A 68,119-nucleotide genomic window follows, 5' to 3' on the forward strand; every position below is an offset into this window, starting at 1 on the left:
AATTGACACATGATAATAGAAAAAACTCACCAGATTTAGCAGAATTAGTAATAGTAAATAATACTTTTGCTGTAATATTTGGTAAAGTATTTTGAATATTGTTAATATATATTTTATTTAATATATATTTATTTTGTTAAATTCACTCATCCATATATATATATATATATATATATATATATATATATATAGTTTTACTAATACAAAATTTTAAATTTTTGACTTCAATAAATAAATAATAAATACATTTAAAAAATTAAATTTTATATTTAGATTTGTGAAATTTGTCTTAATTAATAGCTTAACCTATAGACTCATATCTAAAACATATGTATATAGATAGATCATAGATGTTATAGATGGAGTGATGTGGATTTTAAGCTAGAAGGATACCTTTGCCGGAAAATCTGCATAGATGCTGTGTCTTTTTTAAGTTTTAAGATGATAAATTTTAGATGTTGGAAATTCAGGTGCAGTCGACTTTATGTGAAGTTGATATCTGAGAGCCGTTAGATGATTTAATTGATTTGACTAAATTTTCATCTAACGACTCTGAAGTATCAACTTTATGTGAAGTGGACTTTACCTGAGTTTTCACCATTTTAGATACTATTTACCGCAGTAAAAATGAGTTGAGAGTTGAGTGAATCACAAAGTCAAAAACACACAAGAAAGAATCCCCTCCAGTCTCCATCTCCACTCTGTTTGTTCTTTTGGGCAGTCAAATGCATCATCCACCACTTTGATGCATGAGACTCAAATCCTATATGCCTAATAAGATCTACACAAACACAAGTCAAACATTAAAAGCACAACCACCGCCACCTTTTCAACATTAATCCTTCATCCCTCTGACAAAGAAAACAAGGCAAATACTATTATACCGCAGATTCGATCAGTTTTTGTGACAGGTTTAGCCATCTTCTCTTGCCCTATATATCTATGAATATGATGATGATTATACTGAAAATAAATTATGTGTTCCTTCAGGTATGGTTTCAAGGGCCGCAATACTGTTACTGATGGGACTTCTGGGAATGGTTTATCAGGCCACACAGCTTCCGCCGCCAAACCGCAACAGCAACGATTCAAACTCGATTACAGAAAACGAGGCTTCACCAACACCAAGGATCAGGCTCAGTGATGGAAGGTACTTGGCCTACAGAGAAAAGGGTGTCCCCAGGGACAAAGCACAACATAAGATTATCATTGTTCATGGCTTTGGAAGCTCCAAAGAGATGAACTTTCTCGCACCCCAGGTACAAAAGATCAATCTTTTATTGACTCTGTTACTGTGATTTGAAAATTGTTGGTTGGATTTAGATCTAATTGATTATTGAATAGATTCAAAATGTATGTTGATGATAGATGTGACACTGAATGTGCAGGAACTAATAGATGAATTGGGTATATATTTTGTGCAATATGATAGAGCTGGATATGGAGAAAGTGATCCGAACCCCAAACGCTCATTGAAAAGTGAAACACTTGACATTGAAGAACTTGCCGATCAGTTAGAGATAGGACACAAATTTTATGTCATTGGAGTCTCAATGGGATCACATGCTACCTGGAGTTGTCTCTACTACATCCCCCACAGGCAAATAAAAATATGTATTTTTGAATCATTGTGGAATACTTCACTAGGTGGTGGATATATCACCATTTTGTTTGTGCAGGTTAGCAGGTGTGGCTATGATAGCACCAGTGATCAATTACAATTGGGCTTCACTGCCTGAGAGTGTGGTGAGACAGGACTACAGGAAGAGACTGATCCAATGGGCACTTTGGCTTGCAAAATATTCTCCAAGACTATTGCACTGGTTGGTCACTCAAAAGTGGCTCCCTTCAAATTCTGTCATTGAGAAAAACCCGGCTTTCTTCAACACTAGAGACATTGACATCTTGAAGATTATTCCCGGCTTCCCTATGCTTACCAAGGTGAATTACATGCTTTCTTTCACTTACTTTTAGCTGAATACAAATGGTTAGTCAAGGAGGAATAACTCCTCATTGATCTGTGTGTATAGGAAAAGTTAAGGGAACAGGTTGTTTTTGACACACTCCGGGGTGATTGGATGGTGGCATTTGGCAACTGGGAGTTTGATCCATTGAAGCTGAGCAATCCATTCTCTCACAACACAAGTAAAGTTCACATTTGGCAGGGATATGAAGACAAGGTTGTGCCCTCTCAAATCCAGAGATTTGTTTCAAGGAATATGCCATGGATAAATTACCATGAAGTTTCAGATGGTGGACATTTGATTATCCATTATAGTGGTTTGTGTGAGGCCGTTTTGAGAGCACTTTTACTTGGTGAAGAAAATGTTTCATATAGACCTAGACCAGATAGAGACATACTTGTATCTTAATATATTCTTATGTCTTTTTCTGTTTTACATTCTGAAAGAATGTCATAGATCATATGTAAATTACATTATTTTTCAGTTTGCTGAAAGCTTGAAGGGATCACATTCATAAGTTCAAGGCATCATACATCACATTTTTCAGTTGTACCATTGATCCCAACATATATGTCTAATATCTCAGGCATTCTGGAGACTGAAACAGAAGCTCGGAAAAAAATGAACATGTCGAGATTAATGTGATTAAGTGTGGTTCTCATTCTATTAACAAATGGTAAAGAAAATGAATAAAATTTGAACTTTGTTGAAGTTTTAATGCATTTGAGGATTTGCCTTGATCAGTTAAAAAAATCAGAATGAATGATCAAGAAAGAGGACAAAATTTGCATATTAATGATTATGCAGTAAGGATGTTTTAACTTCTTATTACAAGTATTGAGATCATTTAATTAAAACACATCATATAAAGTCAAAATCAAATCCAACATTACAGATAAGAGTTTATTAAAGCGCATGATGATACGAGTGTGTAAAAATAAAAGCTCATATCAAGTTATTGTATGACTTGAGGTATTGCCCTTGGAGAATGACCCTATTTGTTAACAAATATATCTTTAGTGGATGTAAAAAGAAAAATTGACATTTATACTTTTTAATCTGTTTGTCTACCCAAAAGAAAAAAAAGTTTTAAATATGTTGAGATAAAATAAATATTTATGTGAACCTGTGATGCTCCAATTAATATTCATATTCATAAAGTATAAAAAAATTTAATTAACATGTGTTCTAAACAAGTTTTTATAGAAAAAATATGAAAATTTTAAATTTTTACTAACAAATCTTCATAGCCCTACATGTTATTATGTGTATACGATAATAAAAATGTTATTCGTACACTAAAATCAACCAATAAAATCAGTTACCAATATATTTGTGTATAAATATATGTGTAGTTTAATTTATTTTAATGTATATTTGTATTTTAACATATATTTTATATGGATAATAAACTTTGGTGGCTAATTTTAGTATACACATAGTATAGTCGATACGATGACATGTACTAATAAGTTATTGTATTTACTGTCATATATACATATTCGGATAAGATATTTATTTAACATTCGTTTGACACATGTGTCTTTTCCGTCAAATTGCATCTTAATAAAAATAATTGAATCCGTTTAAATACATTTAAATATCATTATATTCGTAAAATGAATTTAGAAATAATATATATTATTTATTAAAATAAAAAATATTTTAAATATGTTATATAATTAAAAACATAAAAAAATAATTAAAATATTATTACAATTTATAAAAATTACTTTATATTGTGTTTTCATATCTTGCAAAAAATTAAAATTTGTATGTTTACATGTTGGTATTGTGTTGTGTCCTTACTCTTGTATTAGTACTTGACAATTACTAACAATAGCAACACACGTAGAGGAGGCGTAGAATAGAATGGTAAGTATAAATATATACGTATGAAGACGACAACGCAAAGTCGTAGTGATATTCCTCCCGCGTTATTATTCATCGTGCCTCAATCTCTCTCTCTATTTTCTGTATCCCTCAAAGTTTGGGACTTTGATCTGCCATTGACCCTCTTCAATTCGCGGTACCCATCTTTTCTTTAATCTTCACTCTCTTCCAATCAACGTTCATTCCTCTCAATTTAATCGCAATTAACCCCAATCCCAATTCCCCCAACTAGGGTTTTTCTCCGCATGTTCTTCGATTACCTCGAATCGCCCAGCAATCTTGAATTCCAGTTTTTGAGAAACTGTTCCTGTATGGTTCCCTTCATTTACCGAGTTTGATTTTGTCTTTTCTTGGTTTTGGGTATTTAGTGGAAAATTTCAGCTCAATTTCGTTTTTTTGCTTTCCCACCATTTTTCCTCTTCTGGGTTCTGCCTGTGTTATTTTACTGAGCAATATGGTGATCTGCATTTGGTTTTACACGTTTTCGTAGAATTGGGCATTTGAAATTAGCGGAATTAGTAATGTGCGGCAGTGTCATCCTTGGTAGGGGAAAAAAGCGGAGAAGATTAGATTCTACAATTAATCTTATGTTAAGCAGATTATAGAAGACTGAGAAACTGAGAAGCATGGCTTTTGTTACATAACTTAAACTACTGCATTTCTCTCGTCATGCTTCAATTAGTAGCTTTCTTAAGTAATTTGTATGATGATCTTCTTTATACAATATTATCATATGATCCGGTAAGCTTTCTATGTGCAAGACATAAATTTCTTTATTGGTGCTAGCATTTGTTACTTTATATGATGTTGCCTTTATTATGTTCGTTAAAGTGTCTTACTGCTGTTCTGGTTTATTGAATTGTGGACAGGAATTTGTAAACTCAATTTGATATTGGGACAAAATAAAGAGATACTTGTGTTATAAGCTTTATTAAGGTTACAGCTTAATGTTGGGTTCTGGGAGTAACTTGAACGGTAGCACGAGCAGTGGGATTACCTCATCAGATATGCCACCTTTGCCACATTATTTGCCACTGGATCCAATTACGTTAGGTAGTAAAAAATATACTCGTTCAGGAGAGCTGAGGAGGGTTCTAGGTGTTTCTGTGGGGAACACATCAGAAGACCATTCTTTTGGAACTCTACATCACAAGCCTATGGCTCCAGTAGCCCCAGGGGAGCTTAAGAATTTCAAAGAAAGTGTACAAGATGCCTCCAGAAAGGCAAGGTATATAATTGTCACTATATTGGATTCATCTACTGTATAATTAAATCTGGAAATTTCTGTTTGTAAAGTTGAATTACTACACAATTAAGGATGGCTAGATCAATAATGAAATAAATGGTCTCTTACAGTTGCTGTGATATTTTACGCCACATCCCCGATGACATTATCAATCCTGATCTCTTTCTACACTCTCATCCACTTCTTTTTGAATTGAGGGTCATTTGTATTTAGGGACCGATTTTCATGGTTCTAAATAAAGGGTTCATTTGCACATTTTTATAAATTATGGTTAAGGTATCCATGACCTTATCGTTTAAGGGAGTAAATTGCAATTTTCCCTTTTGGTAAGAAGTTCTGGTGAAATGATCTTTTATTTATTTTTTTCTTTTCACCATTGCCCCATTTTTTGGGGACCCGTCTAGTGCAAACCTTCTTATCTGTGATGCTTGGTCATTGTTTTAAGTTTGTAAACCATTGAAGTCATATGATACTTGTGATTTGTTTCTGGCTACTGTAGAAGTTTTAGTTTCTAATGTACATTGTTTAGTTATTATTTCATGACACACCAATCATTTTGTCCTGATTGAACTGAAATATGTCAATCAGGGATCGATCAAAAATGTTAGGGGAATCTTTATCCAAATTGGACAGGTATAGAGAGGCAATAGCATTAAATACAAAGAAGCGACAGAGGACAGATTTATCAAGTGAAAGGGGAGGTGGAGTAAACCTAACAAAGATGGGTAGCCAGACTCACAAAACCCCTAATGATAATCTAACTCCAAGATCAGAAGTCAAGACCTCAAATTCAATGCTGAACAAGCGACTCCGTACAGCAGTGGCAGATGTGCGGGTGCGTATGTTTTAATGCTATTATTACTTCTTTGGTTTATTTTTTATTTGTATACTGAAAGGAGCTAACTATGAGACATATTGCATAGTTTTTTCTTTTACACTGTTAAAAACCCTTAATTCTTTCTTGGCTATGAATTGAGTATTTTGAGTTTCATTTTTGTTAATGGCATAGCATGAGTGCTTATGGATGAGAGAGTAGAAGGAGATCATGATATACATTGCTGGAAAATAAAATGGTTGTACATGATGATCCTCAATGCTTCTTACCACAGTGATTCAGGCATTTAAGTTTTTATGTTCAGTTGAAATATTTTAGGATGAAATGTTTCAAGTGATCTACATTCCAATTTCCAAGTTAAGATTATTAATGATGTCTTCCTCTCCAAACAAAGTTTTAAACTTATTAATTTCTGGTAATAATTTGTACTATGTTTACTTGTCCACTTGCATTCTTCATGAGTTTGTTCACTATGATGCTTTCAGGAGGAAAGCAGATCTGCTGCCATTGGAAGGCAGCAGATGGTCTCAGAGAAGGATGGAAATTCGATTCAGACACTTGGCGGGGGTTCTGTTCGAAATGAAGAGAAAACTCGCAGATTACTTGCTGGAGGTGAAGGGTTGGATCAAAAAATTAAGAAGAAGAGATCTGTTGGAGCTGTAGGAAACAGAGTCATGACTGGTGAAAGAGATGTGAAACGATCTGCTCTTCCAAAGGCAAATGCCGATTCGAAGATGCGTTTTTATGATACACAGGGTTTCAGGTAGTTTGTCTTGTTATAGATTTCAGGACTTAGGTTTCAGTTGTCATGCTAATACTGACCAAATAGTTTTTTCGAGGATTTATTAGATTTTCCATCCATGATGAAATATATGGAGTAATTTCACACACTGGTTTTCATCCAACAGAATTTGTTAATGGTAGAAAATATCATATGAATGATTCTATGCTTTTTTGTGTATATTAAAACTGAATGGATCATGGTCATGGTATTGAATCAACATCACTGTTATAGGGTTGAGTTTGCTTGTGAATTCCATTGTTTCTTTGTTTGAATTATATCTTTAGGGTTATTGTGTATGACATAACTTCTTGTCCTCCCTGCTGGTTGTCTTTTCCATCAATATTTTATTGTTCTCTTTGGATGTTTTGTTGTTTCTCAACTAGAGTAACTCTTCAAATCTTTGGTATTCAATATCGTTGTCAAAATGGTTGTACATGATATACATTGCTGGAAAATAACATACAAATTGCAAAATTAATCTCTCATATCAATAAGCATTTTGTGGTACAGATTGAAGCCACTTCCTGGATCTAGTGGAATCAACAAGTCTGGAGGCTCTTCTGAGCCTTCTACTATTGGGGTGCGTAATATGCTTGCAAGTGAGCCAGAAGGTGGATCTCTTCACAGGGACCATATAGCCGAGCAGAAAGTAGTGGCAAAGGGAAGCAACAGGTTTTTTGCTCATCTTGACATTGCCATGTTCTAATATATGACTACAACCTAGTTGCTGAAGAATTCAATTATCTGCATAATGGCCCTTGTTGACATTTATATCCTTTTAGAATTGATATTTATTGGCAAATTGATTAATCATTGATGTTGATTGCTCTTGTAATTAGATCCAACAATCAGGAGGATTTCCCAGCAAGCATCTCTAACACACTAATTAAAAATAAGGTTTCCCGGGCACCACGAACAGGTTCAGTTAGTGCGCTAGATTTGTCTAATGTTCAATCTTCGTCTGAAAACTTTCCAGGTTAGGGATAGCCTTTAGATGATAATATAAAGGCTCAGTGGTTGCACAAATAATTAACTGTTTTCTACATCTGTAGGCTCTTCTATACATCCAATGACCCAGTGGGTTGGTCAGAGGCCACCCAAAAATTCACGCTCAAGAAGAGTAAAAGTAGTTTCTCCTGCCTCACGCAGTCTTGAAGTCCAGGTCTCATCTGAAGGCTGTCAAACTTCTGATTTGAAAGGTTCTTCAGTCGTAAACAATGGACTCCAACTGGCAAACAGTGTAGAAACTAGTACCCCAAAATATAAAAGGCCACCTGATGATATTTCATCTCCATTTGGCTTTTCTGAAAGTGAAGAATCTGGAGCTGGTGAACATAAAATAAAAGAGAAAGGAATGAATGGCAATGACTTTGATGTGGCAGCTGAAAAGGGTATGATGTCTATGGCACAAATGAAGAAGAACAAAATACCAACTGATGATTCGGGAGATTGTGTGCAGAGACAAGGAAGAACTGGAAGGAATTTATCATTAATTAGGTCTGGTGTTCCCTCAGGGAGGGAGAAGTCAGAGAATCCCCCAACGAAGCCAGTACAGGACATGAGGTCAAATGATAAGAGTAAAACGTAAGTTGATGTCTTTTGTGATCTTGTTATTCTTGTTATTTCAATTTGTTAACACCATCGTCGTCTTCCTTTGTTGATAATGCAGCAAATATGGACGTCCTCCTTCAAAAAAGCAGAAAGATCGCAAGGTTTTGACTCGTGTAGGGAAGCAACTGAATATTGGATCTTCTGATTTTGGAGGTAGTGCTGATTGTTCATAATGAAGCTTGATTTGTTTGGGAATATAGTTTTTTACTATGGCAGAGACAACCAAATTCCTTTCACATTTCTGATATATGGTAGTGGTATTAGTCTGTTAGGTTCCCTCCATATGGCATATTTCCATAAGTTGTTATGTGTATTATATTTCCAATTAAGGTTTCAACAACTATTCTATAGATAATTGATTCCCTATTCTCTGACTGCTTGTGAATGTGTACTCATGCACTACATATTTAAATGACTATACAGGTGAATCTGATGATGATCATGAAGAATTATATAAAGCTGCAAATGCTGCTCGTAATGCTAGCAGTATGCATCTTCAGCCATTTTAGCTTGTTACCAAATTTCTGTTTATCTCCAATTTGTTCTGCTGTTTCTTATTTTGGCCTGCATCTCATCATTTGCTGGCATATTTTATGTAGATATTGTGTGTTCGGGCTCATTCTGGAATAAAATGGAGCCTATTTTTGCTTCAATCAGCTTGGACGATGCGTCATACTTGAAGCAACAGGTAGCAACATCATGTTGATCATAGCATGCTTTTTCTGGAAATTTGTGTGTACAATCTAATTCTGAGTATATTGAATAGTAGATTCTAACTTACTACGTTTTGTGCGCGTGTGTTTTGATTGTTGAATCAGCTCAACATTGCTGAAGAAGTTGGTAAAAGTTTATCTCACTTATTTGGCATTGACAATGATTTGGTAAGTGAATGAGTTCCCTACAGGTCTCCCTCTGTTCATTTTTGGATCTTCACAACTGCAACCAAATTATTTATCCGGAAAAAAAAGTAAACAAATTCTAGTTGTGAAATGGACAAATTTGTACAAGAGCTAAACCTTTTGAGGAATTTATTGACTAATTTACTTTTTTTATATTGGCCCAGAGTGGTGTTGTAAATAACAAAACTACTCAAGGTTCGGAGGGAGGGAAGAGAAGCCGTTATGAAGATGATTCATCTAAGTTAGATGCTTTAGGCGAAAAGAACGACTCCGAAAGACTTGACAAGGTTGCTCCATTATTCCAAAGACTTCTTTGTGCTCTAATTGAAGAAGATGATAATGAAGAATCATATCACCTAAGTGACGCAAAGAATATATCTCGACAATGTGCTAGTGATGATTCTCATTGTGATTCTTGTAATCAAATTGATTTTGAACCCAAAGATCGGGATAGAATGGACTCGGAAGTTGAATCAAAGGTGGATCTTCATATTCAAAAGAGTTGTATGTTGGATAGACTATCTTGTGATAAAAGTACTGCATCCAACACCTTTAGGTATCCAAACACATCCAGTTCATTACAAAGCACTGGAGTTTGGCAGGGAGACGAAGAATTTTCTGTTTCTGATATCACACACACCAGCGAAATATGTTCAAATGATCTTGATCAACTGCATCCTGGTGAATTAAGTATTCCTGGTTTTCCATCTCCGGATGACCCATATCAGTTGATGTCTTTGGATGACAGGTTGCTGCTTGAGTTGCAGAGCATTGGCTTATATCCAGAAATATTGGTAAGCTTTTATTGCTATATGGAATTATAATGCCATAGTTATTTGATGTTTACCAGATTCATGATCATGCTCCTTAATCTTCCTTTGCAAGGTGCAGCCTGATTTAGCTGAGGAAGATGAAGCTATAAATCAAGATATTGAGAAACTTGAGAAAGCATTATATGAACAGGTTTGAATTTAAAAAGAATTTCCTTGATAGAATTATTTAAAGCTAGTTTTAGAGCTTTATTTGTGGTGAATTTCATAAGTTTATCATGCTGTCCTTAAATGCTCATGATTCTTATGTTGTTGTCCCGATTGACTGACTAATAGAATGGTAGCAAGAAGAAAAACTTGGACAGAATTGATAGAGCTATTCAAAAAGGGAGGGACATGGAAAAGCGGTATGTTTCAATGATGTTTTACGTGTTTTGTTTCTGATCCTTCGTTCTATCCTTAAATTTTATGTTGCAGATCTTTTTGCAATTTCCTTGTTTTCTTGCCAGGATTGCCTGTTTTGTCATGACTCATGGCTCTCATTTTTTATATTTGTCCTTCAGATATTATTGATTCTTATCAAAATTACTGTTCTTACCATGCAGGAAGGTTGAACAAGTTGCATTTGACCAACTTATTGAAATTGCTTACAGAAGGAGATTGGTAATAAACTGACGCCTTTTCCAACCTTTTATTTTCTTTCATTGAGGCACTCTTCCTATTTTTCCAGTTGAAAAATATTATGTTCCTAATGGTTGACTGCATATGTTTGGACGGACTCTTGGTCATTGGATTGTGTTTAAGTGCATGTTACTGAATCATCTGATTTTCTTTGCTTTTATGTTGGGAGTTGGGACCATGGGTTTCTGCCGATTCATTTTTGGGTAGTAGCTTTCTTTTCTTTCTGTTTATGTCCTTTTTTCTTTTATTTGGTATGTATGAGTGATGCACGTGATTTGTCCGCAGTAAGAAAACAATTTCGATAGTGGTTTAACCCCGCATTTTCAAGGTTAATCTGTAGATACTTGTCAATTCCACCCCTCCTCCTGTCTCGCGGTTGCCTTGTTTATCAATAATTGATAAATATGCTATGATATTGGAGATTTTGTGTGAGAAATGCTCACAACGAAACTACTATAAAATTCATTGTACTACTGCTGTTGTATTTTGTTTTTCTTTTTGTCTTTTGTTGTTCGTTTTTTCCCCCTGGAAATCAATTTAGTTGAAATGTTGATAGTTGTGCTTACAGTTCTAAGGTTTCATTTAACTAGCATCTTTGCCCGCACGGCGAAAAAGATTTAATCAATATATAAATGCAATTGTGAATAATATACTTACGGATTATTTGTCCTTACCGTCAGTGTTATATCAATTTAAATGTTGGCAGGCCTGCCGTGGAAGCAAAAATTCAAAAGGTGCAGTTCACAAGGTGTCGAAACAAGTTGCGTTGGCTTTTCTGAAGCGTACTCTTGGAAGATGTAAAAGATATGAAGAAGCTGGCATTAGCTGCTTTAGTGAACCTGCACTGCAAAATATCATGTTTTCTCCCCCTTCACGTGAGAAGAATGATGGAAAACCTTTGGATTGCATTGTCTCTGGGACAGCCAGTAATACATGTAACAAAGCTTTGAATCAAGGGGAAGCTAGAAAATCAGGTATTTGAAAATTTACCTTTTGCATTATTTTTGTTGTTTCTCATAGTTTGTTTGTTTCTCTCCCTCGCCTCCCCCCTCCTCCTCTTTTCCCTCCCTCCCTCCCTCTCCTGATGTCAGTGTTTGTCTTAATCTTATAACTTATTAGGTCTTGGAAATCCTTAGCAATTATCATGTCTTCCTTACTTGTTCAAGTGTTATATCATTGACTATATCTTTTCCTTCTCTTTTTTTTTATGGTCTTGTCATTGACTTTATCTTTGCTAATATACGAGAGATTTGTCAGTGTGTGTGGGTTTTCTCGAGATATTTATGTATTAACACACTTACAATTTTTGTTCTGCATCCACTGATACAGGTGCAGTTTCTATTGCTTCTGAGAAATACGATTTCCAAAGAGATTATGCTGATAGAGGACTTCCTGATTCTTTTCAAGGTTCTATTCACTCATCAGAACAAGCATCATCCAAGAATGGTTCTGTGTTCATCAAGGAGAAAAAGAGGGAAATGTTGGTCAATGGGGGTGTCAGTGGTGGAGTAAAGGGAAAGAGAAGTGAGAGAGATAGGAATCAGAGCAAGGATCAAGCCAAACAAAATTCGGCTTCCAGATCTGGACGCTTGTCACTGGACAGCTGCCAAAATGAGAACAAAACAAAGGCTAAGCCGAAGCAAAAGATTACTGCTGGTGAGCAAAACAAAGATGGACCACCATTATCTGGTAACCAGGAAACAAATAAAGTAAATCAACCTAGCGAATTTGAGAATTTTCCTCTGCCTGATTTAAGTACAATAGAAGAATTTGGTGCATCTGTTGAACTTGGCGGTCCTCAAGATCTTAGTTCCTGGTTGAATTTTGATGAGGATGGTTTGCAAGACCACGATTGCATGGGACTTGACATACCAATGGATGACCTAACGGATTTAAATATGCTCATGTGATGTGATGATTTGTCAAGGAATTTTTATGTATGTATTCAGTGATCCTTCAAGATTTTGATGATAATTGGGTTGCATGGGAGGTAGAAATTTTTGGCTGCGGGACAACAATTTTGAACCAACTACTTAGGATAAGACACGAGGAGGCGAAAATAGGAAAGCCTGATCTTTTTGCCGAGGATTGTATAAAGAAAAGTACTTGAGAGAATATCTGCTGCTGCAAGATCTCTTTCCTTCTCCCCGTTATACAAGATGCGTTTGTTTCTTACAACATGATGTTCATTATCCAAAGAAAGTTTAGGTGTGCTGACTACAGTTCCAGAATCAAGATAACCTCTCACAGATTATTCGGTTGAGGAATCTTGGAGGTGACTGATTGTGCTTAGCAATAGATCATGTATAGTTTAGTATAGTGTAATATAGTATAGAGCAGATGTTGAGTTTCTGTAAATCTATTTGGTTCTTGATGACTTGAAAATGCTCTGAATTCTGATAATGAGGGATGAGATCGAAGCCCTCTTATTCATTTAAACAAGGGAGCCGAAGGATGGTTTTCTTTGCTAATATTGTTGTGTCTTTATGTACTACTACTACTCCCATTCCCATGTAAAATATAATGCTTGTTTTTTAGGGGGCTATTAACCTGATATTGTCAATTCTTTTCTCCTGAATTATCGGAGAATGATATTTTGAATTTTTGATTAAGCTCTCTAGCTTTCAACTTCCAGTCCCATCTAGCCTTGATGATGAATAATATATCTTTATCTTTATAAAACTATTGTGGTTATCAGTAACATAACGATGATGATAAATGAGCAGCATGGTGCATGACAGTATTTGTTCTCATGTGGCAGTAGGAGTAGGAGTAGGAGCAGGTAGGGCGCTCTCTTTCTGTGTGTTTCAGTCACAGACATAATACAAATAAAGTATGAACAGAATACAAGTAAGGTAACCACATTCCACAGATAAAGACTGTTGCATGCCATGTCTCCACTTTTTGGGTTTCCCCCATCTGTTTCTTTTCTTTCCATTTGCAGGATGCATTTAATCACTCTCATGTAATCAATCAATGCATTCACTTCAATTATTCATTTTGGGAATTCCAACGCTGCTATCCTTTACTTTACTCAATTAGGGACAACTACTATGATATATGATGACATCAGTTACCACAATGCTAAACAAATAATAAATACATTCAATATTTAATTTTTTAAATTATTTTAAATTTTAAATTATAAAGCTTTAGTTTTTATTTTTAAATCTTAAATTCTCAAAAAATAAAAATAAAAAATAAAAAATAACTAATATTAATTAATTAAATATTAATTTCTTATATTACTAATTATTATTATTATTATTATTATTATTTAAATCAACCCAAAAATGTTGGCAGTTGATTGCCTTAACCGATTACCTACTCAATATTTTGTTAGCATTTATACCTCTTAAGGTCAAACAAATTGATCCCCTGGATGGCTAAATATATATACCTATGCCAGAAGCTTCATTTTAATTATTTGTGGATATAAAGTCGCCAAAGAAAAAAAGAGGATTTTTTTTTGTTTGTTTTCTTTCTAGCTCTCATAGTCATAGTAGCTAGCAACAAGTCAGAAAGTAGAGCTATTTTAGGAATTGAAACTAATCTTTCATTTTTAAAGATAAAAATATATGGCCATTTTTGAATAACTATAAATGACAAATAATGTGCCCAATACCAGCTGACTAATGTAAAATTGTAAATGGAAAAACAAAAAGATTAATGCCTACCTAAATTTACTGTTTTACTCTTTTATTGTGAAGGTATTTTACAAGTCACATTATAAACTATAATCCTGCTACGTTACCAATAGTATTTCTGTCAACTTTTGCCAACTCTTATTTATAATTGTGTTTAATGGAAGTGTCTTTGTGAATGTATAATAAAAATATCTTTTTTATGGCTGTGTTTAATAAAAGTGTTTTTATAGATATATTTTCTAGATGTGTTTCTTTAGATATGTATTTAAAATATAATAATTCATTATTGTTGACAATAAATTAGCAGATAATATATTGGTACCTTATACTTTTTTCATAAACTATGCTTTCGGACCCTTAATACAGTTCCCTTGCTCAAATCTAATGCATTAGAAGTAAAGACAAAAGAACCATTGTCCGCCATAAATTAGTACCTAATCTAAAAGAGACGTATACACTAAACTAAGTAGAAAAAAAAAGTTGTACCCTACAATTTGGAGAGTTAATATATGAAATAGCACGCCGATAATGACCCACGTTACTATCCCTTCTTGATAATTTAATTTTTATTGCTCATACTTGGTTGAAAAGTTGCAGACAAATTAATCATAAGGGTCCAATAATTAATTAATTAGTTAATTAAATCATGATGGGTCATCCGGCATTCCAAATTAAAATATAATTAAACCAACCAATACATTCTAGAGCATGCCAACCTAATTTATCTCCTACATTATGTAATTGGAGCTTTTATGAAAATTCTTAATGATCGAATATATCAGCTCTATCTGCTAAATGCTAATGTAGGAGATATAGCTTATAATGGATACATAATTCTAGCCAAAATTATATTACTACATTCAAAGGGCTATATATATGAGTTAAATTAAAGATCGAATGACAAGTGTAAGTTTAAATTAATGTTACACTGTGATGGACGGATAACACGAACATGAGACACTATATGGACACGCGGTCGTTAGACGAAATTTAAATTTTTATAAAAGGAAAAGTCTAGGGGCCAGCAGTTTTGTTGAATTTTGGCCAGCATGTAACCAGCAGAAAAAGGTGAGCCATTGGATGAAATCTCACACCAATCTCACATCATCAAATCATCATTGATGGCTAGTTGATGGCTAACAATCACAAAAATTGCTGGCCCCTTAACATTGCTTTATAAAATATGAAAACATGATATATATATATATATATATATTTTAGATAATTTGTAATGAAAATATTAAAATATAAATTAATTTTTTAATTATTTTTAATATTTTTTAAAATTATATAAAGTATTTAAAATATAAATGATTTTATTTTACTTTTTATTAAGACACAGTTGGATATAAAAAATACGCGTATCGAACGAATGTCGTATTTGAAATGTATTGGATGCGCGAACACAACAATTCAACAAAATATCTGTGTTTTATGGATGTTACACAATTAAATAATTTTTTATTTTATAAAATTTACTATTAAATTAAAAACTATTATCTTGATAAAATTTTATATCTCTAAAATTGTTTCGTAAAATTTTTTTAAATAACATAACTCTTTTTGAGTGTTTTTATAATACTTCTCCAACTATAATTTGCTTAAAGTGTTTGAATTTAGTTCGCAACCCCATAAACATAATAAATTTGAATCTTGGACTCGTTTATGTTATTTCTTTGATTATGACATTGAATATATAAAAGTTTTTCTATTGATGATTTCTATTGTGATAATAGAAATGTTATTCAAATTGTCCATAATAATACTTTTTATTGTCCATATAAGCGAATTAAAGACATATAGAATGATTGCATTTTGTTTGATAACAATTTTTTATTGGTGCTATTTGTCTAATAGTTATTAGGATTATGGATTAGATGAATAATATCTTTATCAAGATTCATCATCCTATTCATTTTCAAAATCTAGTATCCAAATTTAAAATAATTTTTTTATAAAGTTATGATGAAAATTAGCTCCCACTTGAATTTGAGGAATTAGAGAATCAGGTATGAGGTTAATAGATTTGTCACGAAGTTATTAGTGTTAGTGGATAATTAGTTGAGTAGATAGTAAACTTGTTAAGATTAACATTCTTGTATCAAAATGACTTATTCAACATACTGAAACACACTTTCTGATTCTTCTATTATATTTTTCTATCAAATTAAATATAAACAACATGATTTTACTTAAATTGGAATTACTATCATTTGATTTTATATAGAGTGAACTAGGATTAACTGTATGTACTTATGCATGCAGTCACTTTTCATCAACTTAGGATAAACTAAATTTAATGATACAAATTATTATAAACGTACACTACTACAGTTATTTTATCTGATCAACATCACACTCAGAATTTGATGACCTTAATATCCTAACACATGACTCTTGTAATTGGTGTCAATATTTCTACTAGTATAAGATATAGTTTGGGAAAATTTTGTTGAGCTTAATGCACCTAGCTGTGTATATCTATGAGTGATTTATTTATTTATTATTTAAAATCTTAGTTGAGAAGTAATAGCTGAGGTGAATAATAAGCATATACATTTTCACCTTCTCATAATAATTTGTTGTTGCATGCATGTGCTAGTACAGTAGAAAGTTGAAGAACGTAACATGCATGCAATAAATTTGTGTTGTGTATGGTCCCTTTCGGTAACACACGTACAACAATAGCCTATCTCACGAGGACCGAAAAAAGTCCAAGGGGCATGTGAAACCATGCACCAAGAATAGTGAAAGCAATAACTTCCAAGCCACTAATTTGGTTTTCTTTCAGACGCAAAGAGAAGGCTATGGCCACAATGCAACATGTAGTAGTCTTAGTGTATGTAAAATAATAGATTAGATTCATCAACGCAAGAAAAGTACCCAATGTATGCCTTATATCTATATCTGTCGGCACTAGGACAACACATTTTATGTTGCTCTCCTCAATGTCCCTCTCATTCATTCTCCTACACACTTTTTTCCTAATTAATGTCTATTGCTCTAATTGACGATGTATTAATAATTACTAAATATCCCACACGCTATTAGAGAAAATTTGACCTTCACATTTTTGTCTACTTAGTTATATATATGCTGAGAGAACAATTATATTGTGCAAAGATATCTTACCATGCATGATGAGTTGTGTTATATTGAAGGCATACAAATTTTTTGTCTCTAACTAATTAATAGGACTACAGACTACTATTTATATCTTGTACAGTGAATATTGCATAATTTTCTGTTGCAATATGAATAATGTGCATGGTTATGGATGACTGCGATCATATACGATTGCATCTAAAGAACTGTCTCGCTCAAAACATAGAAAAATGAAAGCTTCCACTTAACTTTTATTTGTAACCTCACTAGCTACTTAATTAAAAACAAAAAAACTATCAAGTAATAAGAGCATTCCATGTCAATGTGTGGTAATACGGCGTTAAGATTGATGTATACATTATTGTAGAGTCATATGTAGGAAATATTGTAGTAGAGCCTTGTAGTCCATTGCGTGTGTGTGTGTTTGAAAAGTGATTTTGTATAAATAAATTTTTAGGATTAGAAAATATAAGATTAAAATTTTTAAGATATATATGTTCCCCTTTTGCTGATGATGCGGCTTTGACCGAAAGCTGACGTACGCATATTAGGTATATCATCCATGGATACTTTTCTGCTTCTAATAAGTAATAACTAACAATAATCGTCATTTATATCTTTCTTCAATGAAACTAATAATAAACTTACCTTTATATGTAGAAGTAAGTCATTGTTGTGTCATTTACGTGCAGGCCTGAGACTCCCAAACATATATGGATAGATGCACTTAATTAATTAATTTAATTGTGTCAATTACAAAAGCAAATAAAACTTATCTGCATATATATAGTGGATACTATGATCTTGTTAGCTAAAGTGAGCTTCCTCTTAATGCACATAAAACTCGAATTTTATTTACAATAACAGATGGAGACACATTTAGCTAAAATGACAAATATTTGTTTGTTCAGAAATTAGAGAAATGATTTTGCGTTTGCAAGTCGATGGATGAGTTATCGTGATGATTGTTGATGAGGGTCCTGGAGGCCCAAAGAGAACTAAGGGCGCGAAGACGAGCATAGTAGTCTCCAATGACAAGGAAACAGCGAGCTGCTTGACGAATGGTGAGAAATCGACAGAATTGGTGAAGAGTTTGCTGCCTCAGATGATCAGCCTGAAGGAGGAAAGCTTCAAGGTTGGAAAGCTTGGCCATGGCAGAAAGCATCTGAGGGAGGGAGATGGTGTGGAGGAGAGAGTGGTGGAGCTGCTCAAGCCCCTGAGAAAGAGCGTCTTCAGCCTGCTGGGATGAGTGTCTCAGTCCGTACATGGCTATGATCTGCTGCTCCGCAAGAGGCTCCAACTGGTGTATCAGCAATCCCACCAGGTCTGATGGCCTGAAACCACCCATCCACAGGAAGCACCTCTCTGCCGGGGATGTCCATGTGCCATTCATGATGTGGAACACGTCCCACTTGGCACCCTCCGCCTTCAGCCTGAAGAGTTCGTCGTAGTGGCTCATGTAACTCTCCACTATCACTCTCATCTCCCCGTCCGATATTCCCCCCTCCAGCCCCCTCCTCACCTCCCCCATCTGCCTCTCTTCATCTTCCAGCCATCTTCCATACTCCATGTCAAACATCATTCCTCCTCCTCCTCCTGTTCCTGATACCTGTGATCTTGCTCTTTCTACCTCCTTTTCCAGCTGAGTAAGCTTTAATCTGCTACACTCTAGTTGCTGCACATAAGCCTGTTCCAATCCATCAATGCAATGTGTCTTACATTTCTTGCTTATAAATATAAATAAGTGATGCCACGTACTACTACCTACCTTTTTCCTCAGACGGCTTTTCCTTGCAGCTTCTCTGTTTTGTGCCAACCGTCTCAGTGTCTGAAATCATCAATCACACACAACAAACAAAATCTTCCTATTCATCTTTCCAATATATATATAACCATGCATTCTTCTATTTTTTATATAGAAACAAACCTTCACCTTTGCATCCACTGCCTTCTCTGATGTGGAACTCGCTCCTTTTTTCTGCAATATAAAGGAAAAATCTTATCAAATACAAAGGTGATGAATAAACAACAATAACAATGTACACTACTGCCAAGCTCACAGAATAATTTCTAGCAAGTTTCTGCATTTGTGAATGCAGAGTAGCGGTGTGATTATGATTAGGCCATTTCTGTTGTTCATGATGAGGAAGAATAGCCATGCATTCATCGATATGATAAGGGTAGCAGAAACCATCATCGTTCTTGTTATTATTATTATCATCTCCCATTCTTGTTCTTGAAAGAGAGAGAGAGAGAGAGAGTAGAGTACACAACCCAAACAACAAGCAAGGCGAGGGAGGAATGAGGGTGAAATGGTGAATGAATGAATGAGTGGAGCGAAGTGAGAGTGGGTCACTATTATAATGAGAAAGTTGTTTTTGATAAGTACTGAAAAGATTCTTTGTTTGTTTTTGCCCCTCTCTCTCTCTCTGGTATTTTTCATGTCAGAAAATCGTTCAGAAATCAGCAACAACTCTGTGTTCCTTTGATTTTCTGAGAGTTGTTGGGATCTGTGCCTGTTCTTTTGTGCTTTGTGAACAAGACAGATAGATAGATATTGAAACAGGGAGATCAACCACAAACGGAAATAGAAGATAAAACAACAGTAATAGCTTGAACTTTGTTCATACAAAATAGTGTTATGCTAAGGTTGTTATATTAGATGGAACCTTTTGTTGGGGTGATGGCCCTTTTCTTGAGGCATCACTAGTTGCCAGCTGCACCTCTTGATCTTCTTGTTGTTGGCTACTAATTGGAGAATCTTGTGATTCAAAATGATTATGATGGGGTTCCGTTTCCAATTTGCTTGAAAGGGTGTTGGTGTTCACACCTGATCCTGATCCTGAGTCTGTGTTTTCATCCCATCCTCCTGACTTGCAACCTCCCTGTATTGTGATTCAATAGTTCAATTCCTTTGCAAAATCCTTTAACATGAAAAAGAAAAAATAGAGATTTTGTTCCTTGTTTCAACTGATGTGTTTGGTGCAAAGTGGTGTATATGGGAATGGATTGGTCAAAGAAGAGGCAAGTGAGAGAGAGAGAGAGATACTCTTGAGGTTTGGTGGAATCTGATTGGCCATGAAGGGAACATTTCCAGTGTTGCTGCAGGCCTCCCTGTGATGAATAAAGCTGCAAAGTATGCATCAACTCAGCAAATTAAAATGGTTTCAATATTTTTAAAGTTCTCTTTTTCATTTACAATATGGAAAGGTGGAGCCAAATCCTACTTTATTCATTCATCACAAGATCAGGAAAGAAATAAAGTATCATGATGCAAAACAAAGTCATCAGGCTTCTAAGATTTTAATCGCACGCCTTCCAACTAGATTTCCCTCGGAATTCATCATTTTTTATGGTTGGTAGCTCTCTCTCTCTCTTTCTCTCTCTCTCAAGTTGGAAAGAGTAGTTGGTTGTGCTCTTATCCAAAGTAGTCAGAAAAAGGGAAACAACAACAATCATACATGATGCTTTGGCTTCTTCATCATTTCTAGTCTTGATTCCTTGCAGAACAATTGCCTCTTCCAACTCTCCAAAATCAAACGCTCCCCCTTCATTCCTATCAAACAAAATTAATATCATTAGAACACAAAGAAACACCATATTAAACATGCAGTCATGCACATATATATAATATAACTCTTCCTTATGAGGAGGAATTCAGTTATACGTGTCTTATAGATACTTTTCATACATTAAGGTTGATGATGGGGTGTTGATTCCATGAAGAACTCCATGAGTAGAGGCATGGTGATGACTTGTGATCAGTGACTCTGATAAACCAGTGTCTCCTCCTATTCTTTGGCTCGCCATTCAATAAGCCTAATTTAAACCATTATCATCTTCTCTGCAGCCTGGAGCTCAAACTCAAAGTTGAACAATATGAAAATTACTGTATATGCTTATGTATGTGTTTAGATATCTACCACACACATGTATAGACATCTATATGTGAGAAAAGAAGGAAGTCATAAACATTTACCTGTTTTTTTTTTTTTTTCCTGGTATATGGACAAGTTCACACAGCAGAGAAAGATCAAAGCTTTCTTGTCAAAGTAATATATATATATATATAAGTTGCCACAATCAAGAGGGTGCAGTCTTTTTCTCATATAAGTTTGTATGTTTCCTATGGGCAATTATTTTTTTGTTTTCTTTTCGGGTATCTAATAATGTTTCATGCAATGGGAATGGGGTGTCTCTATCTCTTTCTTTTCTCCTTCTTCTTCTGTAGGAAGAAACCTGATTGATAAGCTTGTTTGGCATCCTTTATCATTGTCTTTAGTAGCAAATATCACTCTCTTCTCTGCTACCCCCAAAGTCCTGTCCTACCAATTTGCAAAGCTTGTCTGTGCCTATCATAGCTTGTAGGGTATGAGAAGGGTACTCCAATAAAAATTAGAAAATAAATAATAAACAATTATTCAGATTTATACAAATTTAAGGAATGGGACCCGATAGGATAGGTAGGAGTGTAGGACATGGATATTGAATCTATTTAAACTTTTAATTAAAAAATTAAACATTAGAATCATTCTTGAATGATTATTTCACCAACAACAAAGAAAAATTGATATTATATTACTTTGATATATCTGAAAAAATTGTTACATTTAATAATTAGATTCAATTGTTGAACAAAGTTGCTTTCTATTAACAAATTTATTTGGAATTAAATTTTGCCCAGTCTTTTAAATATATTAAGCAAATATGCATTTTAGCTAGGACTGGACTCCAAAATAAAAAGAAAATGAAGGAGTGGGGTCCTGTTTTAACTTTTAACTCCTTCCTGCTCCTCTCTCTCTCTCTCTCTCTCTCTCCCTAACCGCCTGCTAACTCTCATTGGTTCTGTGATGATACTTCTTAAGGGCTTGCATGTTATTATTGATAGGGGGAAAAAATGTCATATTCATTCATATAGAAAACACACTACAAGAATGAACTCATTGCTACATTTAGATGAGACAAGTTTTGTTACTTTTTATTTATATCTTTTTCTTTGCCATTAAAAAAAGATGTAATGGCAAAAGAAATGATGAAGAGAGAAAGCTTTAAAGGTGATTTTTCGTGATCCTTAGCTTTTTTTTCACACCTAATAAGTGTTTGGACTTGATTTTTTTATTTAGTTTTATTATTATTATTACAATTGAGAGCTACTTGAAAGCGAGTTCTTTTGACACATCATATCATAAACATTTTAACCTAAAGATTAGAATAATATTCCACTCTGTATTTATTCACAGCTCTGAGATGGATTTGTTTGGTGTTATCTCCTTTGTTGATAGGTCAACATCCATTCCCTATCATCACCTAACTAAAATCATGCCATCTTAAGATTCTTTTCTACTTATAAACTCATATGATACGCACCTTATCATCAATCACTTGCAACTTATTAATCTCATTTATGTTTGTATATATTTAAAATCCTAAATCCATCTTTTGCTGCAGTTTTTGTTTAATTTTTTTTGGCTTAATTCTTTAAGCGTTGTGTCTTCTGAGTAATTAACTGCTAATCTTTCAAATGACCAGAGAGAGAGAGAGAGAGAGAGAGTTATACTATACAGAAAAATGCATATCCAATGCAAACTAATGAAAGAGTAGTAGTACTAGTATTGCAAAATAGTCAAGTAATAAAACTAATAAAAACAGTTTAACTCAAAAAGGGAGACGATTTCAATTTATTATATATAAAATGAATGAGTATGACCTACATTATTATTATTAAGAAATGAAGTAGTATGCTGATAAAGAACAGACACAGAAACACTAAAAAAAGGGGGAGACTTTTCGGAAATGTACCCAATCTATAACACAAAGAGGTAGAACCAAATATTCCTTCATGATGCCTTTTTATAGGTAACATACCAATTCCTACCAATGATTGGTCTTGGAGCCCAAAATATAAAGTCTCTCATAATTTATAACCTATGTTCTTCACATAAAAAATGTCTTAGTGAAGGGTTTTTACTTTTATATTTTGAGCTAAACAGTACCTCTGTCTTCACAGCGAGCTAGGTAATTGGTTTAGATCAAACTGATTCTAGAATTTTAATTATTTTTTCATTGATCATACTAAGTCATTGCTTGTTATCTAAGCAAAATATATATCTTCTTTTTTTCTTTTGGCCTTACTGCTTGGTTAGACCATTGTTGCAATGGACAATGACATTTAGCAGTTTTTTTTTTGGCATTTTGTTACATTCTTGATTGGTGAATGTCAAATTCAAAGGTCAAAGAAAGCAGAGAGATGACTCAAACAATCTATAATTCTATATAGATGTTGAGTAAGGGAAGGCAATGACAATTCCGACATTTTCAGTCTCTAACGTTATGGACCTCGGCAAATATAGTATTAGGTTGTCTGACCTTATTTAAAGAATAATAACTGTCCATCTACTTGAACTAAAAAAATGTAGCTTAATATAAAACGATGATATGAATAAAAAAAATTATAGAAGACATTTCCACTACGAATATTTAAATTTATCATATTGGTGATACTGCATGTACAATCATTTTTGTAACTAAGTCCAGTTTTTGTTTTTCTACGCTTCTGCAACATAGAAATTTTTTATGGAGAGCACAAAAACTTATCGATATAGTTCTATGCTCCGAAATTTCTGTGTTGTACCAAAAAATTTATGTGTTGTATGTATTTTATTGGTTGGGTGTCAATGTTTTGCGCATGTAGTCCTTCAAAAGATGATGATAATAAAAAAAGGATGAGGATGAGAAAAAAGGAGAAAAAGAAGAAGGGCGTGATGACTTGGTAAAACTTGGTTTAAAAAACGTTTGGGTATCTAGCTTTATTGTTACCATATTATGTTTCTAGAGAAGAATATGACTATTTACTCCTTAACTTTGTCCATGCTCTAAACAGGCCATAGACAAATTCACAATACCAAGGCTGAGATGAGAAAGATATATGCTGTTATTGTTTAAAATTCATGTTGTATGTGAATATTGATCATTTGTAAATAATGTATATGGATCATCATGCACCTCTAAGATTACCTCATTAAAACAGACTATTAAGTGCTTTCCTATTAGGTAGAGTTAGTCGCATGAATTAAAACAGTGTTACTGAATTATATTGGAACGTGTCTTGAAGACAAATTATTATAATATATAGTAGAGTAGCTTATTGTAAACGAAATAATAATAAAAAAGTAAACCTTCAAAAGGCCTATATTACAATTAGAGTGAAGTTTTATTATCCATGGAAGTTAGCCAACTAAGTTACGTGAAAGGATTTCTTAACCAGCCATATAAGCCATACTAAACACAGACTCCTACATGTTGTTTCAGGGAACAAGTGATTGTGGCAACTTCATGGTTTTAAGAGTGCAAATACAACATTATCAAATACAACTTTTAAGTGGAAGGGAAACATATAATCAACAAGATACTCAGAAACAGAGGGCAAAGAGAAGAAAGAAGAAACAGACAGAGAGAAAACTCTTAAGAAAAGATACTGCTAATGGTATTTGAACGTCAATGTCTCTTGGTTGTATAACACACCATAACGGTAATCCCTCAAACATGAATCGTTCCAGATTTCCAAATTTTTTTGTCCCTCTTTTTTCTGGTCTTAATGAAAGGCTAATTAAGATTCTCTGCACAGAGCTGAGAGTAAAAATTCCATACTATAACCTTGTCTTTGCAAAGAAGTGATCAAAGGCCTACCCCTAATGTCTATGATAATTGTTGGTCCGTCACAAAAGTTCTAACGATTCCAAACAATAAATAAGCTAAACCGGAGCATAAACTCATGAATCTTGTAAGCTACCTGCAAATGTGCCTATGCAATTTATATTTAAATGAAAACTAGCTATAACAAAGCATTCAGCAGAATCTCATTCATACTTAAAATGTGGATCTACATGAGTGTATCTCCTCATAAGCTCAATCATGGATGTGGTAAAATTTGCCAAGATGAAGCATTCTTCTTCAGACTTAGCTTCAGAAACAACCCCATGAATGATCAACTTCTTGAGATTCGGGCATCGCTTAAGCAACCCCTCAACCCAGTGGGAGAAAAGACTATTAATCACAGTCCAGCCGAGCTCTAAGACAAGGACATTCTCGAGACAGGAAGAGCCTTGCAAACCATAGTGAAGTGCTCCATCTCTTACATCATAACTCAAAGATAAATGGCTCAGCTGCGGAAAGCATGTGGCAATAGTTTCTACGTCTACAACCTCATCCTCATCGTCAAACATGACATCCCAGAGTCGAAGCCTCTTCAAATTGGATGATTTTGAAATCATCTGGTAGAATTTCGGCCATATGATTGTGAAGTTGCTGATATCTACGATCTCAAGATTTTCAACTGTCTCGCCAATATCAAGATGGATAACACTAACATCATCGATCTTAAAATGCTTCAAGGTCCCCTTACCAATCAATTCAAACACCTCAAGGGCACAATCTTTCAAGTGCAGGCACTCAATACCATCGGCCTCTAATATAAACTTGTCCAAACTGATTGCTTCTACATACACACTCTTGAGAGTTGAACTGCTGAGCTCAACCGTTACCTGAGCATCAGACATTGCAATTTCCGGGTTGACGAGTTCCAAAGCCTCAATCTTGGGGCAGGCGGACACCAAGAGATTAAGATCCAAGGCAGATATACTGACATAACTCAATGAGAGCGATTTCAAACAAGGGAACCTCTGATAATTAGGCTCCACCCCAGAGATGGAATTATGAGCGAGATCTAGTATTTCCAGCTTGTGTCTGCCACAGAGTTCAAGAATGTTAACATTAGGTGTAGTCTTTACATTATAATACAAGTGCCTCAGGGTTTCCCGGGTGTACATGAGCCAAGCAATAACAGTGGAGGCGGAGAATTCGTCGACGTCTTCCATGAGAATAGAGAGTGCCTGCAATCCTGATGTCTGGAAGATGGTCTGTGTGATGAGAATCTCGAGGCGGCTGGTGGTCAAATCGCGGTAGAGAGGCCAATCATTGGAGCTGAAGGAGAGGGTGTGGAGATGCTTGCAGCATGCTTGTCTCCATTTCTTGCAGGTGGCAGAGGCTATCACTACATCCCTTGCAGCCCTTAGGTGCGACAGTATGTTCCCAATCACTTCCACAGGAAGCTGATCCATTTAATTACACTCTCTTCACAACAATTTCAATCAGATACACATGGAATACGACAATTAACATTTAATCAGGGGATTGCGGAATTCAATTGAAGGAATTTGGACGGAAATCAAATAAAAACAAATAGAGGATTAAGCATTGTATGAGAATGGATAGATACCTGAAGGAGGGAAGAGGTGCGTGATTTGAGATTGTTGATTGCAGAAAAGAGAGGAAAGTCAAGATCCGAGAGAGAGAGAGAGAGGGGAACTAAGCACTAAGCAGTGAAGAATGAAAGAAGAGAACATAAATCATAATAGCGACATCATCTCAATTCTCATCTCACACTCCCAATTCCAATTTCCAATCCAATTTTTGTCTTGCTTTTATTTCACCCTCTTCTTAGAGACTAGAGACTCACCTTTTTTTCTAAAAAATATGAATATCATAACTCAACAAAATAAGAATCAATCAATAAAATTCTTAGTTTTCAAAACTACTATATTTTAGCTTTTTAATCCCACAAAATATAAGCAACCAAAATTTGTAGTTAAATAATATTAATCAATATTTCTTTTTTAATTTTAAAAAATTATTTTTTTGAGAATTATAATTTAAAATTAAGAATTTATAATTAAAATAGATAAAATAATTTTAAAAGTTTAATTGATATTGACTAAAAAAATTTGCTATCTAATATTACCTTTTTAATACTATAATATTTATATGCGTTCCATAAACTAAAAAAAACTAAGAATCAATCAATAAAATTCTTATTGTAAAAATAAACTTAGTTTAATCTAAATATTTCAAAAATGTTTTATTTTACTTTCTGTAAAAACTTTATTTTGGTATAAGTTTAAATATTTTGAAAAATATTTTATTTTAATCTGTAAAAACCATTAAAAATTAATTTCAGGAAGCTGAGGATAAAAGAAAAAATTGAACATAAATCAAATATTTTTAAGAAAGGTTTATATCTAAACTAAAAGAAAAAATGAATAAGGAAGAAAACCAATTTTGAGGAACAAAAAAATATTTAACATTTTAATTATAAAAAAAAAACCTTATATTGATTCTGTTTAATAATGTTCATCTCTGTTGTACTCGTAGACACTGCAATTGACTCTGTGACTTGCGAAACCAAATCACTGCATCTGCATCTGCATCTGCATCTGAATCTGCATCATCATCAATGGTTAACACCCATTTCCTCATTCTCTTTCTTCTACTCTTTCGCATTCTTCAGTCTCCATCTCCTTCCGTTGCAGCTTCGCCCTCTGATCACCGCTACCATATTGGGGAGCATCTCCCTTTTTTTGTCAACACAGTTGGACCCTTCAACAATCCCAGGTTCCTTCCTTCAATCCAAAATTCCAACTTTTCCCCATTTTTCTTAATCTTCATGCAATTCATTCATTATTAGCTCTCTTGCAGTGAGACATACGAATACTATGATTTGCCATTCTGTCAACCAGGTAATATAAGACACTCTTAGACTTAGGTTTTATTCTAATGATATTGAAAATGAAGTCAAATTGTCATTGGGACCACTTTGATTGTGACAAGTTTGTGTTTTTCGCAGAACCAATTGTGAGAAAGAAGGAGTCCCTTGGTGAAGTTCTCAAGGGGGACCGTTTGTGCAATGCTTTGTATGAATTCAAGTTCAGGGAGAACAAAACTGATGAGACATTGTGCCAAAAATGGATTAATGTTGATGAGGTTGCAAGCTTCAAGGAAGCTATTAACCGTGACTACTACTTCCAGTTTTACTTGGATGACCTTCCATTTTGGGGGTTTATTGGGAAGCTTGAGGAGGATAGCTGGAGTCCTGCTGGGGGAGGGACAAAGTATTACCTTTTTACGCATGTTCAATTTGATGTTCTTTTCAATGGAGACCAAGTCATAGAAGTGAATGCATTTGGTGATCCGAATCGCGCCATTGATATAAGTAATGATGTTGATGTTGATGTTAAGTTCACTTATTCAGTTACCTGGAATGCAACTGCACTGCATTTTGAGAACAGGATGGACAGATACTCAAGAACTTCTTTGCTGCCGGTGTATCGTCAAGTTCATTGGTTCTCATTCATTAACTCAACCATCATCATTTTGCTCTTGGTTGGTTTACTCGCCTTTCTATATACACGGCAGCTGAAGAGTGATCTGAAAAAGTATTTTTCTTCCTTAATCATGATCCTATAAGAAAAATAACATTTTTCTGGGAGTTACATTTGTTTCTTATCCTAATGTTTTTCACTTGCAATTAGGTTTTCTAATGCGAATGAAGAAGACAAGGAGGTTGGATGGAAATCCATCCATGCCGATGCATTCAGACATCCTCCAAACTCATCCTTACTTTTTGCTCTTGTGGGAATTGGAACCCAGTTGCTAATCTTGTAAGCTACTAATGTCTTTGAGGTGCATCTCAGGCCTCTCCCCAAAAGTCAATTATTCATTTTCTAGTCTTTACTCGGCATTGTCAATTCGTCATGGCCGTAATATTTGAAGTTTGTGATACATAGATTCATCAAAACTAAATCCGCTAACTCTTAACTTTGCTCCTTTTTTTGTAATACAAACTAATGTCAATTTCTTCTGCAGGCTTTTTGTCTTGCTATTTCTAGGATTTATTGGAACCCTCTATCCATACAGTCGTGGAGGACTGTTGAATTACCTTGTCCTGCTATATGCTCTTTCGACTGTTTTTGCTGGGTACTCATCAGCATCCTTCTACAGCCAGTTTGTTGGAAATGGATGGGTAATCCTACACGCAATTAACATGGAAAATAAATGATGTCTCATTATATTTTTCTATCAACATCCTATGCCTGTTGTGTGACTTGATTATGATTCCAGGAAAGGAGTGTTAGTTTAGCAGCGATTCTTTACACTGGACCAGTTTTTGTCATAGCCTCTATCCTCAACATTATTGCAATATCTTATGGTGCCACAACTGCTCTCCCATTCGGCTCCATTATTGTGATTCTTGTTATATTCATAGTCCTTGCTATCCCCTTGCTCATGTTTGGTGGAGTTGTTGGATACCGCTTTAGAATTGAGTTTCAAGGCCCTTCTTCGGCAAAGAGATATCCTAGGGAGATTCAACAGCTTGCTTGGTATAGGAGAACACCATTTCAAATGTTTATCGGTGGTCTTGTGCCCTTTAGTGCAATTGTCCTGCAGTTACATCAGGTGTATGCTAGTATGTGGGGCTACAAAATATACACACTTTCTAGCATTTTGTTCGTCACATTTATCACTGCCATTGTGATAATTGCATTTGTCAATATTGGCTTGACATACATTCAATTATCTGTGGAAGACCATGAATGGTGGTGGAGGTGAGTTATTTTGCTGACAAAAATACTTTCTGCTTGCTTTTGTCCAATCCCCCCCCCCCCCCCCCCCTTTTCTCTTGGTTTTGTGCGTTGGGCAATCTTTGATCTTTGATAACCATGAAAGCATGCTAACTGAAATCAATGTGGTGATGGTTGAGTTTAGATGTAAGATATATGCATGTACTTTATTCTCATTGTCTAAGTTTCATTCTAATCTCATTACTCTCTCAGGAATTGGGCTGCCTTGTTTCTTTCCAGTTTCCTTGTTCACTTGTGATTTGATTAGCCTTTTGTTTCTTGCTTTTTTCAGTTCTTCTCTTTAATTATGCTTCTTTTTCTCGTTAGAAAATATATAAATAAATAAATGGTTTATTTCATTAGGCACCCTTGGATGAGGCTTTGTCATTAAAATACTTTATTTGGTGGTTGCAGATCTGTGTTGTGTGGCGGCTCAACAGCCATTTTCATGTTTGGATATTGCATCTACTTCTATGTGAGATCAAATATGAGTGGATTCTTGCAGCTATCCTTCTTTTTTGGCTACAATACATGTTTTTGCTATGCTTTCTTCCTAATATTTGCCTCCATTAGCTTCCGAGTTTCGTTGCTATTTGTTCGCCATATATACCATGCTGTTAAGAGAGAGTGAGACATGTTCCTGTCGTCTAGTCACCTACCTCAGAACCACAAAGGGACTGCCCCCCAGAAAGTGAAATATACTTAGCTTGTTTTAAGGGTGTTCCTTCATTGATTTCTTTAACAAGGACATTTGTCCTGAAAGTGTATCTTCAAACTTATTTTTGTAATCAAATTGAAAACAAATACAGGCAAATCAAGCTAGATTAAATCAAATTTCAGACCACACCAAACTAAGGCTTGCCATACTTCAGTCCGTTGAAACAAGAGAGAGTAATGATTACTGAGAAGCCCTTTTGCAAGTTGAAAACTTCCTTGGTCTCTTCTTTTGTCTCCATTTGTTTAAGGAGAAACATCTCCGCAGCCCCGCGAAATTTCATTGACCAAGTTAAATACCTTAGTTCAGTCTTGAAAATTATTTTCACTGTTTTCTTATTTTGTTATATATCTTTCTGAAAACAAAAACTACCTGAATAGTCTAAATAAATTCAATCATGCTTTTCGAAATTATTTATCATGTGAGAAAAGAATCTCTCTAATCTCAAGAACCAGTTTTCAGGGAGATAAAACTACACAATATTGTTGCTTTAAAACTGAAAGAGCGGTATTTACACTAGAAGAAAAAATAATAAAAAAAAAACTCCCACAACAAATACAAAACTTAGTACATGCACTAGATGCATGTGTGTGTATACACATCAGAGAGCAGAGGAAGTTCTTGATTTCTGAATCTTATCTTCCTCCGAAGGCGGCGACGGTGACATTGCCGCATGGTATGATGAGGAAGTTAGCTGTGCCAAAGCAGGAATAGCCCCACCTGCAGTTATTCCAGCAACATTCTTGTCAACTCAGCAACACAATAATCAATATTATAAGAACAAGACCACTCATCAGTACCCAAAGTTTGCATTATCAACACATCACGATAAGTACACTTGGACCATAAAAATATTCATTTTTCCACGTAACTAGCAAGAAGCTAATATTCAAGGGTACTGGTATCTTTATTTGTGGTTAAAATTTCATGAGATGTCCCACAAACTCAAATACTTATTCTAAAGTTTGTAAAAATTTTGATTAAATCCAGCCATGGGTTATAAAAGGGGTATCAATACTCTTATACAAACAGTTACCAATGGAAATTTCTAAATACATAAGAGATTCACCTGCCAGTCCTGCACAAGCTGAAGAGAACACTATCACAGGTGGTGCCTGAAATCAGAGAGGTTTCATTCAGTGTGATTATTAGCAATAAGTTTATGCTGACAAAAGAATGCAGGAAGCATTGACCTAGGAGTATTTTCTGCAGCGTAGTAAGTAAAAGCCCTATACCGTTTGAATGCTTATGAACTCAATTTCAGATACCCCAACTTACAAATGATGTCTAAGCACCAATATGGAAGAAAGGTCTATATTAAAGGAACTGCATTTTAGAACAAATAAGACTTTTTTCTTCAAAAGAGTCCTTTTACCAAAAAATAATCATGTTTGGGTAAAAACACTGAAAGAGATGCTAATCAAAAATAATAATTTTAGAGGGAGAGGGATCTAATGCCACTTAAGCTATGATTCATTGGCATATTTGGTATTTACTTTAAAGAGTACCTAAAATCTCCTCAATGAGAACAAATCAAAGCAACTATACCTTATATAATATATATTCATCAAGCAAGTATTTATGTATTAATTATAGAGGGAATAAATTGATACTCAGAAGAAGTTCTTCTATTTTAAGCATTATAATAGCATCATGATTATCAGAAAAATCATGGATAGAACATGAGAGAATCATCTGACTTGTTTGCAAAGCTTAAAGTGGCAAATGGAATTTATTCATTAATGGAGGAAGCAATGGTGTCTAGGTAACAAGGGCAGTTCCCTTGACACACTAGTTTGGTAAAATGCTTGTTTAAGGATCTAAGGCAAAAAGGGTTTCCATACCTGATAATAACTATTTTGAGGAACAAATGGTTCTCTTTTTTAAATCCAAAGATTTATAACCATCAATTTGCCGTTGATTTGGAGGAAAATAGAACAAAGGTTGAAATTACATACAAACTATCTAGACCGTTTTTTCCTGAAGGAAGAAAGTAAATCTCCTAGATCATAAACAAATAATGCTACACTCTTAGTTATTTAGTATGCTTAATCTAAGACATTAAAACTAGTAGAAGATGCATCCAAACATTGAAGATAAGGCAGAAGTATAAATGAACATAAGACCAAAAAAGAACTAAAGAAGGGGACAGAAAGCACAGAGAACTTACACCAACAAGAAAATGCACCCACATTGGTCCTTTGATGTGTCTCTGAACAACTGGCATAACTGCATTATAAATGGGAAAAAATAAACTTCAATAATGCTCTTGGCCATTAATATTAACATTAAAGCTTCATCTTTAGTTTGAAACATGGACATTGTCTGCAACTATGATTTACAAATCAATCAAAAACTATACATTCTCAATTTCTCATTCTTCTTGTTACTTAATGCCATAAGTCCCACAATTCAAGATTGAAGGCAGTGTATGTATCTCAGTTGTTTCAAAGAAGGTATTTAAAGCCTTTATATAAACAAAAGAAATCAGCTAAATTTATCAATGTTTCTAAGATTGATATCTTACCTACAATCAGGAGGGAGGGAATAGGTAAAATTTGAATTGTAACAAAATTCATAAAATTCTTAAAAAAAAAAAACCTATTGAGAGAAACTGAGATGCAGCAATAATGCAAGTCAAAGGAGAACAACAGAGATGAAATGAAATATTGTTCAGAGTAGGGCAATTTTTAAATTTTTTATTGCTTTTTAAAATGAGGTTGATCTGCCACCAGAAGAGGTGGTTGAGTCAGCATAGTGGGATCATCCCATATTTCAAGAGCAGATTACACTAACACCCTCTGCAGTTTGCTGAAATTCATTGTGACTCCCTTCTATTTGGCCAGATTACACTGGTGTTGTGTTAATTACAGGTTGTTTAGTGCCATGTTCTACAGAATACAAGCATGTATAACATACCCTAAAGCTCTGGAGTGATAGAGTACATTCTTGAGAGAAAGAGATGGGCCGGGTTGAATTTTGCCAAACTCTGGGAAGGGGAGTGTGATTTGCTCATATTTGAATCCCATTCATTAATCTACACACAATTCCACCAAACTGACTTGGTGGCTGTGATCAGGATCTTCAACCCCAGCAGAAATTTGACAAGCATAACTAAATTATGCCCCGCCAAGTTTTCAAATATGAATTACCCCTTAGAACAGCATACAAGGTACCATATCAAGCTGATACACGATATCATATATCCAAAATTCAACATGATGCATTTAAAGGGTACTAAAAATTACATACCATGGTTAAATCCATAAAATGCACTTGTAATGCCACCAACGGCAGAACCGATCTGCATTAAAGAAATAAAAATTAAGTATAAAAACCATCTAGAATAACTATCAAACCTCAAAATCCACAGGGGCAAAAATAATCGCAGTCTTAGATCCAATTCTCAGCCAAAAAATGGATCTAAAAGCTTGAATTTTGAGAAGAAAAAAGAAGTGAGGTGTGAAGAAACTAACCATAGAAAAGCTATCCCTGATGAGGGGCGGAATGGTCCAGCTACTGGTTTCCTACAACAAATTGAGACCAAAGCGAAAAATAGCAAAATTGAGAGAAAATTCGACGTGGGAAAATAGAGAAACTTAAATAAAAAGAAAAAAAAATACCATGTGCTTAGAAAGTGGGCCTGCGCAGTGATAGCAGCGAAGGTTTGTAGTGTTGTCGCCGCCATTGGAAGCTCTGGTCTTGTTGCTGTAGCTGTTGGGGCGTGCCGCCATGTTCGTGGATACCAGAATCACAAACTCTAGTTTTGGTTTAGAATTTGGATCAAAGCCACGTTGAAGAGTAGACACTAGAAACTTGAAACTTTAACAATAATATTATAATCAAATTAAATTAGGTTTAGGAATTAGGATCAAAATCTATTTAAAACCTTTCTTTCCCTTCCAAGTTCTATTGATCCGTATCTTTAAATGTGTTCGACGATCAACATAGAAAAGATAAGTTTTGTTATTTCAATCAAACCAAATTAAATTTTCTCTATTAATTATATTTTTTGGATGAAAAGTGTTAGGACCAGCAATTAACCATCAAATAATCATTAATAATGATTTTAATGGTATAAAATTGGTGTGAAATTTTATCTAATATTTTACTTTTCTTTTGTTAGTTATATACAAGACAAAATTTAATAAAGTGGTTAGCCTTTTAGACTTTTTTTTTTTAGAATTAAGCTCCATTATTTATCATGGAAAAATTAATAATAAATTGTAATGTATCTAAAAACAATACGTTTTTAAAACCATGTAAAGTGAGTCTGTGAAAAAATTTAATCATTAAATTAAAAGTTTATATGTTATAGATCATCTCTAAAATAATTATATATTGATTCAAAATTATTTGTTATATCTTTGATATATTTGAAAAAAAAAATTTTATCAAAAATAAAGAGACTTAAATCTATAACCTTTTAAATGAATATAGAGAGATTATATCATTTGAATTACAGTTCATTGTCTTGATATATTTGAAAGTTATTGTAATATATTTATTCAAAAATATATAAGATTTGATTGTTGATATTCGATTTTCATTAAAAAAATGTTTAATCTTTAATATATGTTATTGTGGTTCAATAGTTTAATAATTGAATCAATAAAATATAGGTGGATATTTCTATGATAACATCTTTATATAAAAATAATATTATAAATTATTAAATAAATTGATATATTAGATTAAATATATTTAATTAATCATCTAAAAATTCACAATATCATCATGTTATCATGTGAGTATTATATATATATATATATATATATATATATATATATATATATATATATATATATATCCTAACATTTTAAACGATGTACCTTTAGTTTACTTGAATTTATATCCATATAGAGATGTCATTTTATCTTAACTTTTATATACATATATGTTATAAGTTTTGTTATGGACGAAGAACGAGATATTTAGGTGAGATGCACCAAAATAGGAATGAGGCATTCAAATTAGAGATGGCAATGGATCTTTCTCGGGCCTGTACTGTTTTTTTATTTTGCGTTCTTGTTCAGTAAAATATTTTTTGTTTTTTGTTTTATTTTTGGTCATGAATCTCTGTTTTTTCTTTTGTATAAAAAAGATAAATATTCACAGATATTTATAAATATTAAATTTAAAAAAAATTAATATGATCATAATAAATTTTAATATAATTCCATTAAATGTATCAAATAAACATAAATTTAATATAATAATATATACGTAAATTTTTTAATATATAAATTAAAATAAAATAAATTGAGTTATTTACATAACTTATATATATAAGAATATTTATTTTAAATATTTTATAAATCTCCGTAAATAGATACTTCAATTTTTGTTCTCATCCTTATTGATTCGATAGAGTTTGTCCTCGTAAAAATTTTGTGGGTTTTCATGAACCTTTTCATCGCAGATAATTTAGTGAGTATCTATAGATGTAGATTTTTTTGTCATCACTAATTCAAATATTAAAAAGCACTAAAAATGTTTGGATAGTATATATGTAATTCTTTGGAAAAAAGAAAAAGGAAAAATAAGATAATAAAATATTCAAATAGTAGAAATTAAGAGACACAAAAAAAAAGTAGAATAAAGTACTAAAAATTATTGGATACTATATATGTAATTCTTCTGGAAAGAATTAGATAATTTTTTTTTTTAAAATGCTATCACTACACACAAAAAAATTAGTCTGTAAATTAATATTATATATTTATGTATAAAAATATGTGTTATTTGATTCATTTTTAATATATATTTATATTTTAATACGAATTTTATACTAATAATTAATTTTGTAGTTAACTTTTAATATACACTTAGCATTATTGTTTTGTCAGTACAATTAGTTCTACTTTTCTTAGCATTAACCATTAATTTTATTTTCAGAAGAATTAAGCTTATTTTAGTTGACGGTAAATTGATATTTTGATGAGGAGTCATGGTAAATTTATTTTCACCCTTTCCGATACACATACATTCTTTTTTATCTATACATCATCTCTTTTATATAAAACTAAATATGGATCATCCGAAATGAGAGGACTTTATTAAGTGTTGCATGCACGAGAATTGAGAAGTGAGAAGCAAAAATAAAAGGAAAAGGAAGGCAATAATGTAGAAAAGGTGATGGAAGCTAAGTGAGAGGGGACACCTAGGAACCAATGAGTTAGGAGTAGTAGTGCTAATGTCAACCAAGGTCACTTCCAAGAATAATAAGGAATGAATGATAGGAGAAAAGTTGAAATGAGACCCAACCTCTTATCACATCTAATTAAAATCATAATTCACAACAAAAACATATAATTCCCATACTTGATATATATCTATCAATTAAAATTTCTGAAAGGCATCTTGTTAAGTAAAAAGATAGGTGGGGAAGTGAGAATCCATTTTTTGTGGCTTCCGAGAAGAAGAATAACCCAAATTCTTTGCTTGAGAATATAATTTATGATTTATGGAGTTAACATTCTCACATATATTCTCATTCCAACTTAAAGAATCTTTGAAACTTTCCTTTTCCTCACTTTTCTTTTTTCATTCATTTATTTTTTCTAATTTGTCTTCTTTTCCTTTTTCCTTTTTGTCCGTGAGGAATATCATTCCGTGGTCATTTCTCGCTTTGCATTCCAACCAACACCACATCATCATAATCATAATAGCCAGTAACCATCTTAACAATACTCTTCTCTTTTTTCTTTGCTTAATTATGATTCACTATTAACTAGCTAGTATACATACATATATAACTATAATAACTTGCTTGCTTTCCAATTCCCTCATGCACTCCAAAGTGGCTCTATCATTCTACGTTCATGTAACATTAAGTTGTGTTTAAAAAGAAAAAGAAGGTAACATTGTAAGTACAAGCATAATAGGAATAAAAATCAGTGTGTCGTGTAGGGTAAAGCTATAAGGAAAGTAAAGGATATTAGTAAGGACAGTTGGGCAGCATCATATAAAGATGACTGTCAACATGGAAAATACGGTTCCTTATGAGCATGGCACATAAAAGATACATGCCGAATAAATTTATTCTAGTTTCTAGGGGGAAAAAAAACACAGCACTTTACTCCCACACAATATAGATTATGTCTACCAAAAACAATATATATTCTATAATTTCACAACTAAAAAGGTTCAGGGATATATAGATTGATGATACATTTATCAAGCATAATAATTTTACTCAAACCACCATATTGTATGCTCAAAATAATTTAGACCAATTATTGAGTCATGTGTTTATTGGTAAAAGGGTTAAATCCTACTTATTATATGTAACTGAACTACTCTACCTATCTAAATTACAATCACACCAGGTATGGATTAGTGTGGATCTAAGTCATTACATTTAGATAACATCCCCAAATAATTTGGGAGTGTAGCAATAAAAAAAATTCTATATTTGTATGGTTAATTTCAAATGCACTGAAGAAAATATTCAGTCTTTACTATATATGAGTGACAGCACCAAACAAAAGCACTAGTCTGATCTGCATGGTCAGCAATAATATAAATTTAAAGAGACAAGGCAAAAGTAGAAGTTGGCAAATTGGGAGAAGCAAATAATGAAAAGTAATCATAAAAGGTTAATCCTCTTTACACTCTGCCAACTGCATCGATGTTTTTCTTCTCCCTTTCCCTGTCACATAGGATCAAACTCTTAAAAACCTTCTGAAATATATTATAAATATATTTAGATCTCTACTTGAATGATTTTACAAGCAGTGAAATAATCCCTTTATGTTTTATTTACATAATTAATAAGCAGATGTTTGTATAGTACAATGATAATGCACATACATATTGCCATTTTTTATGTATTGAGAAACAATTCTTTGTAATTTTTGGCATTTTATTAGTTTGATATGTTTTGGAGTCTCCATCCATATATATGCCGTTAATTGGAGATTTGACAAGATCATCAGTGTTTAATTTGTTTACTGCATAACATGATATTGTGTTTTTGCATGTGAAAAGTACATTCTAACAGGTCTTTCATTATGCAATGTCTCATCTTACATTGTTTTATTTGAAATTACTGTATGTATTTTACTTCATTTCTAATTGTAAAAAAAAAAGAAGCAGAATTAAATTCAAAATTTTTTAGCATATTTTGAATAATTGCCAATAATTGTTTATTAATTATATCAAATGTTGACAAAACCATGTTTAAAAAAATGTGAGGAAACAAATTCTTTTAGCTGTCATGATAAGCTTGTCATATATATCATGATATAGAGAATTTGCCAAGTGGTGATATTAAGTCCATCTAGGGGAGCAAATTCGATATATCAAAAATTTAAATGAATAAAAAATAAAAAAGGGGTATCAAAACCAATCCTCTTGCAAAAATTATTCCAATCCACATGCTAGAAAACTACTTAGGAACTCAGCTTTAACTTTATCCAAAGCCTCTGAGAGAGATTCTCCTCCTGGCCGCATTAAATATTCCAAAATAAATATCAGAATCAAGAACAAGAATAATTAAGGAGAAGTGATGGATGTGAAGATACTGTTCAAGGAATCTCTGCCCTATTTATTTTTTCTTGGTTTCTGTAAGTTGTCATCACATTTTAGTCTAATTTTGCACCTGAATGGGGTATCATTATCAGCATATCTGAGATATGGTTTATATATAATAAATAAATCTCTTCATTCCTACATTATTTGTGTCTGGTGACAAGTGGTTTAGTCCTTTATTATGACAAACATAAATTTTATTCCGCATTAGCTTTTGTTGTTTTGATAAATTGTATCAAATTTAATCACCAAGTACCATACCACTCTAAATATAATGAACAGCAACATATAATGATATTTTTTCCCAATTGAATAATGCATATCTTCTCCATGCAGTTGACACATGCATTTGCCTGTGGAATGCATGGTTTTAATTAAAACTGAATCAGATTCTAATACATTCTTTAATCTTTTTTGGTAGTGGTTTAGCCTGGCATATGCCATGCAGTTAGAGCTCCCTCTATGCTATGCTATGCTATGGACCAATTCCACCCCACAACAATTTATACTAATTCCCATTTCAATGGCCAACAATCAATCATTTTCTGTTTCAGAGCATTTCATTTTGATAGTGTATCATTTAGGTCTAGATGCATCCCGTTCTATCTATTTGAGCATGCACAGTAGTTAATATGAGAATGTTATGCATGGATAATAACAATATATATAACTCTACATAATAAATAATATATTGTTACACACTATACTCTTATTTGTACAGTTATAACCAAAATTTCTCTAAGATTTTAATTATATGATGATGATATTCTGCATCTTTATATATATTTTGTAATTAAATTATTATATTAATTTCTTTTATAAATATGGTACTGATCTCTTGAAACGAGTTTAGTATAAATATGATAAATTTATTACATATATAGCATGATACTTTTACATAAAAGCCTGTATAATTTAACTGGTTACATAATTAAGAAGGAAAGGTGTGTACCAATTCATACAGTAGAATGTAGAATCTGGTGTTAACCAAGGTACAAGTCAAGGCCAAGCAAGTGGTCCTATATATATATGCTACTACTGTATTCAGCAGCTAAATGCAAGTATAGAAACAAGTACAATTTTTGCTTTCACTTTTTCATGAGGTCCCACCTTAACTTGAGATTCTAGAGAGTAGGGAGGATGGTGCATTTTTTTTTTCCTTTGCCAAAGAAAAAACAAAAAAGAAAAAGGAAAATTTCAGGGTCCACCTTGCTTCTATATTTTTAAAACGGTGGAGGCTGAATAAGTTCCAAACTTATTGAAGGAGACAAAATAGAAGGTATTCTTATTCTATTCCTTACCTCCAAATAGTTCCATGCAAGCATCTTCTCACAATTTTATTTTTAAATTTTTTTTTCTACCTTTTCTTATATTTCAAGGTGCTCTAGTCAATGGAATCTTTTCCTTTTTTTTTACAATCAATTAAGTTCTTTGGTGTCTCTATCTTCATATATACTTGAACATGTATATTATACATAACATTCAGCAAGACCAAATCTATCATATATATATGCTACTAAAGAACTATATATGTACCTTGAGGACTCATAAAATGGTCACAAATATCTAATAATTGATGAGGAGCAAAAAATTTGATGTTGTAATAACTCCCAAGAATCCTCCATTAGAACAAATATAAAGGATAAGTGTTGGAGTTCCAAGCTGAGAGGAATATCAGATTCTACAGAATAACCAAGTCAGAAAAAGAAATAAAATTCTAAATAATAATAATAATAACCCGCTTTCAAATATGGGAATATGATTCCCACTTTTTTTTTGGTCTGGGAAACGAATAAGAATGATAATTGGGTTAAAATTGGATCAATACTAGAACCTAATTATGAGTTGCCAGTTAAGAAGTTGGTATTTTTTCATGAATTGTATTTGTTAACATCAATATTTTTTTTTTCCCAGTACAGATATGCATGTTCATCTGTATAAATAGATTGGTCAAGCTATAGTACATTTGTTAATAGAAAATAATTATACAATTTTCTATTTATTTTTTAAGGGAAGTTGTATTGCAAAGAAATTGTAATGGAATTGGAATAATGTTTTAGCACTATCTTAGAATGGAAATTAAAATTAGAGAAAATGGGGTCCACAAGCACAAACACAAAGTGAGGAAAAAGTATAGTTATAAGGAACATAGTCACATACACTATATCTAATAATAATATTATTCAGGTCACCGAACATAAAAGGATTGAGTGTTTTCCATTGGTTCTATCAAAGATTCCATTCTACCACATTGGTTCCTCCTCTCTCCATCTTTCAGATATAAATACATGCTTCTTCATGTGCTTTGCGCTGAGGAGTAGTAGTTTGCACTGAACAACAAGAAGAAACAAGCACAACAATTTAGCTAAGTTCACTCATTGATCATCATTATATTATCTGATATAGCAAAGTGATCTGCAGATAATAGAGAGGTAAATGCTCAAACAATATAATGGTTCTCATATCATTAGAGGAGTCCGCCACCTCAATTATAGTTATAACCGGGTTGATAAAATGTGTTTGCAGGTGGAAGAATGTACCATCATCATCATCAAGGGAAGAATATCCATTCCTCAAGTTCAAGAATGGCAATGTCTTCTGAGAGGCACATGTTCCTTCAAGCTGCTGGAAATGGGTCCGGGGGTGACTCTGGGCTTGTGCTCTCCACAGATGCCAAGCCTAGACTGAAATGGACACCAGATCTTCATGCCAGGTTCATAGAAGCAGTTCATCAGCTTGGTGGAGCTGACAGTGAGTAACTCACTATATATCTATAAATTCACACTAATAACTAATAACCACATACATCTCATCATAACAATAATAATATATATTGCTGCTGCAGTACATATACAAACCACAATTTGACACCATGTCACTTGTGGATCATCAAATAAAATGAGCATGGAGATTTTTCAATTCTCTAATTAATGCGTGCTGTACAATAATCTTTTTTTTTTTTTTTTTCTTACAGAGGCAACCCCAAAAACAGTGATGAAACTCATGGGAATTCCCGGGCTTACCTTATATCATCTGAAGAGCCATCTTCAGGTAAGACAAGAGATTCGAGTTAGTTTATGTCTGATATTTTTGGTGTTATATATGTATATGATCCTTCCTCTCAAGTTAATTGACTCCCAACTATATAAATTATTTTGAATATAGCATATGGGAACTTCTGTTTTAATGCTTTTCTCCCCCCCAACAAAAACTCAGTTGTTTCGCCATAATCATGAAATCACTAGTCTCTTGATTTCCAAGCCCTGTGCACACATGCGTGGGTGTATATATTTTTAGCAAATTCATAATATATTATTTAAGGCTGCTAAACATTTTCTTGTCTGGTGGATCAGTGTACATGCTAAATTGCTGTATAAAGAAACAAGTTTCTGTACATATATGATGTGCATATGCAAAGAGCTACAAATAAAATCCAATAAATAACTTGTATATGGTACAAAAAGAATTAATGATATCCTTTTTCCCATTTTGACAACAGAAGTACAGACTGAGCAAGAATCTGCAAGGACAAAGTAATAACAACGTGCCTCACAAAATTAGTAAGTGGATAATCTCTCTTTTCATAATCTTATTATGAAACCACGCACGAATTGAAGATCAGACTCATGTTATTAGTATGTCACACAAAACCAGGTGCAAGTAGTGTATCTACGGGAGAAAGACCCTCTGAAAGCAATGGCACTCACAATCATATGAACAACAACACTTTAAACACTATTCCGTCTTCTCCTCAGTCGTCGAATAACAAGTAAGAAATAAAAAAATTTTCACATACATGCTTCTTGTATTATATATATATATATATATATATTCAATCAACATTCTGCAAGTAGTGAGGTTTCATAGTAGTAACTAATTATTAAACTTGCATTATTCTGCTTGTACCAGAGATTTACACATAAGTGAAGCACTGCAGATGCAGATAGAGGTGCAAAGAAGGCTAAATGAACAACTAGAGGTGTGTATGTGATACCCTTTTACCAACTTAAATAGAAATTTAACTTTGCTTAGCATCGCACACCTCATTCAATTATGGATAGATCAGTTGAGTTGTCACCCTAATAGTATACGATACTATGATTAATTAGTCCCAACTTAAATACCATACCATGCTTTCACTATATTCATCCCATAATAAATCAAATTAAACCACTTATGATATTATAATATACATTAATAAACACAGACATGGCATCTGTATGTGTGTGTATATATATATTTGGTGTATGTATGTGTATTCAAAAAGATATTTTCATCATTCATAAAAGAAAATAAAAATGATTTCGTTCTAATTAAGAAAGAAATTGGAACGGGTTTGACAGGTGCAAAGACACATGCAGGTGAGGATAGAGGCACAAGGGAAGTACCTGCAAGCAGTGCTGGAGAAAGCTCAAGAAACACTTGGGAAACAGGATTTGGGAGTAGTAGGGCTTGAAGCTGCAAAGGTCCAACTCTCTGAGCTTGTTTCCAAAGTTTCCTCTCAGTGCTTGGAGCTTCAAACCAACAACAACCACTTACCAAATAATAATAATAATGACTGCTCCATGGACAGTAACAGTTGCCTCACATCAGAACAAGAGAATCTAAGGCCCTTCATCAATGGCCACCACCATAAATTCATGTTGGAGAGAAACACCACCACCACCACCACCAACTTTCTGACGCCATTAGGGAGCAAGAACAATAATAGTAACAGTGCTGAGAGAAGAAGCTATGTAGTGGAGAGAAGTCCAAGTAACTTGTCTATGAGCATTGGACTTGAAAGGGAGACAGAAGCAGCGATGATGATGAGTAGTGAGAAAGGTTCTCATCATCATCATCATCATCATCATCAAGATTATACGTTGCCACCTTCTTCTTACTTTTCAGCACCAAGGCTTGACCTTAACGCACGTGATCAGGATCAAAGTCATGAAGCAACTGCTGCAACTTGTAAACAGCTGGACTTGAATGGATTCAGTTGGAGCTAATTAATGATAGGTAGTAGTGACATACATACATAGATGCATGCATGCATGCACGGTTTCAAGCTGTGGTTGTGGCTGTGATGCCAAAAGTTGTATAGGGACATATATCGAACAGTTGGCATGCCAGTGCAGCGAACTACTATATATTATACTGTGTACAACAGTAATTAATACTGCCATCACAAGTGGGGATCGGGGTAACAAGAATAGAGAATGCATGAATGTACAAGGCAAATGTATTATTACTTAATCATACAAATTAATTATCCGAAACTATATGTATGCAAGTACGAGAGTTATAAGTTAATTACTTTTTGTAATTTATTTAATAAGTTGAAAGCTGAAACCAAATAGCAAATGAAATAAATAATAGTATAATAGTATTGTTTTACTCTCTGGTTATTGATCAAGACATGCAAGCCCGATAGATTTTACTTAGCTTGAACAAACTCAAAATTGCGTCTAGTTATGAATAAATAGTTGCAACTAAAATGAAAGTATGAAACATTCAAGAGTTGATGTTCGTTTTTCTTTTTTTTTTTTTTTGTTCAGGAAGAGTAGGTGTTGCGGTGTTGGTCGTATGATAAGTTTCGGCCGTTTAAATAAAATAACAATTTTTGGTGATCCAATTGAATTTGAATATGCGCCCATAGTTTGTTTGTTTTAGTCCAAAACCTTTTTATTATTTTTATTCTTAGGTTATGATATTTCCAAAGGATGTTGTAGACTTTAGATACTGTATGCAATTTAATTTTTGGTAGATGACAAAAAGGAGGTTAGTGACTAAAGTTGTTGTATGAAATGCAAGATGTGTTACATGTGAATGGCGAATCGGGTCGGGTCGGGTCGGTCACAATTAACACTTACCCTTCGTCTCTTTCTGTGTTTTTATATATAAATATAAAATAATAAAGAAAACAGAAAGGCACTCCCCAGCATTCCTTTCCCTTTGTCTCGTGAATCACTTGGCTTTCTCCGCTGCCACCAACCACCGCCGCCTTCTTCATCCCCTTCTCCCTCTTGTAAGCCCCCTTTACTCTCTCTTCATTGCCTTTCTCTTTATGAATTCTCACATCTCCTATTCGTGCAACACTCTGATCCGTTCTTTTTTAAATGATTTTGTCAACCCTTTTTGTTACTATGCTGTTTATTTAACTGTTCTTCAGATCCTTAGGGAACTTGCTTATTGTTTTCCATCTCTTTTGCTCTTTTTTCTCCCCTATAGTATTGGGGGTGTGTCTTTCATGCAAAGCAAAAATCTCTGTTTATTTCTTGATGTAATTATGTGGTACTGTTACAGTTGAAAGGTCTTTGCTTTTCATTGTTTTTGTGTTTTTGGGTCAAGTGTGTGCATGTGAGTGTGGAGTTTGAGCATAGTTTTGTTTGAATATTTGGAGCTTCGAGTGAAGAGCAGAGAGCTGCCAGCTTGCTTCTTCTCATATTGCTCCATAGATCAAATGGCCTCTTTTTATACAACGGAATGGAATCACTTCCATCTTTTGTGTAACTTTTGTATCTGGCTTAAATTCATGCAACATTGCAATGTGAACCTGATTTGCCATTTGCTTTTAGGGTTCAACTTTTTTTTTTCTTACCTTGCCCTCTGTAATTTTAGATGCAGCTGTGCTTTACGCTGCTCTCTGGGAATAATTTGAAGTTTTCTTCTGCATGTTGACTGTGCTTGCTACCAAGTTGTAATTTGATGCCATAAATATGGACAAATCATTATGCTTATGTCATATGCGGTGTCTTGTTATGTTTTTTTATAGTGAAATTATAAAAGGATCCTAGAAACGACAGTCCTTGTTTATGCCATTCTTAAAACGAATCTTTATGTAATGATACCAGAGTTTGTGAACATCAACATTGTTAATTGCATACCCATGCTTTGATACCTACTTTCAGGTTTTGTTGTTTTGATGAACAATGCACCGAATTACATATAGCAATTATACAGTTGCACTTAATGTACAATTTTAGTCTGGTGTTTTGCATCTAATGAATATATTTGCCTAGAAGTGTTAATCTTATTACCTTTAACTGAACTCGAATCGGTTTCAAGTATATGTATATATTGTTTGAACTTTGCTTTGTGCTTGATAACTAGTCCATTCTGTAAGAAGTTAATGTTATATGAATGAATTTGTTTTCAGGGTAGTCATGGCAACCCTATCAACTGTGAATCTTTCCCCACAATGCACGTTTCAAACTGCAATCCCAAATCGATCCAGCGCTGCCATGGTGAAGTGCCCTTCCTCCATTGGGTCGGTGAGGAGTGTTTCCAGATCATTCGGTTTGAAGTCGTCCCATTCATCCAGAGTGACTGCCATGGCTGCTTACAAGGTTAAGCTGATTGGCCCGGATGGACAAGAGAATGAGTTTGAGGCCCCTGACGACACTTATATCTTAGATGCAGCCGAGAATGCCGGAGTGGAGCTCCCTTATTCCTGCCGTGCAGGAGCATGCTCCACCTGTGCAGGCAAGATTGTCTCTGGCACTGTGGATCAGTCCGATGGCGCGTTCCTCGACGAGAATCAACTGAATAAAGGATTTTTGCTAACCTGTGTCTCCTATCCAACTTCAGATTGTGTGATTGAAACTCACAAGGAAGGCGATCTATACTGAGAAATGGGGACTGGGAACCGTAGCTAGACTTTGCAGCCAAATTTGCTTGTTCTGCTTTATCATCATAAAACCTTTGTTTTGGGATTATTAGTGACTTGGGATATGTGTTCTACTACCTCCTGTTGGAATTAAATGTGATAACTGATAAGTGTTACTATAACTCTAGTTGGATTTTTCGTGTTTGGTGAATTTCAAATGTGACACAAAAGAAAAATCTCGTTGAGTCACCAGAATGTCCTAGGACCAATGAACTCATAAATTATATATTGAAACTTGAAAGTGTTTCTTCGACTGCAGAAATTAAAATGACTTTGTTGCTCCTTATCGAAGCCTTGAAGGCCAATATCTAGTTAAGAACTAGTGTTGTTCAAATAAGTATTCCTAATGATGAGAAATGAGGCATTTGCCATGTTATGAGTTATGACAACAATAAAAGAATGATGTAAAGAGATGGAGATCCGAAACACGTGCCATGAGCCGTCTTTCATGGTCATGGAGGTGTTCAGTTTCAAGTTTCAACATTGAGCATGTGATGTGATGTCACCACTCACTACTCACTTCAAGTATACGTATGTTGACAAATGTGTAAATACTAAATACTTTACAATTATTATCATTACAAAGAAAGTCTCAGCATTCTGTCTATGGCCAATAACAGAGGCCCCTCCTTCTTCCTCACTCTTCTCTTCCATCTACTAACCATTTCAGCTTCATTTGTGCAAATAAGTTCCCTTGGTTTTGGAATCAACTATGGCCAGATAGCCAACAATCTTCCATCTCCATCAAGAGTAGTGCTTCTTATCAAATCAATGAACGTGACTAGGATCAAGCTCTATGATGCTGATCCGAATGTGCTACTCGCATTCTCCAATTCCAATGTCCAATTTGTTGTAGGCTTTGGAAACGAGTACCTTGCCAATATGACAGACCCTTCCAAGGCTCAATCATGGATTCAGCAGCACCTTCAACCTTACCTTTCACAAACCAAGATCACCTGCATCACCGTTGGAAATGAAGTCTTCAACACCAATGATACCCAGTTAATCATGAATCTCCTGCCAGCAATGCAGAGTGTTCATGGCGCCCTTGTTAATCTTGGATTAGACCAACAAGTTACTGTCACAACAGCACATTCTTTCAACATATTAAGCAATTCATACCCTCCTTCCTCTGGTTCCTTTAGGCAAGATCTGCTTCAATATATCCAACCTCTTCTTGCTTTTCACTCTCAATTCAATTCACCTTTTCTCATCAATGCATACCCTTTTTTTGCATACAAGGACAACCCAAGTGAGGTTTCTTTGAGCTATGTACTATTCGAGCCCAATCCCGGTTCCATCGATCCCAACACCAATCTCAACTATGACAACATGTTGTATGCTCAAATTGATGCTGTGTATGCTGCCATCAAGATGCTGGGCCATACAGACATTGAGGTCCGGATTTCAGAGACAGGTTGGCCTTCTAAGGGTGATACTAATGAAATTGGAGCCACACCAGAGAATGCAGCAACTTATAATGGTAATCTGCTGAAAAGGATAGAGCAGAAGCAAGGAACTCCTGCAAATCCATCAGTTCCAATTGATATTTATGTGTTTGCTTTGTTCAATGAAAATTTGAAGCCTGGACCCGCATCAGAGAGGAACTATGGCCTTTACTATCCTGATGGCACCCCAGTTTATAACATTGGATTGCAGGGTTTTCTCCCTGAGATGGTTATTGCATCCACTTCCAATGTAAGTAGATACTACTCCAAATCTTTGATCTTAAGCTTCTCACTTAATTTGTTAATTTAGATTTCCTTTGTTATACCTACATACCTACCTGTCATAATTCTCACATACACTTTGTTTTGTGCATCTATATCTGATCATTCCATTGCTCTTAATTTGCAGGGTTCTGCTGTTAATTTTCTTGCCTGTATAATTACATGCTTTATCTCCGCTTGGAAGCTTTTGAGATTGTGACATTCAGAAGGGAAGGGTCAATGTAAACAGGATTCCCGAATTCATATACATGATTCTTTTGACTTTTGAGACAAAAAGTTATTAAGGTGAGGGGAAAAAATATTATCCCTACAAATTTTTTTCCTTTTAGTTTTTGGTTGTTAATTTCCTTGTAATTTTATTAGCAAGGGAATTGATAGTATTATTTGATGCATTACTATTTCAATTGGAATAGATCTTTTTCTTATATTTTATTATATGTTAATTTTAACCAATAATTAAACATTTTTTTTATGGATCATATGCCATTTGGCTATATTGAGTAATGATAAATAATCAACACAAAATCATATAAAATTCACATGAAAAAAAAAAACCTTATTCCCTGTTTCATTTGAGTATTTTTACTATTTCTAAAACTTAAAATAAAACTCTTCTGTTTGTATTTAAAGTGTTTATGATCATGAATATGTAATAATCGTTGTAGTGTAGGATCCATTCTATCTTATCTGCAAATAGAAATGATGATGGAGCTGTGTCTGTGTGAAAGTTCAGTTGGAGGCTCAAAAGGGAAAGCGGTTTCTATGTAACCATTGTATTCTTGACTTTACTATAGAGCTGTATACAAATTTAAACAATACGAAAATCATGTGATGGGAGAGTTTTGGAACCATACTTCAGAAATGCTCTGCCTAAATAATAGGAATTGAAGCAGAACCTGTTAATGCTGTCCAATTAGTGTTATGTTATGTAGTAAGTGGATTCTTGTGCCGCCCATAACCACCCCAAGAAAAACCTTCCTCTACTCGTTAATTATTATATATGTCACATCATTTGGGCACGTATTTTCTTTCAAAAATTTATGGTTGTAGTAATTTTCTATTAAAAAAAATATGATACAAGGGTCTCCAACTTGCAATCATGCATATGAATGAAATTCTCCTTGTCTTAAGCTATAAAAGAGTCCAAATTGGTTGCATCAGATTGGAGGAAAAGAATAGGTTTGATGATCCTCATGCCAGAAATTCAAACCCCACAAGTTTTTGTCCATGATTGTGAACCTTATCTCCGATATGACATAACCTTTCTCCAATAAATTTGTCTTCCCACATAAAGTTAAATTTTTTCTGGATCATACCTAGCTGGGGTAGTTGATAATCAATTAACTTCCACAATGATTGATTCACGTACAGTATTGGAATGAAATCCAGTTTACTAGTTTACCATAGAAGTTGATTAGTAGATGATTTCTATTATCTCCAATGTTTTTGTGTTGCATAAAAGACACATGTGGAATATTCTAGAACGTGAGGGTGACAAACAAGTGAGCTGGTGATCGCTTGGTGGGACTGGGATGGTCCAGACCTTTGAAAGTGAACAGCATTTGCTCCTTATTTCCCTGGTAACAATGCTGTCAGAGAGGATTGAATTGAACAATTTATCTCTGCCTCAATGATCATATGCTTCCATACGTGAACTTTTGGTGAATTCAAGAGGCCTTTTTTTACGCAGATATCTTAACACTTGTCAGTTGTCAGCAATATTAACATTACTAATACCACTAGAGAAGATTTAATGGGTTAACAATTTTTTAACCAATATGTAATCCATAGGTTTTTGTTTATTCTCTCTCCTTCATAAGGGAGCATCTTGAATATTTCTCTTTTCTTCTTATAAAATTATCGGTTAAGAGAAGGAAGTAAAATTGACATGGATGGTAACAATATAGTTGAATTTAGAGAATTATACAGGGGTGCATTCCCCTAGGTAGTGCATATGTAGGGGAAAGGCGTGGATCTTAATGTAATGTATATTCATTAACTAATTAATTAATGAGATGATTACAAGAGAGAGACAAAAAGCAGTAGAGATTTTATTATTTTATAATAATTGTTGGAAGGAAAATGAATAACTATGCAGTTGCGTAAAAAGTAAAAAGGCAAGGCATGCAGCATGAACAACACACGGACAACATTTCCACCATCATCCATGCATTTTCCATGAAACCCTCACTTCACGGGCTCAACTCCACGCTCCTCCGCCACGCCGCCATCCAGATCGCCGATCACAACCTCAACCAAGACATCCAGAAGCTCCTCGATGGTAACTTCGCCAGCCAGCTCCGCCTCCGGACCTTCATCTCGTGGCGGCGGATCATCCATCACGACGTCGCCAGCGCCGGAGACAGATCCTCCTCCCGGAGCACCATTCCGGCGACGCTCCGTTCCCCTCTGTTCTACCGTTACTGGCTCGATTTCCGTAAGGTCCTGAACGATTGGGCGAGGAAAAAGCGATTCCAAGCAAATATCATGGATGAGCTGATTCGGTTGGTGAAAGTCCCCATTGACAAGAAAAACGGTATCTTGGATGGGAATTTACGAAAATACGGTTCTTGTGCGGTTGTGGGGAACAGCGGGATCCTGTTGAAGAGTGATTATGGTAGGTTGATTGATTCGCACGATGCAGTGATAAGGCTGAACAATGCGAGGGTGAATAACTTTGAGAACAAGGTTGGGAAGAAGACAACAATATCATTTGTGAATAGCAACATTGTGCACCTCTGTGCCAGAAGAGTTGGATGCTACTGCCACCCTTATGGGCCTCACATCCCCATTGTTATGTATATTTGTCAGGCCATCCACTTTCTGGATTTCACTGTCTGCAATGCTTCCCACAAGGCTCCCCTCTTGGTAACTGATCCCAGGTTTGATGTCTTGTGCGCAAGGATTGTCAAGTATTATTCATTGAAGAGGTTTGTGGAGGAAAGTGGCAAGACCTTGGACGAGTGGGGGAGTGCCCATGATGGGGCTCTCTTCCATTACTCCTCTGGATTGCAGGCCGTCATGCTTGCTCTGGGCATTTGTGACAAAGTTAGCATCTTTGGATTTGGTAAATCAGCTTCTGCCAAACACCATTATCATACCAACCAGAAGGCTGAGCTCCATTTGCACGATTACGAGGCTGAGTATCAGTTCTACCGCGACCTTGTCGATCGCCACAACCCTATACCATTCCTCTCAGACAACTTCAACATCCCCCCTGTTGTTTTATATCACTGACTCTTGCCTATCATGTTTTCCATCTTTATCGTGACTGAAATTCTTAGTTAGATGCGTAGATAGCGAGTTATAATTATAAGCTACGGAACAGTGACTCAAGTTTCAATGATTTGTAATGTCCGAAAAAATTGCGTTGTATGTAGCTAGCGTTGATAACACAGCAAGTGTAATTTTTTGTTAGTTGAATATACACTGAACGATTAGGCATGCCATATTGCCATTATATCTACAAGCCTACAACTTGTCTTCTTTTTTATTGTTACTCGGTTGCCATCATATTCACTAAATAACTTCATTCAATGGCGTGTAATCTAGAGAGGGAAACAGCTAGCATCTCTTGTGTGTTGTTTATATAACAGAACATTTATTAATGAGAGAGTGTTGTATGTATGTAATCCGCAATCCCGTTATGTCATATCATGTATGTTCAACAAAAGAACACTACGTACTACATACTGGTAGAGTTAGAACTTAGAAGGCCATCTACATATTGTGAGGACAAGAACTTGACACCCAATACTTATAACTTCATACAAACTTTTCTTTATTTAACTCTTTATGACTTTTTATATTTGTTATTCTTTATATACACATTTTTTATGCTAAAGTCAATATCCTAATTCCTAAAAAGAAAATTGAATGGAGAAAAAATTCTAAACAAATAAAAGTGTACACCAATTTCTACTAGGAATTTTGTTTATTTTAATGCAATGTCAAGTATTTTTTAAAGGGGGGTGATATACAATTTATTTTTTATTCCGAACATTGAAAATGAACATTGTTATTCTTCATTCATAGTGTTATTTTTCTATTATATATTAGTTTTAAATTCTATAACTTCTCTTTTATTATTAAGAAAAATAAAATAGTAAGTTCTGTAGAAAAAATTCATTATCTTTATTTTTACGACTTTAAGCTTGAAAAAAAATAAAAGAAAAAGGCAGACGCAAGAGACAGTCCGCAGCCCTGAGAAGGTGGAAATACAAAAAGGAAAATTCCACAGTTTTGGTCTTTTTTTTCTGATTCCGCAGAAGGTTCTTCTGCGTTTACGCCATCGACAACTTCATCCAAACGCGTTCACCCTCTTTCCCCAATTACATCCTTACAAAACCGAAATCCTCCAAACGAAATCAATCTTTTAGGGTTTCTAACATTCCAATCGCAAAGTAATAATTTTTTTAAAAAAATCCCAAACTTACTTCAAATTCAATCGCACTGCTGCTTTATAGGGCTCCAAGTTCGTCTATGCAAGAGAAACAATAAGAAGGAAATCGAATAGAAGATGTATAGTAATTTCAAGGAGCAAGCGATAGAGTACGTGAAGCAAGCGGTGCAGGAGGACAACAATGGCAACTACGCCAAGGCCTTCCCTCTCTACATGAACGCCTTGGAGTACTTCAAGACCCACCTCAAGTACGAGAAGAACCCTAAGATCAAGGAGGCTATCACGCAGAAATTCACCGAGTACCTTCGTCGTGCCGAGGAGATCCGTGCTGTTCTTGACGACGGTGGGACTGGGCCTGCCTCCAACGGGGACGCGGCCGTTGCCACCAGGCCCAAGACCAAGCCCAAGGACGGAGAAGGAGGCAGCGGAGGTGGGGACGGGGAGGATCCCGAGCAGGCCAAGCTGAGGGCGGGTTTGAACTCTGCCATCATTAGGGAGAAGCCTAACGTCAAGTGGAATGACGTGGCGGGTTTGGAGAGCGCCAAGCAGGCGTTGCAGGAGGCGGTTATCTTGCCCGTTAAGTTTCCTCAATTCTTCACTGGTGATTCTCTCTTGCCCCCACTTTTTTTACATGAGTAGTTCATAGCTAGATGACTAGCTGTTTCTTTAGTTGTTAGAATCTTTTTACTGCAATCCTTAGTACATTTATCGAAGTCAATGGAATGTGATCATGGTTGACAATTCAGAATTTGAACATTGGCATTCCACCATCGTACTTTAAATGTGGTGAATGCTGATGGATGATGATGATACAGAATTATTTCTATAATTGCAATATGCGTTGATTGTGACTACTCTGTAGCAAGGAGGTGCTTGTGTTTATGACAGAATACTGTTGAATTTGTTTGTTTGCTTGCAAATTTGATTGAATATTGTGTGTGTTTGTGTTGATGCGTTATAAGCAGGATATTATTTAGCTTGTTAAGTTTGTTTGTCTCTTGTTATTTCCTTCTGTTTATTAAATGTTAAATTAGTTTTGGCTTCTGCTGTGGCCTATTTTCAGGTAAAAGACGGCCTTGGAGAGCTTTTTTGTTGTACGGACCACCCGGAACTGGTAAATCATATTTGGCCAAGGCTGTTGCAACAGAAGCTGACTCTACATTTTTCAGGTATACTTATTCTATTAATCTATAATTTCATATATATATATATATATATATATATATATATATATATATATGTATAAAATTTTTACTAAGCAACAGTTTTGTCTTGTGAAAGTGCATATCACTGATTTTAGACCTACATTTGTTTAACTTGTTATCTGTTTGGCCTTTCAGGCCTAAATTTATCCAGTGCTTTTGGTTACATCTTAGAAAACTAATAAACCCTGCCTAGGTAAAGCCTTCAATGAATCATTTGGTCATGGTAGTGCATTTGAGAAATGTTAGGTTCTTTTCTTTTTATGGAATCATGAAAATTTAGCCACTATCCAACCTTATTCTTCTTCCTGTTTTCAGTACCCTATCAGGCAGTGTTGACCATCCATAGAAAAATGATTGCATTATTTTCCTATTCTCCTCCCTCAACTTCCCCTTTCTTGGCAACGGGTGAATTTTCTTATGTGCGTTGTGCTATGTTGGTTTTCGAATTCTACCTTTCTTGACAATAATTTTGTAAATAAATAGTTTTTCTGGATATTGTTATTGTTTTGTGTCCATATGTTGGTTTTCGAATTCTACCTTTCTTGACAATAATTTTGTATATAAATAGTTTTTCTGGATATTGTTATTGTTTTGTGTCCATATGTTGGTTTTTCCCAGTATGTTTTAACTTGTGAATTTTTCTCCAGTGTTTCTTCATCGGACTTGGTTTCAAAGTGGATGGGTGAAAGTGAAAAGCTAGTTTCAAATCTTTTCCAAATGGCCCGGGATAGTGCACCTTCTATCATATTTGTTGATGAAATAGATTCGCTATGTGGTCAGCGTGGAGAAGGCAATGAGAGTGAAGCTTCTAGACGAATTAAAACTGAACTTCTGGTGCAGATGCAGGTATTAATTTTATGGTAATAAGAATAATAATTGGTTTGCTTGCTGAAACCTGAATTTCATTGTTATAAACATTGTCTCCTCTGTCAAGTTTTGTTTACACAAAACTAGGTCATAATCTCACAGAAGGTTGCATATATCTCTAGATGGTTCATTCTTCATTTTTTATTGAAGTAGTCAATGTTGTTGAAATATGGTTGTTTTCTCCTCTCTCGCCTTATTGATTTAACTTTCTTAATGGGAATTACCATTGTCATGCATCCTTATTCCACAAAAACAGAATAGTTAAGTTTCCGATAATTTTGGTGTCAGTCTCTTTTATTTTTGGCTTTACTTCCGAAGCTAATGTAATTCATCCACTTTACACTGTAGGGTGTAGGAAACAATGACCAGAAAGTTCTTGTTCTTGCAGCAACGAATACACCTTATGCTCTTGACCAGGTAAGAGTTCTCTTTTCTTTTTCTTCTTTTTCTTCTTTTTCATTCACCCCCATATTCAAGCAATGTGGTTCTGTTTTGATTAATCAACTCATAATTTCAGGCCATAAGGCGGCGTTTTGATAAGCGTATATACATTCCACTACCAGATTTGAAAGCCCGCCAACACATGTTCAAGGCAAGGGCGCAATATATGTGGTCAATATATTTATTTATGAATGGGTCTTACTGATTATCTGAACTTCACAAATGATCCTAGACTGAGTATATTTTTTATGGCTGATAAACTGAGCAGGTGCATCTAGGCGATACACCTCATAACTTGAGCGAGAGTGATTTTGAACACTTGGCACGCAAGACAGAGGGATTTTCAGGTTCAGATATATCTGTTTGTGTAAGTTTGATTTCTGTATTAAAATCTGGTTGCAGTTATCTTTTCACTTGCATGAATCTTAAAAGTATATGACCTCTTCTTCAGGTGAAGGATGTTTTATTTGAACCCGTTCGCAAAACCCAAGATGCCATGTTTTTCTTTAAGGATCCTGAGGGTATGTGGATCCCATGTGGACCAAAGCAACAGGGTGCAATACAAATCACAATGCAAGACCTTGCCGCAAAAGGACTTGCTGCTAAGGTATTCTAGAGCTGGCATGGTGTATATTTTGATGACATTAGAAGTTTAGAACTGTATGCCTTATATTCTTTAGCGATAATTAGAGAAGTGTGATTTTTTATGTTCTTTTTGCTATCCAGATCCTTCCGCCACCTATATCGAGAACAGATTTCGACAAGGTGCTTGCTAGACAAAGGCCTACTGTAAGCAAAGCTGATCTCGACGTACATGAGAGATTCACAAAGGAGTTTGGAGAGGAGGGTTAATCGTGATGGAATTTCACTTTGGAGATTCACACCCGTTTAAGCATATTATGATTTGTAATTTACTTAACCATTGGAGCAAGTGAAATGAATCTTTTTACATTCAGTTCTGGGGATGATTAAATCCCCAAGTCTACGGAAATGGATTTATAAAAGCGGATACTCATTTTGCTTCTCCTGAATTGTGTATAAGAACAGAATCTGAAATGATCAGAAAAATAACTTGCGTGTGATTCTGGTTTTGTACTTGCATTTGCATGTGTCGGTTCCAAAGAAATGCTTGGGAAGACCAAAATTTATTGTGCTAGAGAGAGCATATATTGCAAGGCAAGTTAAGACCAAGACATGGAAGACCTAAATAGTTAAATTATCTTTGATATCTGCTCTAATTGTATGAATTGCAATTAGCAAATACCGAAACTTGGACCAACTTGATCGTTTTAACTTCTTGGACTTCTCAATTTAAAAATAGAGTGAATGGGGTGGGGATTTGTTTTATAAGCCAAGTTGAAGTTTATTGATTATTTTTTATATGTATCAGAGTAACGAATAATTTGCTCAAAGAATAAGGTGGTGGGTTGGACAGTAAACTTAAGGGGAACAAAAATGGATCACTTTGGATCTGTCAATTTTCCTAAATCTAAAATGAAATTGGCCAATCTATTGGTAGATTTATTTGTGATTTTTTTAAAGGGATGAAACAAATGAGTGTAAGCTCAAAGTAAATATTATTTACAAATAAAATTTCTCATGTAAACTTACCAAAAAAAATCTCATTTAAAACCATACCCGAAGAAGCAGCTATTATCATTCTCTGCATGCAGATAACAGAATTCATATATCATAGTACTTATCAGTTGTACATAATTAATCTTTTGGTCTGTAAGCATGCACATGTAGTTTAGTATATCCTAATAGTATATCTTTGGCATAAAATAAGATTCATCCAAATTTCTTTTAAAATTTATCCGTTATATTATTGCCATTTAAAATTCTTCCAAGTGTTGCTACTTCGAGCAATCTACCCATCTTCTGTTTTTTAAAATTCTATTTTACTTTTTCAAAGAATCTCAATGCACTAAAGTATAAGCAGAAACATATGATCAGCCGGCAAATAAAATTTTATATATCTTGTATGCAAAGTCCTTTTTGCTATAAGAATGTTCGAATGAGCTATCAGAGTCACCATTGCCACCGTTATCTCTTGTAGTATCATGGGGTGTTCCAAAGTTTTCAATTTCATTCTTGTGCTGTTAATTGAATATACTTTGGTGAATGGATCCACCCCCAAGGTAAGTAGCTCTCCATGCATATATTTGCTTCCTACGTGATGTGCTGCATGCAAGTCTACAACTTTTGAGCCTTGTTTATTTTATCCTCTTCTTCAATTCCCTTCTTTCAAAAGTCAACTGTCTCTCATTATGTTTTTTCCACTTCAACCTGGTGAATGTATTAGTGTTTCTTTTGGGTGCATTTGCGTGTAAATCACTGTGTTCTTTGGTTCGTGATTCATTGTATTAAAGTGATAGTATTAGACAGATAAAAGAGAATGGAAGTTAACCACTTCTTTTAAGACACAATTTTGACACTTTGAGGAACATTATGATATATCAGTTACGTTTATTAGTAAGAGAACTGCAATTCCTACTAATGATGAATATGAAATTCTTAACTATAAGTCTTTAAGTATAGATTCTCTGGTCAAAATGATGTATACAATAGAAGTTGCAGAACACTATTCCTATTACCTGGTGTATTAAAGCAAAACGTTCATTGGTACAGCATTATATAGTTTACATGGGAGATCAGTCACACCCCAATTCAGAATCAGTCATCAGAGCCAACCATGAGATGTTAGCATCAGTCACTGGAAGGCAAGGCACCTTTGACAGATTAAATTCTTAACTATAACTGCTGGTGTTCATTTTAAGCTTTATCAATGTGTGCCAACATTTGAACACAGGCTAAAATGTTGTCTTTCATTCAATTTTCAGTAATCTCAGTGAAGCAAAAGCAGAAGCACTCCATCATTACAGTAAAAGCTTTAGAGGCTTCTCGGCCATGCTTACTCCAGAGCAAGCTAATCAACTTAAAGGTACTGTTACAGTTAAATATCATATTTAGCCTATGTGGAATCTTTTAACCGTTGATGTATGTTTCTAATTGTGTTACAGAACATGAATCAGTGGTATCAGTTTTTGAGAGCAAACTGAATAGGCTCCACACAACACATTCTTGGGATTTTCTTGGATTAAACTCTGCCTACACAGGAAGCCATGTGGCACTGGATTGGGCATCGGATGTCATCGTTGGTGTGGTTGACTCTGGTATTTACTTTGTCTGATTGTGTCTCATTTCATTTGGATTGCAATGACTTAACAGCTAACATTGGCTTTCAGGTGTTTGGCCAGAATCAGAAAGCTTCAGAGATTATGGATTAGGCCCTGTGCCTGAGAGATTCAAGGGAGAGTGTGTGACTGGTGATAATTTCACACTAGCCAATTGCAACAAGTAAGAATACACATTATTCCACAACACTTGGAGGTTAGCAACTCATGTCATCTCATATGGAGTTTGTACATTTTCAGAAAAATCATTGGTGCCAGGTTCTATTCAAAAGGTTTTGAAGCAGACGTTGGTCCATTGGAAGATGTGGTTAACAGGCAATACTTCCGGTCACCACGAGACAGTGATGGACATGGAAGTCACACAGCCTCCACCATAGCAGGATCCATTGTTGCTAATGCCAGTTTACTTGGCATAGGCAGAGGAACTGCGAGAGGTGGCGCGGCAAATGCAAGGCTTGCCATCTACAAGGCCTGTTGGTTTGGATATTGCAGCGATGCAGATATCCTGTCTGCCATGGATGATGCCATTCATGATGGTGTTGACATTCTGTCACTCTCCTTTGGCCCTTCTCCTCCACAGCCCATTTACTTTGAGGATGCAGTCAGTGTTGGTGCATTCCATGCATTCCAAAATGGCATTCTTGTTTCTGCTTCCGCTGGAAACTCCATCTTCCCAGCTACTGCCTGCAATGTTGCTCCTTGGATTCTCACTGTTGCTGCTAGCACCCTCGATAGACAATTCAGATCAGATATCCACCTTGGAAATTCAAAAGTTTTGAAGGTGAACTCAAAGGCACAAAATGTTTCTAAGGCTAATGCCTAATGTAACAGTAATTTATGTGGCTGCAGGGTCTGTCTTTGAATCCAATAAAAATGGACAACTGGCATGCTTTGATATATGCAAGTGCAGCCGCAGCGCCTGGAGTTCCAGCAACAAATGCAAGGTATCTTCTTCATTAGATTACTCTGCATTTGCAATGATATGCATATAGAAATGTAAAAAATTTGGTTTGGTTTCTTCTGTTACCAGCTTCTGTAAGAACAATACTCTAGATCGTAGCTTGATAAAGGACAAAATTGTGATCTGTACAATTGAGAAAGTCACTGAGAACCGAAGATTGAAGGCTATGGTAATAAAGGAAGGTGGAGGAGTTGGAATGATACTTATTGATCACAATGCCAGAGACGTTGGCTTTGAGTTTGTGATCCCAGCCACTCTCATTGGTCAGGATGCCGTAGAGGACCTTCAATCATACATCAACACAGAGAGGTCAGTTTTAAACTACCATAACTTGCACCATTCATTCAATTCTTATCTAAGCTCCACTCTCATGGTTTCCTCAGGAATCCCATTGCTAGAATCTATCCAACAAGAACTGTTCTTGATACCAAACCTGCACCAGAAGTGGCAGCTTTCTCCTCCATGGGGCCCAATGTAGTAACACCAGATATTATCAAGGCAAGTTTGCTGAATGTGTGTTCCAATCTGCATCCATCTTTGTTTTGAGTTTGATAAAGAGTGTATCCAACTACAGCCTGACATCACAGCACCCGGGGTAAATATTCTGGCAGCATGGTCTCCGGTAGCAACCGAAGACACGGTGGAACAACGATCCCTGGACTATAACATCATTTCAGGAACATCAATGTCGTGCCCACACATTTCTGCCGTTGCTGCAATTATAAAGTCTCACTATCCCTCCTGGAGTCCTGCATCCATAATGTCTGCAATTATGACAACATGTGAGTTTCGTTTATTACTCTCACTTCTTGCTTCTTAGTTTCCATCCATGACATGATTTGTTCAATGTCACATACAGCAACTGTCATGGACAACACTGGTCGTGTCATTGGAAGAGATCCCAATGATACTAAAACAACACCTTTTGACTATGGATCTGGCCATGTTAACCCACTTGCATCACTGAATCCAGGACTAGTATATGACTTTAATACTCAAGATGTTGTCAAGTTTCTATGTAGCAATGGAGCATCAGCAGCACAACTGAAGAACCTCACTACTGGAGGAGAATGTGAGAAAGATCCTAATCCTACAGCTTCATACAACTTCAACTACCCTTCCATTGGTGTGTCCAAATTGAACGGCAGTTTATCCGTGTATCGGACGGTTACCTTCTACGGCAAGGAAGCAACAGTGTACTATGCAAGCATTGAAAATCCAGAAGGTGTGAATGTTACAGTTACACCATCTGAACTGAGGTTCATGAAGGAAGGGGAGAAGGCAAGTTTCAGGGTTGATTTGAAGGCATTGAAGAAGAGCAATGGCAACTTTGTATTTGGTGGCATCACATGGAAGAATGGCATACAGAAGGTTAGGACTCCCATTGGTCTCAATGTAATCTCCACTTCCTATTATTAACATACCATCTATGTCTTTTTACAAGTTTGTGTATGAATTAGCTCAAAATTATACTATGCTCTCTATTTTAAAAGTGAGTGCTTCAATTTAATTTAAGGTTATACTAGATAATCAATAACTTTTTTAAACAATATGAACAACCACCAATAAAATAAAAATACATTATACCTCTAAATTACTCACCTAAATCTTAATATTAGAATATCCATTCGCACAGCTAGTGAAATGAACATCCAATATATCTATTGTTCACATTGTTAACCAATGTTGTTAGTTACTTGTACTTTTTCTTTAATTTAATGTATGGATTAATATTTATCCATCAGTATCCATAATGGTCTTTTTCAAAAAGTTGTTGTCTGAGGTTGTGGAGAGCAAAACTTGTTTCCCAAATGGAGTTGGGCATAAACCTTTGTACACTCATACCTGGTTTTTGCGGTGTGCTTATATGGATATGGGCTACTTGTTGGACCCATTTTTGTAAAATGCCTTAATTAAATTATAGCCTTTGTTCTTTGGATCATGAACAACTTCTATATAATTTGTTAGTAAATTACTTGATATTTCTCATACATGACATATTTGATTACTTCATGAATATTAGTTCACACTTCTCAGTTAACTAAAATATAAAATGCAATTGTTGCTTTCGAAGTGTTACTATGATTCAATTCTTTCTTATTAACAATTCTACTGTCAATTTCCTTTACAAATTAGATCTTGACTTTATAACAACAACAATAAAGCCTCATTCCACTAGGTGGCATCGTTAACATGAATCAAACAATATCATTAAATTCTGTCATATATCATGTCTACAGAAAGACCGTTTATATATAAATTTCGTTTGACCACCTCATAGATGGTCTTCTTAGGTCTTTTTTTGTTTTTCACTCCTTGTTGATTTTTCATCTCATTCACCATCTTGACTGGCTATTCTATCGGTCTTCTTCTCACGTGTCCAAACCACCTAAGACGCGATTCTACCATCTTTTCCACAATGGGTGCTACTTCAACTGTCTCCCTTATATCTTCGTTCCTTATTTGATCCAATCGCATATGACCACTCTTCCATCTCAACATCTTTATCCCTGCCACACTTAACTTATGTTCGTGCTCTCCTTTGGCCGCCCAACACTTCGTACCATAAAGCATAACCGGTCTTATAGCAGTGCGATAGAATTTACCTTTAAGTTTTAAAGGCACTTTTGGTCACATATAAAATCATATGCACTTTGCAATTTCGACCAACCTACTTGGATCCTATGATTTACATTCTGTTCAATTTCTCCATTATCCTGTATGATGCACCCAAGATACTTAAAACTTTTTAACTTTTTGTAGGATGTTTTCTCCAATTTTCACCTCTATATTAGGGTTTTTCCTTCTTAGACTGAACTTACATTCCATATATTTCGTCTTGCTATGGCTTATGCGCATACGATACACTTCTAGAGCTTCTCTCCATAAGTCCAACTTCTTATTTAGGTATTTCCTTAACTCTCCCATAAGGACGATATCATCGACAAAAAGCATGCACCATGGTACAGACTCTTGGATATACTCTATGAGTACTTCTAAAGGGGGTTGTGCGATTCTACAAGTGGTTTCTTTTGCTTTTAAAGTAAGCCATTAAGGATGATCCTTTATATAATCCTATACTAATAAAAAATTCTTCTATTACACCACCTTAAATTTTCACACTAGTTGTGACTTTATCATACATGTCTTTAATTACATGAATATATTATTTATTTATTTTATACTAGTGTCAATATCAATACATTAATAGATTAATAACTTACTTTAGAAGTAAAAGAAACCACTTATACTTCCGCCTTAAAAAGGCAAAGTAGCTCAGGCTTTTTTCATAAATTTTTCATGTTACTAGTGCTTTTTTTTTAATTATTATTTGAAAGTAAATTTCACTTTTAAAGAACCAAATGTTATAAAGCAATATTCTTATTGTAATTGTATTTATACATGATGAAGGGTTAAGATTTATTAGGAATGTCCATTGATTAATTAGATTTGGATCTAGCTTTAAAGGCCATCGAGCCTATTTTAACTTGACATAAAAAGTAATTTAAAATAAACTGAGTATTACATTAAATGTTACAAAGAAAAGATATTTTAGTATCCTAATTGATTGGAGCCGTAAACTACAATAGAAGCAGGTGTCATGAATATTAAGAGGAGGGGGGTTGTGAGCGTCATTTATGATGTTGCTGAATTGGCTGATAGGGGTTGGAGCCTACTTTGTCTTTTCATTTTGTGTGTACTAGATTTGAAGTCAGATAAGACGACTTAGTCAGTGCTTTGCATTTTATAAATTATAATTTATAAGTGTTGCATAGATTACGAAATCTAATGTTCACTTCACAAGTCATGAAAAATCATGTCTTGTCTTGTCTTGTCTACATTAACTCTTTAAGGTTGCCAATCCCTCTACTTCATCACCGCCCTTGCCATTTCCAATCCTCAAAATTAACAAATTAAGCTGGTGTCTTAATAGATCAACGTTACTAATAATAATACTAATTTTATTGTTATTGGTTCAATTAAAGTCGAAGAATTTCTTAACAATCAAACGGCAAACTTAATTTTCACCATAGCAACAAGCTAAGAAATTATATAACAAAGAAAGGTGATATATATATTGCTCCATGCAAGAAATTGACTATGATGACCTTGCTTGCAGCTACTATTACTCACTTAGTCACTTGTTTGTGAAGTTGCATTGTATGTGACCCAATTCTGTAATATTTAAATTAAATTATTATTATATGCATCTGATCTTTCTCCCTCACATTGATTAAACTACTCGTTAATTAATTTATGTGTTGTGTACAACCAACCACCAAGTTAAAAAATATGTATCATTGTCCAAATCCAGCTTTATTATTACCACCTACTAGGCTGCTACACGTATAGTATACATACTCCCATAGTAGTCCTTAAGGCTGCGTTTGTTTCTGAGAACAGGACAGGACAAGACATTAAGAACAGAACAGGACAAGACACTGATGGACAGAGATACAAAATTTTGTGTTCTTGTATTCTGTTTGGTGATAAACTAGAACAAATTATGAGAATCTAATTTATTCTCATTTTTTTCATTCAAAAAATTTGAGATGAAAAATATAGTAATAAAAAAATACAATTATAAAAAATTAACAAAAATAATGAAAAAAAGAATAAAAAATAAGTTGTGTCCCTTGTTAGTGTCTCTGTGTCTTTCCTGTCAGGATGAACACAAAATACACTAATTCAGTGTCTCTGGACACACTGTTTCTGTCCATGTCTCCTCTGCCAAACATAATTTTATGTCTCTGTGTCCATATCTCAGTGTCCTGTCTCTGTAAACAAACGTAGCCTTAAAGATCACATGCCTTCCTTTAACTTTCTTTTCACTTTTGCACTTCTTTAACCAATCAACTCTCTCCTCTCAACTGGGCTGGACTTGCTATATATCCTTCTATGCATGCACCCATTTATTCTATTTCACATTATAAAGTCTACCTTAAACTAAAAGTCGTATGGAGTAGAGGCCTAACATAGATGGCATATCTGTATGCCTTTTTAATGTTTCATTCGGGTTCAAGTCTCAATTAAAGCTGGATGTAGTTTAAAAACTTATGGTGTGTGTGAGTGAAGGGTGCATCAGTAGTGTATAATGACAAAAAAAAAACTAAAAGTTTTATAAAAAAATTAATTACTATATATTTTAAAAAATATTAGAAGTCATCACAATTTATTATTTGTTGTCATCAGTTACAGCTATCAATTCAATTTTTCTAGTTCAGTAATCTAATAACATATTTTATTTTACATATTTTAAAATATTGATAACTAATTGATGACTAAAAACAATAAATTCTAATAACCTTCTAGCATTTTTGATATATTTATATATAAATACATATTATTAATTAATTTATTTTTAATATATTTTATATTTTAACCTATATTCTATACAAATAATTAATTTTTTACCTATATATAGCATAATGATATCATTATTAATTATCAATTAATTTTAATAGACAATTAAAAGTAATAATAGAGTGAGTCTTTGTTAATCTTATTGAATCTACAAAAAAGAAATACATAAGTTTATAAATAAATAAAAAGAGAATGTCATTTAAATATCTTTTAAAGAAAAATAAAATTTTCCCTAGGTGAAATCTCAGTACAACATGGAAAACAAATTTGCCAACCAAAAAACCAAACACATTTATTTCAAAAGACATATAATGTTAATCGTTAATTCAGTTCATGCATGCCAACCCTTAAAGGCCCATACTTTTTCATTTATTATGATCACTATTATTAGGCGTTATGTTTTTTGTTGATATATGTATTACTGTAGTATACATATATTATGGTTCCCAGTTATAATCAGTAAACAGGAAAGCATTTTCAATAATTATTGGTTTGTTTTTTTATTATTATATTCTATCCTTTATTGGGTACGTTGTCGACTACTTTCATGGAGCTTCGTAAGAAAGAGGAATAAAAGGTTTGAAATTGAAAATGAAATATGTAACAATTTAATGATAGGTGGGAACACTTGAACTTGACTCCTATCCAATATAATGTTGTGTATGGAACCAGTTATCATCTATTGTTTCGTTTCTTTTGTTCCATATTTATGATCTTTATTATGTCCAGCTAAGGTGTTGCAATAATTTTATCATTTTTTGGCTAAAACATAATGCCAAAAAATAAGTTAAAGTTTGTCTAAATTAAAATTGTTGATTTTAGCTAGCGAGGTGATACCTCTCTTTAATTTACACAATCCATTAATTAATTTGTTATAAAAGTGGAGATATACTTACTAGACTCAAAGATACCCATGCATACACCGACATCCTCTTCAAGATTTTGCATGCATACTCTTTAATTGGTTTAATTATTTCTTTGTCTTTAGTTAGTTTGGTGAATTTAATTTGTAAAAGTAAGTAGTGTTTGGCAATTAGGATGGTCCTGAATTGAAGATGTTATCTACCCTCTGTCAAGGTTTAAGGAAATTAATTTTCTTGCATTATTTATTCGAACCACATACCATCAGTTAGAACAAATTTATTTAATTCTACATTTTTGATATATGCTAAAATTATGATCTATATGCATGCACACAGAACATCTTCTGGCTAATATATATGTATGTACAGATGTATATTAATTGCTCCCTCAACAGTATACTTAACCCCTAGCTCTCTAGGTCATGTGGACCAGAAATCTGCTCCTCTGTAAATAACAGAGTGAATGATTCTGGAAACATTGATATTTTAATAGGAATGAGGTTTATATTTGATTTTGTTTTCCATTTGATACTAGTAAAAATTGCACGCCTACATATTCTTCCATGATCAAACTATTCGGCAATAACACTACGTGATACCATAGATTTAAGAATAGAAATTGTGTAAATAAGATGAAAGATTAAAAATATGATCCTTTCAAAATTGAGATATAAATAAGAGTAGTTATAGTATAGTTTATGATATGAGGGGAAGTTGGGGTCATAAAAGGGAGTAATCTGTAGAGACTAGAGAGAAGACTTAAATGCTGGGAAGTATATGATGATGGGAGATAGGTATTGATCTCTGCTGCTTCTGACTTGGGTGTAGTTGGTCAACTTGTACTGTGTGCATGTATGTATAGGGTGCATGGTGCCTTCATCAACCGAGATCTAACTATCTAACTCACCCCTTTCATTTGTCTCATATGTCATATCTCTATCTACAATTCTACCTACATACATTCACACAACAAATTAATTTCAAAATACTAGTACTATTGGAAACCCACAAAACTATAACCTTTTTTTCATATATATAAAAAAGTAATATTTTATTTGTATAGTATAGTTTTTACGTAATAAAAGTAATTTAACATGGTTTTTGGAAATTAGGAACTTACTCAAATAAATAAATGCATGTTGTGGCCTGTGGGTGAGAGATAGAATACTAGAATAGTATATTAATATAAAGGAAAAGTACGAGGAGTTCGTGGAATATTTGTACAATATGTACAATTGAGGTTTATGGAGTATTAGAAATATAACCATTAGTGTTACCTTTTTTCATCAGCTGAAATTTTTGGGATGAGTGGTATCATGACATGGTATTAAAGCGCTAGATCCAAAAAATCAAGAGTTCGATCTATGGTTATTCTAGATAGTATGGGAGATGTTCATTTTGTAACTTGTGTGTAGAAAAAATTGAAGCATGGTTGCGTAGACTTGATGTCATAATTGCTGCTGGGACGATCTGATCTCCATTATATATGCAATTGCCAAATGGCCACACAACACATTCATCTTTCATCCATATAACTACCATCTTCTCTTTTCTCGCTCTCTCTCTCTTCTCTTTCAATAATGGAGTTGGGAAGCATACTCCACTTCCTTCAGGATAAGACCATTCTCATCACTGGAGCCACTGGCTTCCTTGCCAAAAGTACATATATTATTCTCTCTTTCAATGTATAATTCATTCATATTACTAAATGTATTTATGTGTTTGGTTCTATCAGTTCTGGTGGAGAAGATACTCAGGGTTCAACCAAATGTTAACAAGCTATTTCTTCTTTTAAGAGCTGCCGATGCTAAGTCTGCTACTCATCGCTTGCAAAATGAGGTACTATTAATTACTCTCTTACACTTGCTTGCTTTTATTTCCAACTAATATATATGCATGTTGTTGCAGATCATTGGCAAGGACTTGTTTAGATTACTAAAAGAAAACTTAGGTCCAAACTTCAATTCCTTCATAGCACAAAAGTTGACACTCGTTCCAGGAGATATTTCTCGCCAGGATTTGGGTTTGGACTCTGATTCTATTCTCAAGCAACAAATTTACGACGAAACACATGTTATTATTAATTTAGCTGCAACTACCAACTTTGATGAAAGGTACATAGTACATACATATATTCTGATGCTCTTTTTTTTTTAATAGATAATTAATAAATGAATATTATATTGCAGGTATGATATATCGTTGGGCCTAAATACCTTTGGGGTTAAGCACGTCATAAACTTCTCCAAAAAATGCACTAAGCTCAAGGTGCTTGTACATGTATCAACAGGTTTGTATATA

General features: G+C 34.3%; 13 protein-coding genes across 23 annotated transcripts in view; 10 read left to right on the forward strand and 3 right to left on the reverse strand.

The window, feature by feature from the left end:
* Positions 1-680: 680 nt before the first annotated feature.
* On the forward strand, positions 681-2,608 carry LOC130969278 (uncharacterized). Its single transcript, XM_057894936.1, has 5 exons — positions 681-911; positions 991-1,259; positions 1,389-1,600; positions 1,680-1,941; positions 2,031-2,608. The coding sequence occupies exons 2-5, from the start codon at positions 993-995 to the stop codon at positions 2,370-2,372; spliced, it is 1,083 nt and encodes a 360-aa protein (XP_057750919.1). The 5' UTR covers positions 681-911; positions 991-992; the 3' UTR covers positions 2,373-2,608.
* Positions 2,609-3,879: 1,271 nt separating this feature from the next.
* Positions 3,880-13,154, forward strand: LOC130967637 (uncharacterized). 5 transcript variants are annotated; one of them, XM_057892585.1, is made up of 18 exons: positions 3,880-3,993; positions 4,348-4,598; positions 4,727-5,085; positions 5,692-5,938; positions 6,424-6,701; positions 7,233-7,394; positions 7,562-7,698; positions 7,775-8,306; positions 8,392-8,486; positions 8,757-8,819; positions 8,933-9,021; positions 9,152-9,214; positions 9,397-10,026; positions 10,124-10,195; positions 10,339-10,409; positions 10,608-10,665; positions 11,390-11,657; positions 12,013-13,154. In XM_057892585.1, exons 3-18 carry the CDS (start codon positions 4,805-4,807, stop codon positions 12,591-12,593), a joined length of 3,627 nt encoding a protein of 1,208 aa, XP_057748568.1. In that variant the 5' UTR covers positions 3,880-3,993; positions 4,348-4,598; positions 4,727-4,804; the 3' UTR covers positions 12,594-13,154. The 5 variants fall into 5 exon arrangements, with proteins under 5 accessions (XP_057748568.1, XP_057748565.1, XP_057748569.1 ...); XM_057892583.1 differs by having other exon boundaries at positions 3,881-4,166; XM_057892582.1 differs by lacking the exon at positions 4,348-4,598.
* A 4,990-nt stretch (positions 13,155-18,144) lies between these two features.
* On the reverse strand, positions 18,145-21,454 carry LOC130970502 (transcription factor TGA9-like). 5 transcript variants are annotated; one of them, XM_057896609.1, is made up of 7 exons: positions 21,127-21,454; positions 20,897-20,991; positions 20,485-20,549; positions 20,105-20,320; positions 19,363-19,413; positions 19,204-19,263; positions 18,145-19,122 (listed from the first exon to the last, which is right to left on the reverse strand). In XM_057896609.1, the coding sequence occupies exons 1-7, from the start codon at positions 21,243-21,245 to the stop codon at positions 18,343-18,345; spliced, it is 1,386 nt and encodes a 461-aa protein (XP_057752592.1). In that variant the 5' UTR covers positions 21,246-21,454; the 3' UTR covers positions 18,145-18,342. The 5 variants fall into 5 exon arrangements, with proteins under 5 accessions (XP_057752592.1, XP_057752593.1, XP_057752594.1 ...); XM_057896610.1 differs by having other exon boundaries at positions 20,485-20,564; positions 20,663-20,991; positions 21,127-21,230; XM_057896611.1 differs by having other exon boundaries at positions 18,146-19,122; positions 19,369-19,413; positions 21,127-21,451.
* Positions 21,455-24,656: 3,202 nt separating this feature from the next.
* Positions 24,657-26,906, reverse strand: LOC130967645 (F-box/LRR-repeat protein At1g67190). Its single transcript, XM_057892598.1, has 2 exons — positions 26,710-26,906; positions 24,657-26,564 (listed from the first exon to the last, which is right to left on the reverse strand). Exon 2 carries the CDS (start codon positions 26,549-26,551, stop codon positions 25,292-25,294), a length of 1,260 nt encoding a protein of 419 aa, XP_057748581.1. The 5' UTR covers positions 26,552-26,564; positions 26,710-26,906; the 3' UTR covers positions 24,657-25,291.
* Positions 26,907-27,642: 736 nt separating this feature from the next.
* LOC130970139 (transmembrane 9 superfamily member 5) lies at positions 27,643-30,721 on the forward strand. The gene is made up of 7 exons (XM_057896134.1): positions 27,643-27,881; positions 27,966-28,006; positions 28,114-28,702; positions 28,799-28,927; positions 29,133-29,289; positions 29,388-29,872; positions 30,302-30,721. Exons 1-7 carry the CDS (start codon positions 27,724-27,726, stop codon positions 30,516-30,518), a joined length of 1,776 nt encoding a protein of 591 aa, XP_057752117.1. The 5' UTR covers positions 27,643-27,723; the 3' UTR covers positions 30,519-30,721.
* Positions 30,722-30,954: 233 nt separating this feature from the next.
* Positions 30,955-34,543, reverse strand: LOC130970140 (uncharacterized). Its single transcript, XM_057896135.1, has 6 exons — positions 34,226-34,543; positions 34,079-34,129; positions 33,855-33,906; positions 32,773-32,831; positions 31,672-31,717; positions 30,955-31,322 (listed from the first exon to the last, which is right to left on the reverse strand). Exons 1-6 carry the CDS (start codon positions 34,334-34,336, stop codon positions 31,204-31,206), a joined length of 438 nt encoding a protein of 145 aa, XP_057752118.1. The 5' UTR covers positions 34,337-34,543; the 3' UTR covers positions 30,955-31,203.
* Positions 34,544-41,356: 6,813 nt separating this feature from the next.
* LOC130969496 (myb-related protein 2-like) lies at positions 41,357-44,450 on the forward strand. Of its 3 annotated transcripts, none has more exons than XM_057895241.1 (7): positions 41,357-41,569; positions 41,664-41,888; positions 42,112-42,188; positions 42,637-42,697; positions 42,774-42,906; positions 43,047-43,116; positions 43,499-44,450. In XM_057895241.1, the coding sequence occupies exons 2-7, from the start codon at positions 41,672-41,674 to the stop codon at positions 44,126-44,128; spliced, it is 1,188 nt and encodes a 395-aa protein (XP_057751224.1). In that variant the 5' UTR covers positions 41,357-41,569; positions 41,664-41,671; the 3' UTR covers positions 44,129-44,450. The 3 variants fall into 3 exon arrangements, with proteins under 3 accessions (XP_057751224.1, XP_057751222.1, XP_057751223.1); XM_057895239.1 differs by having other exon boundaries at positions 43,481-44,445; XM_057895240.1 differs by having other exon boundaries at positions 42,792-42,906; positions 43,481-44,444.
* Positions 44,451-44,907: 457 nt separating this feature from the next.
* Positions 44,908-46,910, forward strand: LOC130969214 (ferredoxin, root R-B1-like). Its single transcript, XM_057894856.1, has 2 exons — positions 44,908-45,147; positions 46,279-46,910. The coding sequence occupies exon 2, from the start codon at positions 46,286-46,288 to the stop codon at positions 46,748-46,750; it is 465 nt and encodes a 154-aa protein (XP_057750839.1). The 5' UTR covers positions 44,908-45,147; positions 46,279-46,285; the 3' UTR covers positions 46,751-46,910.
* A 295-nt stretch (positions 46,911-47,205) lies between these two features.
* On the forward strand, positions 47,206-48,898 carry LOC130969213 (glucan endo-1,3-beta-glucosidase 14-like). Its single transcript, XM_057894855.1, has 2 exons — positions 47,206-48,486; positions 48,646-48,898. Exons 1-2 carry the CDS (start codon positions 47,395-47,397, stop codon positions 48,715-48,717), a joined length of 1,164 nt encoding a protein of 387 aa, XP_057750838.1. The 5' UTR covers positions 47,206-47,394; the 3' UTR covers positions 48,718-48,898.
* Positions 48,899-50,644: 1,746 nt separating this feature from the next.
* Positions 50,645-51,822, forward strand: LOC130969821 (beta-1,6-galactosyltransferase GALT29A-like). The gene has a single exon (XM_057895717.1). It carries the CDS (start codon positions 50,697-50,699, stop codon positions 51,753-51,755), a length of 1,059 nt encoding a protein of 352 aa, XP_057751700.1. The 5' UTR covers positions 50,645-50,696; the 3' UTR covers positions 51,756-51,822.
* Positions 51,823-52,707: 885 nt separating this feature from the next.
* LOC130969156 (protein SUPPRESSOR OF K(+) TRANSPORT GROWTH DEFECT 1-like) lies at positions 52,708-56,534 on the forward strand. Its single transcript, XM_057894770.1, has 8 exons — positions 52,708-53,521; positions 53,984-54,089; positions 54,773-54,971; positions 55,341-55,409; positions 55,510-55,584; positions 55,702-55,800; positions 55,885-56,040; positions 56,160-56,534. The coding sequence occupies exons 1-8, from the start codon at positions 53,038-53,040 to the stop codon at positions 56,283-56,285; spliced, it is 1,314 nt and encodes a 437-aa protein (XP_057750753.1). The 5' UTR covers positions 52,708-53,037; the 3' UTR covers positions 56,286-56,534.
* Positions 56,535-57,467: 933 nt separating this feature from the next.
* LOC130969845 (subtilisin-like serine-protease S) lies at positions 57,468-61,064 on the forward strand. Its single transcript, XM_057895741.1, has 11 exons — positions 57,468-57,574; positions 58,065-58,156; positions 58,277-58,377; positions 58,457-58,609; positions 58,682-58,793; positions 58,871-59,411; positions 59,480-59,574; positions 59,661-59,900; positions 59,975-60,089; positions 60,166-60,373; positions 60,451-61,064. The coding sequence occupies exons 1-11, from the start codon at positions 57,497-57,499 to the stop codon at positions 61,008-61,010; spliced, it is 2,295 nt and encodes a 764-aa protein (XP_057751724.1). The 5' UTR covers positions 57,468-57,496; the 3' UTR covers positions 61,011-61,064.
* Positions 61,065-67,344: 6,280 nt separating this feature from the next.
* Positions 67,345-68,119, forward strand: part of LOC130967527 (fatty acyl-CoA reductase 3-like) — a 3,058-nt gene continuing 2,283 nt past the window's right edge. The window contains exons 1-4 of the mRNA XM_057892424.1: positions 67,345-67,477; positions 67,554-67,657; positions 67,727-67,932; positions 68,008-68,108. Of these exons, the coding sequence (XP_057748407.1) occupies positions 67,399-67,477; positions 67,554-67,657; positions 67,727-67,932; positions 68,008-68,108 (490 nt within the window). The 5' untranslated portion in view covers positions 67,345-67,398. The remainder of the gene's footprint in view (positions 67,478-67,553; positions 67,658-67,726; positions 67,933-68,007; positions 68,109-68,119) is intronic.

Source organism: Arachis stenosperma, chromosome 3 (genome assembly GCF_014773155.1).
Source record: "Arachis stenosperma cultivar V10309 chromosome 3, arast.V10309.gnm1.PFL2, whole genome shotgun sequence".
In the NCBI taxonomy this organism is placed as follows: Eukaryota; Viridiplantae; Streptophyta; class Magnoliopsida; order Fabales; family Fabaceae; genus Arachis; species Arachis stenosperma.

Bases quoted from the DNA above. Each gene is read 5' to 3' on its own strand.
- LOC130969156 (XM_057894770.1), top strand. From the start codon at position 53,038: ATGTATAGTAATTTCAAGGAGCAAGCGATAGAGTACGTGAAGCAAGCG. The intron at 54,090-54,772 runs GTATACTTATTC...ATTTTTCTCCAG, and splicing joins GCTGACTCTACATTTTTCAG to TGTTTCTTCATCGGACTTGG. The intron at 55,410-55,509 runs GTAAGAGTTCTC...TCATAATTTCAG, and splicing joins CACCTTATGCTCTTGACCAG to GCCATAAGGCGGCGTTTTGA.
- LOC130969278 (XM_057894936.1), top strand. From the start codon at position 993: ATGGTTTCAAGGGCCGCAATACTGTTACTGATGGGACTTCTGGGAATG. The intron at 1,260-1,388 runs GTACAAAAGATC...CTGAATGTGCAG, and splicing joins TGAACTTTCTCGCACCCCAG to GAACTAATAGATGAATTGGG. The intron at 1,601-1,679 runs GCAAATAAAAAT...TTGTTTGTGCAG, and splicing joins CTCTACTACATCCCCCACAG to GTTAGCAGGTGTGGCTATGA.
- LOC130969845 (XM_057895741.1), top strand. From the start codon at position 57,497: ATGGGGTGTTCCAAAGTTTTCAATTTCATTCTTGTGCTGTTAATTGAA. The intron at 58,610-58,681 runs GTATTTACTTTG...ATTGGCTTTCAG, and splicing joins CGTTGGTGTGGTTGACTCTG to GTGTTTGGCCAGAATCAGAA. The intron at 59,412-59,479 runs GTGAACTCAAAG...ATGTGGCTGCAG, and splicing joins GAAATTCAAAAGTTTTGAAG to GGTCTGTCTTTGAATCCAAT.
- LOC130970139 (XM_057896134.1), top strand. From the start codon at position 27,724: ATGGTTAACACCCATTTCCTCATTCTCTTTCTTCTACTCTTTCGCATT. The intron at 28,007-28,113 runs GTAATATAAGAC...TGTTTTTCGCAG, and splicing joins TTTGCCATTCTGTCAACCAG to AACCAATTGTGAGAAAGAAG. The intron at 29,290-29,387 runs GTAATCCTACAC...TTATGATTCCAG, and splicing joins AGTTTGTTGGAAATGGATGG to GAAAGGAGTGTTAGTTTAGC.
- LOC130969821 (XM_057895717.1), top strand. From the start codon at position 50,697: ATGAAACCCTCACTTCACGGGCTCAACTCCACGCTCCTCCGCCACGCC.
- LOC130967645 (XM_057892598.1), bottom strand. From the start codon at position 26,551: ATGGATCAGCTTCCTGTGGAAGTGATTGGGAACATACTGTCGCACCTA.
- LOC130969496 (XM_057895239.1), top strand. From the start codon at position 41,672: ATGTACCATCATCATCATCAAGGGAAGAATATCCATTCCTCAAGTTCA. The intron at 42,189-42,636 runs GTAAGACAAGAG...TTTTGACAACAG, and splicing joins ATCTGAAGAGCCATCTTCAG to AAGTACAGACTGAGCAAGAA. The intron at 43,117-43,480 runs GTGTGTATGTGA...CGGGTTTGACAG, and splicing joins GGCTAAATGAACAACTAGAG to GTGCAAAGACACATGCAGGT.
- LOC130967637 (XM_057892585.1), top strand. From the start codon at position 4,805: ATGTTGGGTTCTGGGAGTAACTTGAACGGTAGCACGAGCAGTGGGATT. The intron at 8,820-8,932 runs GTATGCATCTTC...TATTTTATGTAG, and splicing joins TGCTGCTCGTAATGCTAGCA to ATATTGTGTGTTCGGGCTCA. The intron at 10,410-10,607 runs GTATGTTTCAAT...CTTACCATGCAG, and splicing joins GGGAGGGACATGGAAAAGCG to GAAGGTTGAACAAGTTGCAT.
- LOC130969213 (XM_057894855.1), top strand. From the start codon at position 47,395: ATGGCCAATAACAGAGGCCCCTCCTTCTTCCTCACTCTTCTCTTCCAT. The intron at 48,487-48,645 runs GTAAGTAGATAC...CTTAATTTGCAG, and splicing joins TTATTGCATCCACTTCCAAT to GGTTCTGCTGTTAATTTTCT.
- LOC130969214 (XM_057894856.1), top strand. From the start codon at position 46,286: ATGGCAACCCTATCAACTGTGAATCTTTCCCCACAATGCACGTTTCAA.
- LOC130970140 (XM_057896135.1), bottom strand. From the start codon at position 34,336: ATGGCGGCACGCCCCAACAGCTACAGCAACAAGACCAGAGCTTCCAAT. The intron at 32,832-33,854 runs GTATGTAATTTT...TTTATAATGCAG, and splicing joins ATTTTATGGATTTAACCATG to TTATGCCAGTTGTTCAGAGA. The intron at 31,323-31,671 runs GTGAATCTCTTA...GAATAACTGCAG, and splicing joins AGCTTGTGCAGGACTGGCAG to GTGGGGCTATTCCTGCTTTG.
- LOC130970502 (XM_057896607.1), bottom strand. From the start codon at position 21,245: ATGGCGAGCCAAAGAATAGGAGGAGACACTGGTTTATCAGAGTCACTG. The intron at 20,992-21,126 runs GTATGAAAAGTA...TTTGTTTGATAG, and splicing joins ACCCCATCATCAACCTTAAT to GAATGAAGGGGGAGCGTTTG. The intron at 19,414-20,104 runs GTTCCATCTAAT...TTTATATTGCAG, and splicing joins GGCCATCACCCCAACAAAAG to AAAAAAGGAGCGAGTTCCAC.